At 33.4% G+C, this 72089-nt stretch overlaps 4 protein-coding genes across 6 annotated transcripts; 1 reads left to right on the top strand and 3 right to left on the bottom strand.

Annotated features, from left to right (window-relative positions):
• Positions 1–5719: 5719 nt before the first annotated feature.
• Positions 5720–9313, bottom strand: LOC131602605 (polyadenylate-binding protein RBP47-like). Of its 2 annotated transcripts, none has more exons than XM_058874762.1 (6): positions 8712–9313; positions 7468–7966; positions 6833–6909; positions 6624–6754; positions 6309–6405; positions 5720–6110 (listed from the first exon to the last, which is right to left on the bottom strand). In XM_058874762.1, exons 1-6 carry the CDS (start codon positions 9144–9146, stop codon positions 5967–5969), a joined length of 1383 nt encoding a protein of 460 aa, XP_058730745.1. In that variant the 5' UTR covers positions 9147–9313; the 3' UTR covers positions 5720–5966. The 2 variants fall into 2 exon arrangements, with proteins under 2 accessions (XP_058730745.1, XP_058730743.1); XM_058874760.1 differs by having other exon boundaries at positions 6833–6915; positions 8712–9312.
• Positions 9314–26631: 17318 nt separating this feature from the next.
• LOC131602604 (uncharacterized) lies at positions 26632–29974 on the bottom strand. 2 transcript variants are annotated; one of them, XM_058874758.1, is made up of 7 exons: positions 29854–29974; positions 29524–29671; positions 29025–29260; positions 28676–28934; positions 27423–27602; positions 27175–27330; positions 26632–27076 (listed from the first exon to the last, which is right to left on the bottom strand). In XM_058874758.1, the coding sequence occupies exons 2-7, from the start codon at positions 29551–29553 to the stop codon at positions 26903–26905; spliced, it is 1035 nt and encodes a 344-aa protein (XP_058730741.1). In that variant the 5' UTR covers positions 29554–29671; positions 29854–29974; the 3' UTR covers positions 26632–26902. The 2 variants fall into 2 exon arrangements, with proteins under 2 accessions (XP_058730741.1, XP_058730742.1); XM_058874759.1 differs by lacking the exon at positions 29854–29974 and having other exon boundaries at positions 29524–29809.
• Positions 29975–40395: 10421 nt separating this feature from the next.
• On the top strand, positions 40396–41677 carry LOC131607428 (probable carboxylesterase 12). The gene has a single exon (XM_058879432.1). The coding sequence runs from the start codon at positions 40513–40515 to the stop codon at positions 41455–41457; it is 945 nt and encodes a 314-aa protein (XP_058735415.1). The 5' UTR covers positions 40396–40512; the 3' UTR covers positions 41458–41677.
• Positions 41678–49659: 7982 nt separating this feature from the next.
• On the bottom strand, positions 49660–50959 carry LOC131607427 (probable carboxylesterase 12). The gene has a single exon (XM_058879431.1). It carries the CDS (start codon positions 50872–50874, stop codon positions 49795–49797), a length of 1080 nt encoding a protein of 359 aa, XP_058735414.1. The 5' UTR covers positions 50875–50959; the 3' UTR covers positions 49660–49794.
• Positions 50960–72089: the final 21130 nt, after the last annotated feature.

The raw sequence follows: 72089 nt of genomic DNA, 5'->3' as shown, positions 1-72089 counted from the left end.
AATACTTGAGAAAAATATCTCATGCCCCATTCGTCGATTCAGCATGGGCAATCCAATCAAAATTCACCGCATCTACCGCCGACTGAATACAAAGAGCAACCTTGCAGCCTTTTTTCTTTACATCCCTATGACTGACTCTATGAGCATTAGTTGCGTTGACAACAAGTTCAGGAATGTCATTGATGAAAAATTCAAGGGGTTTATGGAAATCGAACAAGGATTTCGATCATCTGTTTGCTCCGTCATATCTAATTCTTGTCGAAAATTGGAAGAGAATTGGGAATACTCTTGACACCATTCATTTCTGCAGTAAAAATCGATCCATGATCCCTGAAAACACGACCACTAACGTGCAGTTCTTAAAAACACAATAAAAAAACTAACTGAAAATTCTATATATCAATTTGTTAGTGCATGAAGCACTTATAGTGAAGAGAGAAAGAGAGAGAGAGAGTGTGTATGTGTGAGAAGAAGTAATTGAGAATTGTTATTATTGAAGATGAAAATACAAAGTGAAATATAATATGTATTTATATACAACTAACTAAGTGACTTGTATATTAAATAACTAACCTAACAAACCTTAACCCTAACTAATTTGAATTTGAACTACTTAACATTTTAACCAAATAACTACCTTAGAATATATCTTTTTCCCCATTTAGATCGAGGGGCATTTGAAGATCTCATAAATTTTTTACTTTTTGATGTTAATCTTCGCAAAACAAAAACTTTTCAATACATATGGAACCAATTTTACTTGAAAGCTCTAAGATATAAACTTGCTATTTCATAGCATAATCTTATCAAATTTAAAAAATCATTAAAAACTTAGCTATAGAACCAATTGTTATAAAACCCATTTTTAAACTTAGCTATGGCTCTTATTGCCTAAAAAAACTTGCGGTTATATATTTACAAAATATAAATGTTTTATGAGAATTGATATGTGATAAAAAGCATGAACTTTTAGTAATTTAAATGTTTTTAAATTTAATCATTTTTAAATATGGTTATTTTGAAACTTGTTTACGAAGGATACATTGTTCCCTCAAAAAATATTTTTGATCACATTTTTAAAATGGTAAATATTACAGTAAATAACTATGTTAATAAAAAAAATAGTATTTCAACATAAGTATTATTAAATCGATTCAAATTGATCGGTTGATCGATCTATTTAAAAATTGGAAGAGTAATCAATCGATGTTAACTATTAAATCATTCATACAATCAAACAGTTGAATATTGCATGAATCGACAAAAAATAAAATGATAAAAATGGTGAATTAGAAATTTCCGCATCTTAGAGTTAATAATTCTTTTTTTATTCTTAAAAATCAAAATAACACCATTTTATAATAATTATTTTTTTTAAAAAAGTAATAATAACTTTAAAATAAATAATAGTAACAAACCTGTGCATACGCACGGGTTCTGTTATGTTACACGCGTTTGGATACATCATTTATTTTAAATAAAATATTAAAAAAATATTTAGATAACTAATTGATTATTTTGTATATAAAAATATTTAGATTAATAATAGATTTTTTCCCGTATACCATTTTGGAATCAAAAATATTTGATCATAAATACCATTTCTCGTAGATAAAAATATTTAAATCGATAATAGATTTTTTTCCCGTATACAGACTTCATTTTTGTTTAGGTATCATTTACAAAAAAATATTTCGATCAATAGTAAATTTTGTATATAAAAATATTTAAATCAATAGTAGATTTTTTCCCGTATACCATTTTTAAATAAAAAATATTTGGATCATAAATACTATTTTTCGAAAATAATAGATTTTATATACGTATACAAATATTATTTTTGCTTAGGTATCATTTACAAAAATATTTAGACCAATATCAAATTTTCGTATATAAAAATATTTAGATTAATAATGGATTTTTTCTTGTATACCATTTTCGGATCAAAAATATTTGATCATAAATACCATTTCTCGTATACAAAAATATTTAGATCAATAATAAATTTTTTCCCCGTATACAGACTTCATTTTTGTTTATATATCATTTATAAAAATATTTGAATCAATAGTAAATTTCGTATATAAAAATATTTAGATCAATAATAGATATTTTTCCGTATACCATTTTTGAATAAAAAAAATTTGGATCATAAAAACCATTTTCCGAAAATAATAGATTTTTTTCCGTATACAACTATTATTTTTGTTTAGGTATCATTTACAAAAATATTTGGATCAATATAAAATTTTCGTATATAAAAATATATAGATCAATAATGATTTTTTCCCATATACCATTTTTGGATAAAAAATATTTGATCATAAATAACATTTCTCGTATATAATAATATTTAGATCAATAATAGTTTTTTTTCCTGTATACACACTTCATTTTTGTTTTGGTATCATTTACAAAAATATTTGAATCAATAATAAATTTCGTATATAAAAATATTTAGACCAATAGTAAACTTTTTCCCGTATACTATTTTTGAATAAAAAATATTTGGATCATAAATACTATTTTTTTGTAAATAATAGATTTTTTCCGTATACAAGTATTATTTTTGTTTAGATATTATTTACAAAAACATTTGGATTAATATTAAATTTTCGTATATAAAAATATTTAGATCAATAATAGATTTTTTTTCCGTATACCATTTTTGGATAAAAAATATTTGATCATGAATATCATTTCTCGAATATAAAAATATTTAGACCAATAATAGATTTTTTTCCCGTATATAGACTTCATTTTTGTTTAGGTATGATTTACAAAAATATTTGAATCAATAGTAAATTTTGTATATAAAAATATTTAGATCAATAGTAAATTTTTTCTCGTAGACCATTTTTAAATAAAAAAAATTTGGATCATAAATACCATTTTTTGTAAATAATAGATTTTTTTCCGTATACAAATATTATTTTTGTTTAGGTATCATTTACAAAAATATTTGGATCAATATTAAATTTTCGTATATAAAAATATTTAGCTCAATAATAGATTTTTTTTTCCCGTATACCATTTTTGGATAAAAAATATTTGATCATAAATATCATTTCTCGTATATAAAAATATTTAGATTAATAATAGATTTTTTTCCCGTATACAGACTTCGTTTTTGTTTAGGTATCATTTACAAAAATATTTGAATCAATAGTAAATTTCGTATATAAAAATATGTAGATCAATAGTAAATTTTTTTCTCGTATACCATTTTTAAATAAAAAAAATATTTGGATCATAAATGCTATTTTTCTTAAATAATAGTTTTTTTTTGTATACAAATATTATTTTTGTTTAGGCATCATTTACAAAAATATTTGGATCAATATTAAATTTTCGTATATAAAAATATTTTGATCAATAATAGATTTTTTGAATAAATTTTTCCGTATACCATTTTTGAATAAAAAATATTTGGATCATAAATATTATTTTTCCTATATAAAAATATATAGATCAATAATATTTATTTTTTTTGAAGAAAGAAGTGAGAAAGTGATCTTTGAGAAAAAAAATAGAGAATGAAGAGAGATTTGATAAGTTTGATAAAATATGAGAGTTGTATTATTTTAATAATAAAATTAAGAACTTTATTGTACAAAGATCAAATAAAGACAATTTTAATGTGGTGACTAAAGATCAACTAAGTGTTTATTGAATTTTTCCACTGCCATTAATTTTTTTATATTATAGATTAAATTTAAAATCTAAAATTTTAAAACATAATAATAAATGCAAATCTCATTAGTCATCTGAAAGAAAAGTCAAATTTTACTATCATGTATTTATATTTTTTCTAAATATATGATTCTTTTTAAAAACCAAATCATCTAATTCAATTCAACTCAATTTAATATTTTACTATTTTGTTATCAAAATTGAATCATTTGATTTTAATTCAAATCTCAATGGGATTGTCTAGTTAGTCGAGGCGATTTTTAAAATACTGTTGTTGATAGTAGTGTTTTAAAAACTGCACCGGATCGGCCAGTCGGACCGGTTGAATTGAGAATTGGATAAGTAACTGGTCTGATTCAATACTTGGATCGAGAATGTCATCGAACTGATGTGAACCGGTCAAAAACCGGTTTAAACCACTAAAACTGGCGATTTTTCTAAACTGGCGGTTTAAATGCATTTTTTTAATTTTAAAAAATTAAAGCGGCGTCTTTTTAATTATTTTTAATGAAAAATTAAAATAAAATAAATAAATAAATTTGTAGATGCGGTTGATTTTGTTACCAATGATTGATATTGAAAAAAGAGATCCTAATATTTAAATAATTTTTCCTTTCTTAAATTAAATTTAGTAAACAATAGAATTATTTTGTTATAAATTACTCCCTCCGTTCCTTTTTAAGTGTCATTCTAGCATAAAACTCTTCAACCAATATAGTGGATTATTAGAGTTACTTTTACTATTATACCCTTATTTATTTTTCTCTTTCTAAATAAATTCAATTATACATTCTCTCTTTTCAATAACTGTGAGGTGGAGTTATTGAAAAAATAAGGGTATAATTGACAAATTATAACATTAAATTATAAAACGACACTTAAATAGGAAAAAAAATTCTTCTAAAACGACACTTAAAAAGGAACGGAGGGAGTATTCAATTAGATTATGTTGCAATTAACCTCTGTTTGCAATTATACTTTATAATTTTGTACTATTTTATTATGTGTGATACTTATGTTTAAAATTTGAATTTAAATTATGAATTTGAAAATTTCTTTTTAATATGATATTTTCATAAAATTTAAGTGCTAGTTATATTTTGTAGAGATTGAATCATCCGGTTCGACAAGTTTTATATCTATATAATTTTTGATAATGGCCGGTCTAATCAATCGAGTTATCCGGTTTAACCCGTTACAGACATGCGGTTCGACCAGTGACCCAATAGTTCGACCAATAAACCAGTGACCCAATATCCTCACCGATTTAATGTCTAGTTTTTAAAACACTAGTTGATAGTAAATTTACTATATATTTAAAAGTTTGACAGAAATTTGTGCAGTTTATCTATAGACGAAACACATATAGCATCTAGGTCTGGTACTAAATTCATTGAATCCATATCTATAACTATAAAACTCAGACTCAATTCAGTGTATTTATCATAAATTAATATTTTATACAGTTTCGTATACAATAACAAATTTGTATTTTATTCGGTTTCACCATTTTAAAACAGCTGTGTTATTTGTACACTAACTTTTTCACACCGTATGAAACAAAAAGCAAAATGTTGGTGACACAAAATCTAAGAAAATATAAATTATTAAAAAAATAGAAATAGTATATTAAATGTACCCTTATAGTGTACAAATATTTTTTCCTATAAAAATGAGAGTTGCTATATATATACACCAAAATTGTACACCCTATCTCTACACAGTAACAAAGTACAGCACCCACATGTACTTATTTGTATCAGAATAAATAAAAAATCATTTTTAAAAATTCAAACCGTAGTATTATACGGTGTAAGTGTATATAAAGATAATATTTCTCTTTTAAAATATCAAAATTGAACAACTTTGAAAGAGAAGTGAACTATGTAAGTAACTAAGAACCCTACTAAACTTTATTTTAAACTTAAGATCAAACATGAAATAAATATTTCTATATTGTTCAATCTTTACACTCAATATCAAGTTTATGCAATCGGCTACATCATCATCCTGTGTAAAGATACTATTAAAAATAATCTTGGCTGTCTACTAACGATTTAAAAAAGAAAAACCCAAAAATAACTCGAGCCATATTATATGGTCAAGTTCAATCCAAAATTTCAGACATTTAAATATATAATCTTTAATAAATAACCACCTTTGGGTACCATATAACCCAGCTACAACTTTAAAAATAACACTACAGTTCACTTATGAGAGCAATAAAATCCATCCTATTTCGGTACCAAGAGCGACGCGACGCGCCATAAACGTTACGAAGCCCCTTGAATTGCAGCAGCAGGTTGTTGCATAGCTATATCCTGATTCTGTCTAGCAGCATATCCATGGCCTCCGTATCCGTGGCCGCCATAACCCTGCCCGCCGTAATGGTTTCCATTCGAGTCATTATTCCTCCACTGTCAGATTCCAAGCAATTAAATTAGAAAATGATTTCAAGTCATAATAGAAAATAAATAACAAACTATCAGTATCGACGGATTACAGATGCATTGATCATGCCTGGAATGCTTTAGATTAGAAGATTTAGCACACAAACATCAAACTGGCCCGATCACGAATTAATTGAGTTCGGAGAAGAAGAAAATATAACTCACATGCTTATTTCCTGGACTGCGACCCCAAGAAAGACGCACGGTCTGCTTCCCAATCACTGTTCCATTCAATCCCTGAATAGCTTCCTCAGCATTCTTTCTGTTAAAGAAAGAGCAGAAGGCATTAAAACATAGCTTATACAGCGAGGCAAAAATAAGACGAGATTAACGATGTCGGCAAATGCAATCACAATTATATCATCTTATGCATTAGTTCACACTTCACAGAAATTTCCTTCAATATTGTCTCGTTATCGTTATATAGTTCTACAGCAGCAAGTGTTTGGCATAATTAGGGATTTCGTACAAAAGTGTTACCTGTCAGCCAGTTGAACAAAGCCACATCCTTTACCGATTGGAATTTTCACAGAGATAACATCGCCGTATTGCAAAAATGGTTGTCTGAGATCCTCATCGCTGATTTCAGAATCAAGCCCTCCAACAAATATCTGTAACATATTTTCGTTACTGAGATATCAAAAAAGGTATATATGACGATATCGAAAAATATACAAAAGCAGACTCACAGTTGTGTTGTTAGAATCCCCTTCAGATTGGGAACCTTGGGCCATAGAACCATTAGAAGAGTGACCACCAGCCAACACTACAGCTAGTTAAGATAGAAAAAAAGTCAGCTATTTAAATTTCTAATTTGAAGCACGATATGTGATATTACTACGTGTTACAGTGATAATAACTCGCTCTCCGTATTATCAACGTAAAAAAGGAAATATGGAAATATATACAATAAACAATTATTTTTCTGCTCGGTTATGCATTCAAGTTTCTCTAGAGTTAAAAGAAATCTATTTACATGTATCACAAACATTCAATATGATTGAGGTTTAAAATGCTCAAACTTGACATTTAGATATCAAAGGATATATATCATGAAATGGGCAAGGAGTAGAAACAAAGTGCGAATGAATTGAAAATTCGGCGATAAGCAATTGTCAAATATAAAAAATAATTTGTTCATTAACGCGTAAAGCCAGAAACAAATATGATACTTAATATACGAATAAATATATTTAAGCATCAACAAGCTCCGGGACTGGTATTGAAAAGCCGGCTATGATTATTGAAAGCATTAAGCATACTTGCAAATAAAGCAGCTTATGTATCATACATGTTAGTATTCAAATTTTACCAACATACAAACCTTGAGAAGAATATTGTTGTGGATTGCCATAAGTTTTTTTTGGCGTTGCAACACCGACTCGCATAGGTCTGCTAGAACAATACACGCCGTTCATTTCAGTCATTGCCCTTGTCCTTTCATTGTCATCACCGAACCTAACAAAACCATAACCTTTTGAACGACCAGTATTAGAATCAATGACAACTTTTGCTCCCTTAATAGATGAGAATCTGCTAGCAAACACCTCCTGCAGCATAGCATCAGTAACATCTATGGCCAAGTCTCCTACAAAAACAGAGAGATCAGAAGTAGCCTCAGAAGAACGCCTTTCACCACCACCACCGCCGCCAGCGCTGAATGTAGCCCAATTCAGACGAAACGCCTGATCTGTATTTGGCATCATAGCACCATTAAAGTTCTGCAAGACTTTCTCAGCCGTTCCTCGCGTATAGAACTCGACAAATCCATATCCCTCCGAGACACCAGTTTGCTTATTACGTATGACCTTGGCCGATACAACCTACATATATATAAGGTAGACAAAAAAAAACTAATTAAAAAACGACAAGCAAAAAGATTTCTTCGTAAATGGCCATAAGCGGAAAAGTCGGAGCATTAATGTCAATGTCACCTATTGGTATTTAACATGAAAACATCAAAGAATACATCAATGTCAATTTCACCTATTGGTATTTAACATATTTAGCATGAAAACATCATAGAATACATCATAGGACAAAAAAACAACTTTCATCAGCTCCATTTTCAGGGTACAATTAAGAGATCTAGGTTTTATTAGCAAACCTAGTGAAAATATTGGTCAAAATTGTAACGTTTTTAAGCATTCATACTCTAGGGGACCACTTTAGGTACCAAAAGTAGATTCCACCTTATAGTAGCAATGCCAATGATATAAAAAACAGAAATCATCTTACTTAATCAGAATTCAAAACCCTAGTCCATTGAAGAGTTCAACAATCACACACACACACACAAAAGATCAAAGAACTTAAACTAAACTAAAATTAAGATCAAAGAACTTAAACTAAACTAAAATTAAGATCAAAGAACTTAAACTAAACTTAAATTCAACATTGAATCATGGTTAAGCAAAATCCTCAAGGCTTAATTAAATCCAGCAATAAATCAAGATCATATATTTAAATTAAGCAAATGAAGCATCTAAATTAAAACCATTAAAACCAAGCAAACAAATCTAAGAAATTCAATTATAATTAAGAGAGTAAAAGAGAAAGAAAGTAAACCTCGCCCGTATGAGCAAAGCAGTTATGAAGAAAAGTCTCGTCCATCCAATGATGAAGGTCACCAATCCAGATCGTCCTGATCTCTTCAGGAGAAACTTGTTTCTGCTGATGCTGCTGCTGGTGATGAGGATGATGGCCATGACCATGACCATGATGACTCTGAGTACTCGGCGGCGGAGACGGTTGCTGCTGGTGAGGCGGCTGATAATGATGAGGATGAACATACGACATGTAATGCTGTGGATACATCATCATCTGTTGCTGCATCATAGCCATAGCAGTAGCAGGATACTGCATGGACATCCATTGTTGCTGATACTGATGGGGCTGGGCCCACTGCTGTGGCTGGTTTTGGTTCTGGTTTGGAGTCTGGCTCGGGTTCTGGCTCTGGTTTGGGTTCTGATTCAGATCTCCACTGCTAGTTTGTTGAGCCATAGTTAAAATTAGTTTCTTTCTCTGTTTTTTCTCTCTTTATGTTCTCTCTGAAAAAGATGGACTTGAAATGGCCGAGTTGGTATAAGGCACCTTAACAGAGAAAAACCAAGAAAGAGACAGAGAAAGAAGAAAGAGAAGGCGGAAATGAGAGTAGGGTTGGGTTTTAAAGGAACAACAGCAGCAATTACAACAACACGCACACTGTTTGTACTACACTTTATTTTAATTGCAAATTAACCCACTTGGCTTTGGATCTAGGGTTAAAATTGTAAATAGATAGATTCTAACGTCGTTTAATTCAGCCGTCCGTGAATAGATCTCTTATGTCTCGTGCTGTGGGACCCATTTGTTCCTAATCAACGTCTCTGCTTATCTCCAACTTGCAACTTGTATCTAACCTTCTACTGCTAGCATATCTTCTTCACCCCCACACTCAAATATTTTAATTTTATAGGTTCTTTTTGTTTTTGAATTTTTTTAAATTAAAATGTTTTCCCTCTATTTATTCAACTTTTGAGTGGGTTTATCTATTAGTTTTCATACAAGAAAACTACTTGATGGGGTCAAGATTTTTGTCATAAAATTGGCTGCAAGTTATATAGAAGAGCTGTGTCTAATTATGTGGTTTAGTTAAATGTTAGTAATTGTAATTTTGGAATATCATTCTAAATCTTATTTATTTTGACTAATTAATTTCCCAACAAAATTTGAGATATTATGAATAAGGAACAAATTAGTTACACGTTAATGCTAAATAATTACAATTATATATAACAAATAAATTTTATATAAAGATTTGGATTTTTATTTTAACGAACAAATTCGTTACGAGTTAATGCTAAATAATTACAATCATATATAACGGATCTATTTTAATATAAAGATTTAAATTTTCTCATATGTTTCAACTCCTCACTAATATATATTTATTTTTAAAAAAGAAAAAACATTCAATTTTAACTTTTATTTATTTTGACTAATTAACTCATTGACAAAACCTTAAATATTAGTCTTATTAACGAACAAATTAGTTGCACGTTAATGCTAAATAATTACAATCATATATAACTGATATACTTTTAGACAAAGATTTAGATTTTTATTATTAACGAACAAATTAGTTACGAGTTAATGCTAAATAATTACAACTATATATAAATGATATATTTTAATACAGAGATTTAGATTTTTCTCATGTGTTTTCTCACATGTTTCACTTCTACACTAATATAAAAAAAAACTAAAAAAAAAAAAGAAAAAAGAAAAACATCCAAAATATAATAATGAAGATTTTGTTATCTCTTTCAAACTTTTGTTTTTGTCACTCTAAATCATTCGCCCTCCTACATTAACAAAATAATCTAGAATAAAATAAAAAATACTGAATTTAAAAGAAGAAGAAGATATTATCTCTTTTTTTTTCTTTTCATTTTAAATTTCATTGTATTTTCACCATAATATCTAATCGTCGTACAGATCCAGTGGTCTTGACGTTGTGTCATTTTTTTCCTCACTAATATGTCGAAATTAAATATTCTTGTAATTCTCCATCTCTAATCTATTCATTTTTTATATTTCCATTTTTCCCTTTTTTTATTTTTATGATTTAACATTTGAAATTAACCTCTCAGGGGGAAGATTTGGTGCTTGGTCAATTCCTTCTGCAATAAAACTAAAAGGATAATGATAAATATAACGAATTATATGTTCACGACGGTTTCACGAAACACATATTGCATGAGTAGTGGGTCCCTTCATTTTAATCATGTCATGTTTTTCAATTAAATGTCATGCGACACACAACTGCATGGTTAGTGGGACCCTTCATCTTAATCATTTATATGTTTTTCTATCAAATGTCATCTAATCCAATGGCTTAAATTGATTCGTGATATGTTCGTGCGTTTTTTATTCGTTCCAAATAGCAATGCTCAAACTAAAATAAGTTATGGTTTATTAAATCAATTGTAATTAATTGTCGTGATTGATTTATGTTGTATGTGATGTTAAAATCAAGTCAATGATTTGTCTACTCCTTAACTTTATTATTTTTATCAGTGGCGAAGCCAGAAATTTTACATCTTGTTTTTATTAATTTTATATCATGTCTCTACTAATTTTGCTCTTGATTTTATCTAAAAAAAATTTCTTGATTTTGTCCAAAAATTTCACACCATATTTTTACTGATTTTGACCTTAATTTTGTCTAAAAATTACTAATTTTGTCTTTGGTATTGTCTAAAAATCAACTATTAAGTGGAGAGTATACAACGAAACGAGGGGTTGAGCGCGGACGCGTGTCCGAGTTCGCTGGACTGTAGCTCCGCCCATGATTTCGAGTACCCTGCCTTTTCTAACTTGTACTCTAAAAAAATATGATAAGGAAATAAAGAGTATTCCAATTGTCTTTAGTTTTTGTTAGATCTATTTATAGTGAACAATAGTAAATGTTCAATTGTAAACGTGTGTGCCCTTGAGGAAACTAAAAAACTCTAAAAATTCAAATAGTTTTTTTTTCCACTTTAATTTTTATATTGATTTATTATAATATCTATAATTGAGTTGAATTTTCAAATTATTATGCATTTATTTTATTTTATAACTATAAATTTACTTATACATTAATTTTAATATTATTTTTATTAAAGATAATTTATTCAATAAAAAAGAAAATAAAAAATGAGGGACATAAAATATAGAAGTTTAAAGATTTGAAATGGAGTTGTTTCTCTAATAACTTTCAATGTAATCCTCTCCGTCTTCTAAAAATCCTTTGGAATTGCACTGGTCAGCTAAGAAACTTCATGGTGAAGGAAAGGTGTATGCGCTAAGTAAAGATGGGTGGTACACCTAGCGAGATAAGGAGGCTAGGGCTAGTTGTAGGGTGAGCTTGGTTTTCTTAACCTAGAAGAAAGTAGGCGTGCCAGGCAAGGATGGGAAATGCGTATAACGAGCCTATATTTCTCTAGCATATAAATAGGAGGTTTAGCTTCAGTTCTCGGGGAGTTTTAGGTGGATTCAATGGAGTACATAAAAGGAGTAGGTTTACTTTGGTCTTAACATGAGAGTAGGAAAGGGAGATTAAAGGTGGAAGCACTGCTCACAGTGACACTTGCACATGACTCTCTGAAATTGTCTTCTCAGGATTACCTGTACAACTATGATGAGTAAGTTTAGTTAGAAATATCTTTGTTGGGGATAGATTTAGTCATTATATATTCATGTTTCATTCAGTCATGACATTTTTTGTAATTCTACTTATGCTTTATCTTGATGATTCTTCTTTCTTAATGCTTATTTTGGATTATCTATTTAAAATATGTTTTCATGGTATGACTTGACATACAAAAGGTGTTGGTTGTTAGTAGATATAAGTCTCCATCAATTGGACATTAATGCCTAAACATAGGGTTTTGTTTCATATTCGCAGAATAGTGATAATTGGCAATCCATGTTTATATATCACTGTTGGAAATTAATGATGTTGTATATAATAGTGTGAGGCATCGACTATTAGTCAATACAACTTATCTCACGTCGTTGAGTAGTAAATGAGATACGGTGAGGGTAATGTGCGATAATATTAATAGCTGAGTAGAAGAGCATATTATTAAGCAATGATTATACATGAATATAATGATGACAAATCTACCCCTGACAAGTTTTCTCACTCTTAACACCGAAATCTCCATCTATTTTTCACTCATTTACTTTTCCGTAACATAATAATTTTAAACCTTATTAGAATCATAAATTTTTTAAACATGTATTTAAGCACAACTAGTCTCTATGGATAGATAATATTGCACTTGCTTATCGCAAAACTACGCAACATAAACCAACTAAGAGTTTTAACAACAGAGACCTCCCCAATAAAACAAATGTTTTAATTGGTTTACCCTGACAACCAAACATTATATTTTCACTTGGTTTAGCTCACAACCAAGATAAAATTTCTTCCAATAATAATTTACAATTTTGCCGTTACCCTAGACTAAAAAATCTCATGGATACAAAACTTCACTCTCAAAAGCACTAAGGAAAATGCGAGCTAAAAAATCTCATGGATACAAAACTTCACTCTCAAAAGCACTAAGGAAAATGCGAGAATATATATATATATATATATATATATATATATATATATATATATATATATATATATATATATATAGAGAGAGAGAGAGAGAGTGAGATGGAAAGAGGAGAGTGAGATAAATGTATTTCAAATACGTTTTTTATTGTGTAAGAAATGAGAAAAAAGCAATCGACTAAAACAAAAGTTGTCAAAAATGAAAAAGATCCTTAGACATTTGTAATGCTAATAATCAATTAGGCCATCCACATAATCATTATCAAGTACAGAGTGGAAGGTTTTTAAAAGATTCCTTATGAATCGAAAATTAATTCTAATAGTCAATTTAGAGGCATTACAAAAAGGAATAATTGATTAAACCTAAGAGCTAATCGTCTATACAGAGAAATTTTCTCTTGTAACCAACTTTTTTAGCTTTTAGCCAATTAGCTTGGCACGAAAGGTTGAAAATATGTGTTATTTTCCTTATTAAAATCTAGGTTTAGTCTTATACCTTTACAACAAGTGCTAGTCGCTAAGCTTTTGCAACAAGTTTAGTGACCGGAATTTAAAGATCGATTTTAGTGTTCATAAAATAAAATTAAAAGTTGTGATACCTAAGAATTGAACTTGTGAACTCCGTGTATTTTAATAATAATTTATTACTACACCACTTAACAATTGATGTTATATTTTATATTTAAACATATATACATATAGTTTTTTATAAATATATTATATTTTAAAACAATAAAAAATATGAAAATTTTAGTAAAAATTAAAATTTGAAAGAGAATTAAAATCTTTAAATAAATAGAAAGGAAATAGTAACATAATAAAGAGGATTAAAAATAGAAAAAGAAAAAAAAAATATTACTGACCGGAATTTCAGTCTCTAATTTATATATATAAATTAAATTGTATATAAAAGTATTTTTTGTGACCGATTTAGTGACCACTTAAATTTGACTCATGAATATCAAATTTTAGTGGTTAATTCGGTCACTATAGTGACCAAAATTTCAGTCTTTAAATCGGTGGTTGATTTATTTTAGTGACCGATTTAGTGAGCTCTTAAAATTTGCTCATGAATATCAAATTTTGGTGGCTAAATTGGTCACTACAGTGACCGAAATTTTTGGGTTACTAAATCTGTCACTAAAAGCGAATTTATTAGTAATGTTCACATAACGTTATTTGACATAAGGTGTTATCCTCCATATGTAGGCTTTGATATCTTGATCTTCAAGCATCACAAATTGATCACAACAAAGGAGCTTTTGATATCTTGATCACCAGAACTTAATCTTATAAACATATGACATCCTGATATTCAAGCACCACCACTTAATCATCATATTAGATGACACCTCGATCATCAAGCACCACCACTTGATCTTATTTGATGATAACTTCACTTGTCATTATCTGAACCGACAAGCTTTAAACAACACTTATGATGAAGACTAGGGGTGTTCGCGGTTCGGTTTGGATTGGTTTTAAGCCAAAAACTCATCTGATCCAAAAATAAATTTACTTGCGGTTTGGTTCGGTTTTGGATGATATGTTAAAAAAATCTAATCCGACCCGATCCAATTTAATGCGGTTTAATTTGAATCGGTTTTTGGATATCCAAATTACAAATTATATTTTTATTAATATTATAAAAATACTAATAAATCATAGATTTGATATAATATACATATCATATAGTATATTAAAAGTTAATATTATAAAATGAAAATGATCGATTATAAAATGAAAATGATAATAATAAAAATAAATAGATTAAACTAACCTAATAGATAAGATAAAAAAATTAATTATCATATAATTATAATAATAAATTTATGTAACATATCATACTAATAAAAAATAAATAAGTATAAAATACATATACATGCGGTTCTGTTTAGTTTGGATCGATTTTGAAAAATCAATCCGAAATTCGATTCAAACCGTGCGGTTCTCACAAAATGGCATCCAAACACATCTAATAAACTTCGGTTTTTTGCGGTTTTCGATTTTTTGAATCAATTTGCGATTTTTATTTGGATTGGTTTGGATTTGAACACCCCTAATGAAGACTTCTCTTAAGAAAGTTGTTAATCAAAATCAAACAAATCGATGCATACATCATACCTCCAATTAGATAGATCCACATCCTTTTCTTTTAGAAAATATAGAGAATCCCTACTCTATTAGTCTTTTTTTTTTTTTTAAAAAGGATCACCTTTACAAAAACAAGGTGAAAGTGCATATGTAGTTACATTGTAATAGTTGTATAGAGTATTTGCAAGCATATAGTAGGATAATGCATGATCTGAGACTTAAGTGATATTTCTAATAAATGTTATTCGCTATGACTATGACCATATAACATATAGTTGAGAAAGTTGAATATGCGCGATTCGCATGGTGGAAACATTTTTAAAATCATTTTAACGAAACATATACTTATTGGAAAGTGTATGAAAAATAGATTATTAAAATGCAAAACATAAAAGCAAATGCAATTAATTATAAACTACAAATTCAATTGGATATTTAATTGAAGATTTTAATTATTTTGAACAATCAATGACAAATTATCTCCAATTGAACCGATATTGATAACTTACAATTACAAACAAAGATAAGAAAATAAAACTAATATGAACAACTACAAACACTTAATTCACAATTAACTTGTGAGTATTGAACTGCATAATCTTGCACAAAGTATAAACTACACATTTTCTCTAATATGAACAAGTTTGACAAAAAAGATGCAATTCTCACTTCAAAAAAATTATTAACAATTTGTGCACTATTTTTAAAGTAAGAAAATTAAATATATGATTTTATTTCATTTAAATTTTTTGTGTATTAATTTTCTAAGTTGATTTACAACATCAATTTTTATTGGATCGCGTCTCAAAAAAATTATTTTTATTATTCACAAATAACAATATCACAAATTAAAACCAAAATGAGCAAGATATTAACTAGAGATAAAGGAGAAGAAACACAACAACAAGATTTATCGTCTTATTATTCAACATGATAAAGTTTATTCATTTATTAAGTTGAACACCACTTCTTACAAGAAAATATAATTCCCTCGACCTAAGCAAATTCATCCACAATCTCTTGTTTCTCTCAAATTTTTTTGTCTGACAATCAAACATAATTTTAAATACCTCAAAATTAGTCTTCAAGCTTTTCACATTGATCTTGCTCACACTCCTCGATTTTCTTGACAATTCAACTTCTTGAACTTCACCGATCTTAAGTTGAGGCTTCAATCACAGTGTAAACAACATTGAGTTGAACCCCCAAACTACTTACAATTGCAAATCCCGTAATTCCCGCCTTTAAAAAACTTTAAACTACCTACAATTGAGTTCCCTAATTGTATCACTCAAATAATTTTTTCAAGAAATCTAAGAGTTTCCAAAAAAGTTTCAATGCAAAGAAAAAGATGAAGTAAATGTTTATTTCTTTGCCCACCTCCCAACCTTCTAGGTCACCTCTGGTGAAAAACCACATATACCCCTGACTTCGGAAATGCATTTTCGAAATGCAAGAAAAAGGTGTTTTCGGAGATGCATCTCCGAAAACGCTTTTTTTTTCTTCCAAAATTTGACTTATTTCGGAAATGCATTTTCGAAAACACCATTTCGGAAGTTCATTTCCGAAATATTGCGCGTTTTGCAGATTAAGCAAAACAGCCCCCCTCCCCATTCATTTACCCTAATTCAACATCAAACACAACCCTAGAGAAATTTTGTGCAAACAGTTCCAAGGCTACATCAAAGGCTCCAATAACCTTGCTATACTACATTCAAAAGCCCTCCAATCTCTTCAATCGGTAAGCATTTCGAGTTTTAGATCTATGATTAAAATTCATATTAGGGTGTTTACAAATAGCAAAAAATGTATTAGGTTAGGTTGGTACTGATATTTAGGTTGTTTAGAATGATTAAACATAGTTTTGAAGTTTATTTTTGGGGTCTGCCATGGAAGTTGCAGAAAACTTCCCCGCAGGGGTGTTTCGGAAGTTCATTTCCGAAAACACCTTCATTTCCAGTTTCGGAAATGAACTTCCGAATTGTATCAGAAGTGCAATTTTTTTAGTTCTTTATGTTGTCTCGCATATTAATCGATTTCAATTGTTTTTAGGAACATGTCAGGCAACCAAGCACGCATCAGACAAGGTAGAGAGACCCAGACTGCGTCGGCTAGACGCGAGCGGGCGGCGGCGCAGCTGGCGTCGACATAGGGACGGGGGCATGGTCGGGGACAACGTGTGCAATTCCCGTGGAGATGGACGAGGGTAGCTCTACATCTGGATCGAGGAGTCGTCTGACTAGGGTATCTTCTTCCCGTCAGCGAGAAGAGGAGGTGGCAGTGCCATACCACGAGGCGGAGGAGGTACCGGATGTAGACCCTCCACTCGGGGAGGAGGATGAGCAGGAGGAGGGCTACTCGAGAGGGCCCAGTGACACTTCCGTGCTGCTTACCTACCGCGAGCACGTCGCTCGGTGTATCTGGGAGGGAGAGGTATTTTTTATAATTTGCCCGACTACATTATTTAACCGTTTATAATTTAGACGTTTATTCAATATTTTCTTAACGTTCTATTTAACATACTTTTTTATTTGTTTTTTTTTAACAGGAGAGAGAGCCGTTGAAAATGGTGAACCACGCCCGAAAGGTTTTCAGTCTGTTTAAACCGACTGCCGAGTGGTTTAACGACGCGGTGAGAGCTTTAGGGCTTAGTGGGCTCTGCATGACGGGGTATTCCACCATCAGCCACGGCATGCAGGGGGCCTTTGTGGAGCGGTGGCACAAGGATACGTCTTCTTTCCACTTACCGGTTGGGGAGATGACGATCACCTTTCATGATGTGCAGTGTCTTCTCCACCTGCCGATCAGGGGGGCGCTGTTGCACCACTCCTGGATCCAGAGGATCGAAGCCAGTGAGTGGATGGCGCTCTATTTGGGTATGGAGCCCAAAGTTGCTGACTATGAGTGCATCACGACCTGTGGGCCTCATATCCAGTTCACCACACTGAGCACTTATTTCGAGTACCACCTGCTGGCGGCGGCCGAAGTCGAGGATGCGGGTGATGACCTATTTACACATTATCACCGTGGCTGCGCTCTCCGGTGCTGGTACATGCATGTGGTAGGCGCTGCGATCTTTGTGGACAAGAGTAAGGAGGTACGTCGACGTGACCTACCTCCGCTATTTCATGGACTTGACCACCGTTCACCAGTGGAACTGGGGGGCAGCTACTCTAGCATACCTATACCAGAAGCTGAATGAGGCCTCCAACTGGAGGACGAGGCAGTTGACCGGATCCTGCACACTACTTACGGTACGTTTCATTTTAATTACTTCGTATTTATTTATGTTTCGTATTTATTTTAATACATTATCGTGTTTGTGTTTCAGAGATGGATCATCTCTTACTTCTCCCGCATCCACGGCTTCCATATTGATCCTGAGTACGATGATGCCATGCCCAGGGGCGCCAGATACGTTCTCCAGAGGGGGAACAATCCAGTGGGACCATACCGTGGGTACTTGGACCGCACGATGCATGATGACATCACTTGTAGGCCATTCAGCGACTACACTCATATTGTCCCCTTTGACGGCATATGTTTATATTCTGGCTGGTTGGCATGCGGGACCAGCATCATGGTTCGGTATCTCCCTTACCGGTGCATACGGCAGTTCGGATTTGTGCAGATGATACCCAGGTCACCTTTTGAGGCTGCTCCCGACACAGTGACCCGAGTGCAGCTCACTGCCATATTTGAGGATTGGGAGCATCATGTGGTACCGGAGGAGTATCTTCGCATCCGGGTCACCCAGGACTGGCACAGTGTGGAGGGGTACGTCACATGGTTCTATCGGGTGTCACATCCTCTGCTGACACCCGACGCTCCCGGCGCTCCTAGGCCAGCACACGAGGAGATCCTAGAGAACCAGCAGGCCGATGATGACGACGCCATTGATCTCCTGCCGATCTGCCAGCGGATAGAGATGCTTGGGCGGGACGCGTTGGATCGAGGTGTCGTTCATCAGGGCGGTCCAGAGGCAGTCGCCGTGATGGAGATGATCGTCACTGATGCGGGCCGTGCGGCGGCATACAGGCGGCAGAGGAGGTCCCAGGGAGAGAGGGTTAGGCATACCCAGTAGTGGTCGGGTTTTTTTTGTTTTCGGATTGTATCTTTCGCACACTATTATTATTTGGATTTGGATCGGCTTGTATATATTACTATTTTTATCATATTAGTATTTTCTGTTTATATGTCGCTTATTTTATTTTCCGTCTTCCTTTAATTAAAAAATACGAGACTGTTTCCAAAAACATAAAAAAAAAACACAGTTTCTGCATAATTCGGAAGTTCATTTTCGAAACCCCCCAAAATCTGAAAAAAGGTGTTTTCGAAAGTGCATCTCCGAAAACACCCCCCATTTGGTGTTTTCGGAGATGCACTTCCGAAGTCTGAAAAATTTAAAATAAAAAAAGTACTTCGGAAATGTATTTCCGAAGCAGGGGTAAAGTGGGGTTTTCGCTGGGGGTGACCCCCATAGGAAGGTGAGTAAAGAAATTTTCAAGATCTTCTTAAACATTTAAATATGTGACTCTGATTATAAGATTATTGTGGTCCTGACAATTATCTTTTGAGTTCATGATATTTCTCTTCAATCTTTTTTTCTTATTTTCTCCTTTTGTATTTTTGTTGATGACAAAAGGGGAATAAGATAATAAGTATTTATGCTCTTGAATCTGAAAGTTAAATTCTTGCTTAAATTATAAAGAGTTCTTGTTGTGCTTTAAAGTTTGATTTAATTAATCGAGATAGAACTTATGGGGAGTTTACAAACCTCACCCTTTAAAGTTTAATTTAATTAACCGAGATAGAACTTATGGGGAGTTTACAAACCTCACCCTTTAAAGTTTAATTTAATTAACCGAGATAGAACTTATGGGAAGTTTACAAACCTCACCCTTAGGATTATCATACTCAGGGGGAGTTTACAAAACAAACCTCAGACCGAATCAACTTGATAATTAAATCAACAACTATTGTTCTTAAATACTTGTATTTGTCATCATTAAAAACTGGGAGATTGTTAGAACAAATTTGATTTGTACCATATCCCTAAGATTTTGATGATAACAAAGTATTTAAAGAACTATTGGGTATACTAACTTATGTTCAAGTGTGTAAGACCATAAACTAAAATTTGCGAATGAAGTTAAGTTCTGACACTGAAGTTGAACATTTAAAGATTCTGAATTCGAAGAATTAGAACCTGAATATCAGACTTTGAAGACTCGAACTTTAAAAAAGGTCAATGTCTGAAGACTCAGACTCTAAAAAATGTAAACTTTTAAAGACCAAATTCTGAAGAAGAGCAATCTCTAAAAATTCAAACCGTAAAGACCAACCGCTTAATACCTTAATTTAATAGTGTATGTATGTATTTGATCCACCATGTATTTGATATATATATATATATATATATATATATATATATATATATATATATATATATATATATATATATATATATATATATATATATATATATAATAGTTTAATAAAAATAAAAAAATAACGGATTTTTATAGAAAAAGAACCGGAGGTGAATAGTATGATGTATGATGTATCATGATGTTTGAGGCAACCTACATTCAAATCCAAAACCTTGGTGCAACTTCTGGTCCACTCTAAAATAGTATTATATATTTTGACAGTCGACAAGGTAGCATCATAATCCTTATTGACGATGATGACAATGTATAAACACCGCATGCTTTAATCAAAATCATTCAAAAGTGGGTTTAGTCTAAGGGTTCAACTTGAATCTTGAGAATTCAAAATCTCTGCGCGACCAACCATCCATGTTATTAATATTAGTATTTTAAAAGCAGAAGTTGTTGTGTTTGGTGGTAGCTTTGGAATGTTGTATTTGCACACTTGCATGTTGTTTAGGAACACGACCAGGTCAAAAATGGCTATACATTGAACCTACCGACACCGTGTCAAATTTTGCAAGTCTAGTCAACGCTATACTTTTGCAAAGGAATTTTAAAGACTTTTCAACGTTTGAGTAGGTTGAAATGAAATGAGAGGGGAAAACATGATGGTTTTTAATGCTTGTTGTGGTGATGTAGTTGTTGTTATTACAGTTCAATCTCATTGAACGAGTTAGAAGATTCACAATTCGGGTTAAAAAATTAGCAATGTCTACTATAAAGCAATAAGTTAATAATTAACTTTCATCCCTTCAATCTCTATGAAATGGAAAAGCTCAAATGAGTCTAAGTGAGGTTGGTCGGTCCATTAATCATCCGACCTATGTATAATATGAAGGGTCCTAAGAGGCAAATATGTGGGGTCAAGTTGCGAGCATGCGAACCGACCCCGATCCAATGTTCGTTCTCGCTCGACCCAACATTCCTCAGCTATGGATTGTAGTAGAACGTATCGATCAACGTATTAGTGTAGTAACTTAACTCATCACGAGGTTAACTACACCTTATATTATGAAGGATGACTAACTCTCCACTCACTCCCACTAGTTGGTTAAGGTCGGGGGACACATGGTCGGGTTCATATGCGATTGAATTGGTCTTCACAGATACGCTCGAATGAGAAATCAATTCTATAAATACCTTGGTTGTGCAGTTGGAAAAAGAATTCACTTTTCACAAATTAGAACTCAATCCATCTTGCACATTTCACCGCAAATAGGGTATCTTTTATTGTACTTACCATTAGTACAGTTGGCACCATCGCGGACCTCAATAAAACTAATATGGGTTGCACTCTCATTTGAAACACCCACTTCCTTAATCATTATTCTATAATGGTGAGACGAGGCACCACCAATAGGAACAACAATGATCAGGAAATCAATTGTGAAGATGCATGCATTTATGGAAGAATTATGTTGCGCCAATTGTTAGTACCATGATTTTAAGATTGACATCAATTTTGCTAAAACATGGTTCACAACAAGATGTTATGGAAGATGTTTAGACATGCTAGTCAGGTTCATTGAAGACAGATGTTCTGACAGATGTTGATACATGTTGTGCCAGAACATCAGTACAGACTGTTTTAATTCTTGACAAATTTGATTTGATTTTGTGAGATTCCTTTTGGATATACTCACTTATTTTCGCAGGCCAAGAAGATTTAATCTAGAACAAGTGGTTTGATCTCCAACTGTAATAAGTTTCTAAAATTGGATCTTGAGACAATTTAGAAAACTTAATTTTTGTTCCAAGATTTAAGGAAATTTTTCTACATAATTGTTGCAGCTCTTAGCTTGTGGATCAAGTAATATTTGAGTGAAGATTTCGAAGCCCATGGACTACTGATTAGTATTTAAAGACGAATCTAAACCTAATGTAATAAAGCTTTCACAATTTGTAAAATTAGGGGAAGTTTAGAAGTATTACGTTTTGAGAGTCTGTTTTGTTTTTTTTAAGTCATCCATGTATCCTTTGATACAGTGAGGTAGACTAATTGTTACTTGATTGTGTGTCAAGTTAGTGTTCTCACTCATGAGCTTTTAAGCAAAGAGTTGTGTAATCTTCTGTTTTGCTTTTTTGATACAGTCACTGGAATTGGAACTATTTTATCACTGAGGTGATTGGTTGTAGGAAGTGAGAGGGGGGGTCTCATATCTAGAGGGTTCTAGGTAGAAGTTGCACAAGATAGGGATTAGGCGAGAATTTGTAAACTGAGACTATTTAGACTTTGAACTAATACTATCATAGTGAATTTCCTTCTTGGATTGGTAGCCCCAAGAGTAGGTGACGTTGCACTGAACTTAGTTAACAATTATTTGTGTGATTTATCATTCTGCAATTTATTTCTGCATAAATTACAATTTTGATATATTGGTTCTGTCAATCAGTAGATGTCACAACATATGTCCTGGCAATGTGTTCAGATGTTGAAACATCAATATTAATATGTTTTAAAAGTGTCAAAATTTCAATTGGTATCAGAGCAGTCACCCTGTCCTATTTATTGGGTGAGCTCTAGGGAGATAATTTTCTGGTACTATATGTCTTTTGGATAGCTAGAATGATAGCATTCTGGAAATCAATGGACAACAGAACCTTGAAGTTTGTCAGGTTGGGAGAATCTTGGTGCTAAGGATATAGAAGGGAAGAGTATGAATTGGCTCTTTGTAACTCTGAAGTTGTTAATGCCATAATTTATGGAGTTAATAAGCACCTGTTCAGACTGTTTATCACTTGTATTGTGGCCAAAGAAACTTGGAAAATTCTCAAGTCCACTCATAAAGGCACATCTAGGTGTTTTAGGAGAAAAAAGTTCAGAAGAAAGGTTGATCAAGATGAAGATACCCAGGTCTCTACCCAAGAGATTTGACATAAAAGTGACAGCCATTGAAGAAGCCCAAGGTATCAATAGCATGAGAGTTGTGAATTTGTGAGTCACTTCCATTTTTGAGTAGATTTTAAGATGATATGGCTAAATAAAAGAACATCAGTCATGACATCAGCAAAATCCTTAGGTCAAAGAAAAGTTGGATCTAAAGTAAAAGCATGCAGTGCAATAAATGTGAAGGATTTGGTCTTATAATGGCATAATGCCCTACATACTACAAGAAACAACTGAATGGGCTTTATATTTTTTTATCTGATTATGATAGTGATCCCGATGATGAACCAGTCAAGACAGGAAGGTGAACTTCTGATACAGACTCATGCAATGAAGAAATAATTCATGATGAGCTAGCTGCTTCTTACAAGGAATTGTGGTTCAAAAGTGACAAAGTCTGTCAACAGGGAGAAAAGCAAAAGGTAATTATTTCTCAACTACAGGATGAAAAGGAAGATTGTTTGTATACTATCTTTAACATGTAAGATGAGGTGACTTTTTGACCTCCAAACTTTAAATCATGATCAAGTCTGTGAGGATAGTGAACAATTAGTTCCAGTATGTTTGTGAGTTTCTTCAAGTCTGAAAGGTGACTGAAAACCTAAAAGGGATAGGGCTTGATTTTCATGTCTTTAGCAAGCAAAGAAAATCTGAAGTGACATAAAGTTGTTTTCATCAAAAGGCAAAGTTGATTCAATGATGTCAAATAAAATGTTTCAGCATCATGCTAGACATCAGATTTCTCAAGCTAATGACATGTGCTTGCATTGGATATGTCACCTCTGTGATAAAAGTTAGTCATATCAGGCCACGTTGTTTCAAGTTGTATGGCTATCCCAAAGGTACAACTCAATCTAAGGTTAACCAAATAGTGGATAAACTCAAGGAAGGTGTTAATTATTTTATTACTCATATTTCTCCTAGAGTTTTGCTTAGCAAAAGAAGATTGGTATATTCTTTTTTGGCATTGGTTGTTCCAGACTCATGACTGATTAAAGGTGTTTTGGTGAACTTTAAGTCTCACTCTTCCAACTATGTTATTTTGGTGACAATGCTAAAGGTGAAGTAAAAAGGGTTGAGAAATTGGATGGAACAAGATTTCCTAGTCTTGATGAGGTTCTTCTTGTTAAAAGCAATGATGACTAGCATGATAAACATAAGCCAGTTGTGTGACCAAGGTTTGAAGTAAGTTTCACTAAGGAAGAATGTCTGGTCTCTAATGAGATGGATGAAATTTGATGAGGGAGTTAAGTCCAAAGACAACTTTTATCGTGTGTACCACAAGGAACTACTTACTCATTCACATGCTTAAAGTTCAAGGAAGATAAAGTCTAGATGTTACACCAGAAGTTGCAACATCAGACAGTTGTCAAAGTTCTAAAACTTCATCTTATGAACCTAATAAAGGTAAGTGTCTTGGTGAATAGAGGCATGTTTATGTGGTTCTTGATGACCTGGATGATCTATATCGAAGAAAAATCAAAGATCTTTATCAACTCCTTCAAATATACCAGAGGGATGGTCCTGATTTTCTCTGTTAATAGCAGAATTTATGTACGTCTCCTCCAGAACCAAAGTCATTGGTTCAACTCTTGATATTAAAATAGGACATGGATTAGGACGATATACCTTAATCACACTGCCCTTCCAAGCCTCATGCTTGAGAGATTATAAATTGAAAAATCCCAAATAAGCCTCAAAGAGGCCGGTCCATTAATCATCTGATTCACATACAACATGGAGAGTCCTAAGGTGCAAACGAACGAGGTCGAGCGACGAGCACTCGAACCGACCCTGGTCCAATGCTCATTCTCACCCAACACAACATTTCAGAGTTATGGATTGCGATATAACTTGTAAATCCACATATTAGGACAATAATTGAAATTATTATGAGGTTAAATACACCTATTATGAAGGATAATTAGCTCCACTCACTTCCACAAGTTAGTCAAGGCTGGGGGACGCGTGATCAGGTTTTTAGGGGCTTGAACCGGTCTTCGCAACAACCACCCCCGAATAAGAAACCAATTTTATAGACACCCCAATCGTGCAGTTGGGAAAAAGATTCACTTTTTCACAAATCAAAACTCAAAAGCCCTACTGTGCATCTCAATGTGCATCTCAATGTGCATCTCAATGCAAGCAGAGTATCTTCTATTGTACTTACCACAAGTACACTTTATAATCTCATTAGGTTCACCCATCAAAAAACTCATAGTGTGAACGGTTCAAGGGTAACGAAAATTGATTTTAAGTGAGTTGATTACGGTGAAAAGTGAGTTTAAAGTCCAATGATTTTATATTTAAACACATTTATATAAAAATGAATTGAACAATAAATTTGATTATAAAAACCAATTTTAGAATCTATCACATCAAGACAACACAATTGGTAGCTATGCTGAACATCCAACTGCAGTAGCTCAGTTTCGAATCCGCGACTTCCCACTTATTTACCACCTTTAAGGGGGTGAAATTCCAACCATTTGACCACTAAACCATAAAAAAAGAAAAAAAACAACAATTCTAAAATCAAAAGCTATAATTTCTAACTTCAACTAGCTGTGGAAAAACATTTCTACTCTCTATGAGATCCAGAAGTATCAGAATCAAAACTAGTTGTGGGAAAACAAATCTACTCTATGAGAACCAAAAGTATCAAAATCAAGTCTATAGTTCTATTTCTTCTAAGAGTGATACATACAGTAACAAAAGTTTGATTTAGAGGCAAAATGATTGTTCACTCTTTTGGGAATGCAGTATAACAGATTATTTAGTTACACAAACATTGATATAAATACACCATATATCACTCGTATAGTCAAATTTACATTTTTTTTTTACTATGATTCCCCATGAGATTTTTTCTTAATCTTCAAGCTACTTACCAGCAATTACCAAAAAGATATATGTGCTTTCCGCTAACAATTTCAAACATCTATTTACAGATCATATAAAGACGGGGCAAAATCATGGTCAAAATAAAAGTTGTTAAATTGAAATTGCAAATTCTCTTGATTGCGTCAATGCAAGTGTTCAGCAAAAAAACAGAAAAATTACAAAAGAATGAATTAAATATTTAATTAAATCGGCAGACAAATTAACAACAACAAAACTGAGTACAAAAATGTGACGGTGGGGAAACCTGGCAAAAATTTCAACAGGGTGGCTTTCCTGTCGGCTCTTGTGGCTACTCGAGAGCAAAGATTAGAAGAATGCTAACGGTATGTACATACCCGTAAGTTTACCTGCGGTAATCCTCATGGAGGAAACTCTCATATTGCGTACCGGTGAGTGCTTTGCTAACATCATCCCAGTTTTCAACTTGACTCGATAAGGAACCTTTATGAATCTTAACTTGTCGACTCTTCAAATTCATTTGAGGAACCTTTAGAAATTCTAGAACGTCCATTAATTTCTGAAAACAAGAGATACGAATGAACCATCAAGGGAGCTTTATAAGCAAATAAAAGGCAAGAGATGAAGTAGGAATCATGTTGAGGTGGTGTGACTTACGGTGCGATTCTTGACAACGTCTTCGTAGTATAGCATAATGTGTCGCGTGCTCTTGAAATATTCTAAAGCCTTGGTGGTGGTATCATTCACTTGTTTCAGGCTTGCAATCAGCAATGTTGAATTGAGTGTTGGTTTGTATTTTGCGAGTATTTCTGCCTGAAAGAGTGAAAGCATAGTTAGAATCCATTAACATGGATATGCAAACTCAAGCGTGAATACAAATGAACAACACAAAAATAGAGAAGGACCTCCTTGGGTGAATGAACGTGAGACTTGTGAGTGCCGTTTAATATCTTAGCATTCTTATCGTATTCGTTTGCAAGTACTGAAATCATCCGGCGCAAAAGGTTCCTTCTGAAAAGAAATATGACTGAAACACCGTGTATTCTGAAGTACTCGGCAATTTGTTCATGATGCTGCACCAATCCCTGCATTAAATTACAAATTACACATGTTGTGACATCCACTGCTCCCATATAAAGTTTACAACAATACAATATACAGTCAATAACATCCCAAATTCTATATTGTATACTTTTAAAGCAACTCCTAGAAAATCCATCTTATGCAAAAGTGTTCCACAAGAAGAAAGAACAAACTCAATCTCACAGAACCTTCAATATACTATGCATCCATATTTTACAAATCATCTGGGAAGTAGCCATGAAAACACAGAAAATATACAAAAATAGAAATGGTACTGAAAAACTCAGCCACTCAACCCCTCTGCTGATCCTTTATAACAGCAACAGTTCAACAAGACGACGACGACAACAACAACAACAACCACGCCTTATCCCACAAAGTGGGGTTGGCTACATGCTTCTATACATATCATTTATGTCGAAATCTTTCTCAATAACTTCTCTAATAGTTTTCCTAGGTCTTCCTCTACCTCTAGTTGTTTGATTCCTCCCCATCTGATTTGGTCTCCTTACAACAGAATCTAAAGGTCTTCTCTCTACATGTCCAAGCCATCTAAGTCTATTTTCCACCATATTTTCTACTATAGGTGTTATCCTGACATATCTCAGGCCAATGTCAGGAAAAATATCTTGATACCAACGTGAAAGATAAGAAGTGAAGGTGAATGCATGCATCATCAACATCATATCTCATGCCAATGTTTGTGTGTGAAAGAGAGAGTGAGAGAGAGAGAGAGGGGCAACCCTTCTTTTCCCTTCATATATCATAGTTCTGTAATCTTTTTAAAACAGAAAGAAAAATTGGCAAACATGTATACCTTCACATTTCACAAGCAACAGTTTAGACTTCACAAAATTCTATTTGTTTCTAGATCACATAAATCGAAAGATATGATATATTGGTCAAAAACTATTTTAAAGATATTGTTATTCCTATACACCATTTTAATGTTGGCATTTCACTACTTCGGACTATATATAGATTGACTACCAGAATACCTAAAAGAATCTACTTTCCTTGTGAAAGCCGAACTAAAAACACAACACTACGTAACTGATCAAACAACAAACTTTACCTGGTTAAGCATCCACTTCAAGCCAACTGCAGTCGTGCACTCGTTTTTAGAAGCACTACTAAACCAGTCTAGATTATAAATCGTATCCAACGTCTCTGTTATTGTCGTCATATTACTCCTTCTAACCTTAACCGAAAAGATTTCCCCATTCGAACTTATGTTAGGATGACTATTCAAAAACGTCTCAAACCATCCACTCCCAGATCTCTGCATCGACAGTATAGTAAAATAGCGCACCGGGTGACAACTACACTCCTCCCTGAAAAACAAACAAGAACACAATATCAGTAAACTTCACAAAGGTTCAGAAACAAAATCAGTTATTCGACTCTTAACATTGATATATCACCTGCTGTAAGTTTTGGGATTTGGATAGTGCACATAAGGAATCTCCCAAGGTTCGATATTCGGTTCGGGACAAGGCTTTTGAACAACATTGATATCTAGAAAACCAATTTTAGTGCCAGTGCTTATTTGCTTCAAACAAATAGAACATATATACACACCACAAACCATTGCAAAAGCCAACACAACCAACCTCCAAACCAACGTTGTATTCTTCAAACCCTTCACAAGCAAAACATCCTGAAAAAACCATTAACTACAACAACGTTAATAAAATCGATTAACTAATTAACTAATTAATCAATATAAAAAAGCCCTTAACTTAATTGATCCAAAACATGAATAACGAATTAGAAATTAGATATTAACCCCACAGAATTCATTGGGGTTATTTTAAGAAACCAGATCGGACAATTTCACGTGGCACCCATGAAAAAACAAAATCAAAAATAGAATCTTTCACCAAAGATAACATGAAACAATAACAAAAACAAAACACTAACCTTAGTGAAGGAAGAATGATCATCGGCCATTGTTGTTAAGCTCAAATCAAAAGGAATGCAGATGAAAAGACATTTTTCGGATACCCTTTTGGAAATCTCGTTAATTTATTGTTGTAAAGCTTAATTTTTCAACACTCATTGCTGAAACCTGCAACAGCTCAGAATAATAATAGTATAAAAAAAATTAATTTTTTTCTTCTTTTTCTTGTTTCATTTTTAGAACTATAATAACTAAATTAAGACCGTTGTTTTTTTACTTCCGATAATAAATAGAGAAATTTTAAAAAAAATGTAGAAATATTAATATTAATATTATCTCGAAACTCGCACCTGACAAGTGCAGAACTCTCTTTGCTTCGACGAGTTTCGTTTTCAATATTGTTAATAGAATGTTGTTGGGTTGAATGCGACTGAATCAAAACGACATTGTCTTTGTGTTGTTGGATGCTTAAAACGACATGTAAATAATAGTTGATTTTTGTTTTTGTTTTTAAAATTCGTATAAAGAGAGATTTAGACCAAAAAAGTTGATGAGTTTTTTGGACAATTTTTTAGATTTTCTAGCCATGTATTGTTGGTGGTTGGTGTCTTGCCGTCTATTAAGGTGTTAAATTAAAAGGAAATAAGCAGCATGATTATTGCTTTTTAGACATTGAAAATTAGTTATCCAAACTCTTTAAGCATGGGTCTGTCTTGAAATTAAATTGCTTATAGTAGGCATTTTGATACATCCACTGAGTCACATACTCATGATGATTTTCATGACTATTTCATTTAAATTGAAAAGTTTAAATTTAATATAATACATTTTATCATAAATTAGAAAACTTAGTGAAGTGAGACAATATACATTTATCTTGTGCATATGTGAGCAACTTGGGTGAGGCTAAAAAAGTGAAGGTTTTTCTTCCTTTGGAGATGTAAATAAGGTTAGAAACAATACTAATTCAATGTTGGAGATTTTTTAAAAAAATTTCCTCTCATATTTATAATGAGTGTAGTGCAATTGTTTTGGTAACTTTATGGAGATTCAACTTTATCATAAGAGCAGAATTTTTGGAACTGCTATTCAAATTTACCTATTATTAGACAGATTATGTATTTGTCCGTTCTCAAATTCTTAAAAGGAATTGTCATTGTTTTTATATGTTTTGTTATAAATAGATTTGTATCACCAAAATATTTAAAAAGAAAATTTGAAAAATAATTGATTTGTATCACCAAAATATTTAAAAAGAAAATTTTGAAAAAAATACTTATTTGTTATATTGTAATTTTTTGTGTCGAAAAGATTTGATTTGATTTAGAAGAGTGAAAACAATTTGTTATACACAGATTTGATCTAGATCTAAAATAGATAGATTTGATTTATGTCTAAAATAGATTTGATTTGATTTAATTACAAAATGACATTTTCTTTTTACACCCATATACCTTCTTACAAATTTGCGGTGAAATTTTTAAAATGCCCCCTATATTTTAGATGTGCACATCCGAAGACACTTTTAAAAAAAAATATATGATTTTGGATATGCATATCCGAAAGCACCCTTTTTTTAGAAAAAGAAGTAATTGAAGATGCATAGCCGAAATAATGTCTGATGTAGAACAAAAAACAAAGCAACAAAGCATCGATTTATCATAAATAATCGAAATTGCATAGCTTCAACATAAAATTAAAGTTACATATTGTTAAACACAGGTAGTTAAGGACAACACAATATTTTGATAATGTCTTCTCCCAATCTTTGAAGTTTCGCATCCAACTTGATCGGACTCTTCGAAGAATATTGTTCAAAAGTTGTCCACATAACCTTTAAATCGTCGTCATTCTTGAGATAAAATGGGGTGAACTTGACGTTTCCTTCGACGTTCAGTGAAGGTGAACGGTACTGAAGCTTGACCACCTTCCGATTATCTAGATAATGCAAGAGAGAGTTCAGTGTCGAAATCAACTCTGCGAACGGCATATCGCACGAGAACCTAAATTAAAGTGGCATCGGGAAACCACTGTTGAAGTAGACAAAAACAAAGTGGGGGTAGGTTTGAGTCGTTTCTGATTGTGGTTTGAGATGTTGATGAAAATGTATAGAAGCATTATTTATAGACTTTTTGGAGTAATACAGACCTAAGAAATCTTATCCAGCTATTCGTGGATGTTTCGGAAATGCATTCCCGAAAAAATCCCTAAAGCATTAAATTTCGGAAATACACTTCCGAATTATGCAGAAACAGAAAGACAACATTTTGTTTTGTCTAATTTCAGCCTCAAACTAATTAAAACAATTAAATCTGAATAGGATAAACCTTGACAACATTAAATATAGATATATTATATATGTACTGAATCAATTTGGTTTTACATTCGTCACGACAATACATACAAAAAATGTCACACATCCGGTCAATACATACAAAAAATGATATGATATAATCTAGAATGCGCTGAACGAACCCTTGCCGCTTAATTCTAAAACAGATAAATTCTTTGACTTCTCTCTATTTTCTTCCCTCTCTTGCTTCATCATTTCTTCGAATTCCACCATTCTTTCAAAAAAAGGATCCGGCCAAGTATCCGCTTCTTTTGTATGATGCGTCTTCCACTCACACGCCAAGTGGGTGACTATGAAGTGGAGAAAATGTCTCTGAAAATCCAAATCTTGTCAAATAGACACGTAGGTGTTGCATTTTTGACCTCAGACCTATTTTCGCAGTGCTAAGATTGTAACGTTCATTGTATACCTGCTTGATATTTGAAACATTATCTGGTATTTTACGCTTCAAATCGACAAGTATGTTTCTCGGCGCAACTTTGATTATTGGTAATTCTAAAATAGAATCCTTCTCTTCGTGATTTAGCCGACACACAATTGGATGGCCGTGTAGCTCGGTCTCCAATACATGATTATGAATTCCGCAGATGACGCTAAAACACCACAAACCATCAACCCTACAAGATACGCGCAACTTAAACGAACACACACACTTTACGTCAAATTGTAGCTTTCTACGGTCTCCTTGATATGATGAACCACATGAAACTTGGTTTGGAGACGAAAAATGATTGAAATTGGTTGAGGTTTTGGAGAGGGTTTGTGTTTTGTTTGGAAGAAAATAAATGAAATAGTGAAGGAGGGAAAAAAGTATATGAAGGTTTTTTTCGGATATGTATTTCCAAAAAAATACCTGACATATTAAATCCAACGTTTAAATGGATAAATGGTAGTTTCAGATATGCATCTCAGAAATATTGATATGGGTTATTTCGGATATGCATTTCCAAAATTAGTAAAAACGTAATAAGGGTGCCTTCAGATATGCATATCCAAAGGGTATTTTGGGAATATTAAGGGTGTTTTCCACCCTATATGGGTGCATAAAGAAATTTCCTTCTAAAATAAGTATTTTGGGCTTTTGGCTTAGAGAGCAAGCTAACCTAAATTTATAAATAAAGGGAGTAACTCATAATTTGTAATCAGGTTGTATTCATAGGATTTGTAGTTGCAAGTGAATAAGAAATTTTCTACAGTTTGTGGACAGAGAGAAACTCTGCATAAACCATAATCCTTTCTTTCTTTAAATTTTCCTTTCTTATTTTCATCATTATGTGAGTGATAACAATCTTGTTCATCAAGATTGATAGAAATTTTATCATAAATATTGGTGGATTTCTAACATCTGGTATCAAGAGCTCTGGTTTATCGATCAAGGGAAGAAGAAGAAGAAGAAACCACGATGGCGGTGAATTACGGGAATGGAAATTATCCAGCAAGTTTTCCAATTATCAAAGTAGATAATTATGAGAATTGGTGCAAACAAATGAAGGTCTTATTCAGGTGTCAAGGTCTTTGGGATCTTATAAAGGATGAAGTAGAAGAGCATGGAGAAGACGCTTCAGAAGTAGAAAAGGAAGAACACGAAGAATTGGAAAAGAAGAGTTATAAATCACTCTTTATAATTCATCAATGTCTGAGTCCAGACAACTTTGAAAAGGTTAGTGATTCCGAATATGCAAAAGAAGCTTGGGAGACTCTTGAAAAGTCTTTTGGAGGCGCTGAGAAGGTGAGGTTACAAACTCATAAAAGAACATACGAATTGATTTAGATGGAAGATAGCAAAAGAATAACTGATTTCTTCACTAGGGTTATGAAATTAGTAAATCAAATTAAGATATGTGGAGAAGCGTTAACAACAAGAGCTGTTGTTTCGATGATCTTGAAGTCTTTGGCCCCTAAGTTCGACCACGTGGTGGTAGCCATAGAAGAGTCGAAGGATTTGTTGAAGTTGACAAAAGAAGAGCTTCAAGGGACGTTCGAATCTCATTAACAAAGAATGGGTGAAAGAGCTGTAGGCAAGTAGAAAAGTGAAGTGGCTCTACGGGCTCAGTCAACAAAAGAAAAGAAAGGTAAAGGAAGTTGGAATGGAATTAAGGGTAGAGGTGGCTACAACGATTCGATCGGTCGAAACAGCAAGAAAGAAGTTGGTCGAATCAGAGAAACCCATCATACCAAGGAAACCAAAGAGGTGGTGCTGGAGGTAGAGGAAGAGGTGGTGGTCGAAAGCTTAACAAAAGTCACATACAATGTTTCAATTGTCAAGAGTATGGTCACTATATGAGTGATTGTCCAGAGAAGTGTGAGAATCAAGAAAGTGATGCAAAGTTTTCAAAATATAAAAAAGAAGAAATGTTGCTGATGGTCATAACAACAAGAGATGAAGATAAAATCAAGGACCAATGGTACTTGGATTCAGGATGCTCATCACACATGTCTGGAAGGAAAGATTGGTTTGCCAACATAAAGCCCTCAATGAAGAACATGATGAAATTCACAAATGACAATACTCTAGAAGCTGAAGGTGTTGAAGACGTTCTAATTATGAGGAAAGATGGCAAGAGGTCAGTAATCTCCAATGTGTTGGACATACCAGGCATGAAGAGTAATTTGCTCAGTATTGGGCAGTTGTTCGAAAAGAACTACAAAGTGTTGATCAAAGACAAGATGGTAAGGTTCGTCGACGCAAGTGGAAGGTTAATCTTGAAGGCTACTATGTCTCAAAATAGAACCTTCAAGATCGAAATCGATGTGATGAAACACAAGTGCCTTTTGAATGCAGCTAGCAGAGATGAATGGACGTGGCACTATCGACTAAGTCATCTCAACTTCAAAGACATCAGAGATTTGAAAAGAAATAATATGGTTTCAGGACTGCCAGAAATCGATATTTCAAACAAGGTATGTGAGGAATGTGTGCAGGCGAAGTAGCAAAAGAATAGCTTCAACAAGGATGTAGGAAGCAAGTCGAAGCCTATTATCGAAATCATATACTCTGATGTATGTAGTCATATCCAGGTGGATACGATTGGAGGTAACAGATACTTTGTCACATTCATAGATGATTTCAATCGAAAACTGTAGACTTATCTGATCAAGAAGAAAAGTGAAGTGATCGAGGTATTTGCCAAGTTTAAATCTATGGTCGAAAGACAAAGTGGTCGAAAGCTCAAAGTTTTGAGAACTGGTGGTGGTGGAGAGTATGTGTCGAAAGACTTTGATGCATTGTGTGAAAATAAAGGGATTGTGCATGAGGTAGTGCCACCCTACACTCCACATCATAATGGAACTGCAGAAAGGAAGAATCAAATCATCATGGATATGGTGAGAAGTATGTTGAATGACAAGCATCTACCTAAAGAAATTTGTATGCTTTTACTATTTTAATGAAGCTTATACTAATTTTTTATTATTATTATTATTATTATTATTATTATTATTATTTGACCATTTATATTTATAACAAGTTATAGGAATTAATTGTCTAGAATAATAGTCTATAAAAATTGATGTGAAAATAGAATAGGCAGATTGTGCTGATTTATATGATTTAATGAGTGTCAGTATTGATTACTTCCTCTGTCTCAAAATAAGAATCTTTCTAGCAATTTGTCTTAAAATAAGAGTCTTTTGACGTTTTTAATGCAATATTAATTAATTTTTACCAATTTTACTCTTGTCTACACAACTTTCAAGTTATTACATCATACTTACTTTTATGAAAAACAATAGTAATTAAGGGAAGTTTTGTAAAATTATTACATTTAATTACTCAATCATTACTTTTCTTATACTATGTGCAACAACCTTTAAAAACTTGTATTTTGAGACGGAGCGAGTAATATTATTATTGCACTATATTTGAGTGCGAATGGGTATCTGATCGGTCACCAATTTCACTTATATTTCACCAATTATCTGGTAAAAAGTCAGTCATTTCGGTAACATTGTGGCTTGTTTGTTCTTAATTTTAAGTTAGTTATTTCATAATTTTCAATTATATGCTATTGGTAATTTTCAATAGAATAGTTGTTTTTAATCACTTGGTTTGGTAGTTATTGGTAATTTCAGGTGCTAGGAAGAATCGCTGAGAAAATGGCACGAAAATAGAAGGAAACAAAGCTAAAAATGCAAGGATAGAAGCTGACACGGGCGCCCGTATCGTGGGACACGGCCGTGTCAGCTGATACATGGAAAAGAGACACTTTTAGGAGCTGGCAGAAGCTGACACGGGCGCCAGTGTCGTGGGACACGGTCGTGTCAGCTGATAAATGAAAAACAAGCAGTTTTTGAGAGAAGGCAGAAGCTGACTCGGGCGCCAGTGTCGTGGGACACGGCCGTGTCAGCTGGTGCGGCCAGAAGTTGTTTTTTTAGCTGTTTCATTATTTCAAGTCTCATTAAGGGCGTTCTAGACTTTTTACATGAAAGGAATGTAACCTAACACTACTTAAACCTAGTTTGTGAGTTTTTGGGGGATTATCTTGGATCATTGAAGATAGAAAATTACAGAGAAAGGAGAGCTGACAAGGGTTTTGGAGAGGATCTTCAAGAACAATAGCAATTGGAGATCAAATCAATCCATAAATTCTTGTAATGTTTACAATTACCTTTGTTATTTTCTTCATTACTATGAGTAGCTAAACCTATTTATGTTAGGGGCATGTCCCTGAATCGCTTTTATGTAATGAATTAAGTACTGTTGCTTTACGAATTTGAAGTTTCTATGAATTTAGTTTATTTTCAAAGTGTCTCATGCTTCATTCTATTGGAAAATATTATGTTGATTTACGGTTAAGGTTAGGTCGGAAAAACCACCTTAACGCTTTTTGAATAATAACGCTACCGGTAAATCGCTTAGGAATAAGGATTTGACGGTATTGATCATCTATTCTAGGTTATTTTCACAAGGTTCTTGGTGCAAAAATTTAGTTGTTAAGGAATTAAAACTGAATTTTATTTGCCAAATAGATTTTCCGCTAAGGAATTAGGGAAAATTAATATTAAGAATTGATACTAAATCATATTGACGACTCTTTCGTAAGATAGCGGTTACGTGAATTACAAGGCGGTTCATACATCTACCTTAGCATATCTTCTCATATTTGTACCAAGTCAACTTTTACTTATTACTTCTTTTAAATATCGTCTTTTTAACTTAATCAAACCAACCAAAACCACACCCCATAATATTTTGTTCAATTGAATAATTGTAAAACTTGTATTTCCTACGCAGTCCGCGAGTTCGATACTGGGTATCAACCCCTATTTAAAACTACATCGGTGAAAAATAGTACACTTGCTAATTTTCCGATCAGTACCCTTTAAGTCCAGGAATTTATGTCTGTACTCGTCCAAAAATATGTGTTAAACTGCACTTATTTGAAAAAATCATCGCCCAAAAATATGTGTTAAACTGCATTGATTGAAAAAAAACATTTTGCTAGGAGGTGCTCGATTGTTTCATGTTATTTTAGTGTAATGTATATTATTAGATATGATAATAATTGGTTTAGAGAGAGAAGCCTCTCATCTCTCTAAATTTAGGGTTCTCCTCTTTTGATGGGTGCCACCTTCCTTCTTGTAGGGGTTTCTCCTCTCTCATCGGAGCTATTCACCACCATTATGGAGGTCATCTCCTCTTCAATAGAGGTTTCTCCCCCATTGTAAGTTTCTCCTCCCCTCTTTTCATTCCTTTGCAACCCTCATCCATGTTAGATCCATACATATTTCTTCCTCCAATCTCTATCAAGATCCTCCTCCTCTGTGCCATCAACCATCAATCACTTGCAACCCCTAAATCACCTCCACCAACCGATGGCCAGAGTGGTACTAACATGGAAAACAACCCCCACCAGAGCCACCACCACTGAAAGATAAGGAAGTATGGAGTTTATGTGTGTGTTCATGTAATAGTTTATTTTATTGCGCTTGTTTTGTTGTGAGTTCTATTTTTTCTTGCTTAGTTTATTTTGTTGGGTGTATTGTTATTAGGCTTAGGTTGTTTTAAGTTTGTGCTCAAGGTATTTAATAAAATTCCTCAAAGAAGCTTGGATGAATGAAATGTGTTTTTAAGTAAGAATCTTATTAGGTTGTGGAAAATCAAACTCCTCTTTTCAGTCAACAATTGTTTCATCCACAAGTTGTGAATTTAATTAATATTGTGAATTGAATAATCGTTTTGAGCGTGATAAAGCTAGTGTCAAAGCTAAAGATATGATTTGTAACTGGGTAGATTTAAAGATTGAGGTTCCAAAAGTCACTTGTCTCTTGCGAAAGAACTTTGCTGGGTTGATTAGATTAAATATTTGCATTGGTACCTTCCTTTTGATTTCTAACCTCTCAAAACTTTTTGATGTCCATAGCTTGTTAGTCTTAATTATTAGTAGGGATGACAAAACGGACCCCGCCTGTTGGGCAAGCCCCTTTAACCCGCTTTTTGTGCGGGGCGGCCCAAGGTTTTAGGCCCTCACTCTCTATTGTGACCACCCCGCCCGCCCCATTTTTTTATATTGAGAGAACAAATTATACGAGAATATAAAATTTAATAATTAAATTTTTCTATCAATTTTATTTTTTTGTTTACCGGTTTAGTCCGGTTTGAGGGTCAGTTCTGACATCAAGTGGTTCCAGCCCCCTCCCGATCGTAGTTGCGGGGGATCGAACTGTGGTCCTCCCTACTAAATTCAGGGTCAATCACCACTAAACCAACTAACGATTGATATTTTTCTATCAATTTTACAATGAGTCAGATTGTGTCTTCAAAATCAATACAAAAGAACAAAATTAAATTTTATTTTAAAATATTAATATTTAATTATTTGTTTTATTTTGAAAAAAAATTCTTTAATGTGTTTATTTTGAATTTTTATGTTATTTTATTTAAAAGAAACTCAAGGAAAAAATTTACATAAAATATTTTGAAATTAAAATAAAAAAGTTGTAATTTTAATTGAATAATAATTTAATAGTGTGTAATTAAACCAAAATAAATTAATGATAAAAACGTATTGTTAAAAACTAATAATTTAATGAGTATGATGAAAAGGAATTAAAAAAAAAAAGCATAAAAAAATTGTTTTAAATAGTTTACGGAAGAAAAGTTAAAAAAATTTGTTAGTTAGTAGGAAAATGTTAATTTTCTTTAAATAATTAATATATGAATCAAATAAATGAATAACAAATTATTAAATTAATTCTAAATTTGACTCTAATACTTTCTTAATAACTTAACAACTTTTGAATAAAAAATCACATCTTTAAACATTTATTTTAATAATTGTAAATAAGAAACTACAAAAAAAAAAAAAGAAGCTTAATTGTAATTCAAATAACCAAATGAATATGATAAAAAATAATAATGGAATTTGGTTAAACAAAAAACAAAAAAAATAAAATTATATTGTTAAAAAAATTAATAAAAAATTATAATGGAATTTGGTTAAAGAAAAAACAAAAAAAAAGTTAAAAAATTGTTAAAAAATGTATAAAAAATAATAATGGAATTTGGCTAATTAAAAAATTAATAAATGCATATGATTGAAACATATTGCTAAAAATAAAAGAATTAAATGAGGTTGATAAAAATATTTTGTTAAAAATATATAAAAGGAAAAAGTATATTGATTTAAATAATTAATAGAAATGTTTTTATTTTTTTTAAATTAGTGTTTGAAATGTTAAATTTTAATAAATAATTAATTAAATTATAAATAATTAATCAAAATTTTGTCATGTTTCAATAACTTAAAAGTTTAAATATACATCAGTCTGATTGTGGCATACCCTTATTCCTTGACTAGTTTTTTATTTTATTTTTAATGTTATTAATTTTGGCCTTGGCCTTTTAAAAAGAAAAGTTTATATATATATATATATATATATATAACATAGGTTCTACACTTTATATCCTCTCCTTCATTTTTCTCTCATTTCCTCTCCATCTTCTCTATCTCTCTTAATTTCATTTTCTCTTGGTTAAATTTTATTTTTTATTGATGAGTGAGAGTGAGACTAAGAGAGAGATAGAGAGAATGGAGAGGAAAGGAGAGAAAAATAAAGCAGAGGATCAAAGTCCTAGGTTCTAGAAGATTGAATTTTGAATGGCTTGATTCATGTCACTAATTAAAAAAAGGTGTATGGAAAGAGGTCCATCTCTAAAATATATTTCTAGGAAAATGCTACTGGTCCTCATCTCACAAAAATATCGGCGATGTTACTGAATTAAACCACTTCTATGTCTGTTTCGTGTTAAATAACACCACTCATATTTCAATGATCTTGAAAAATTTGTAACTATATTTACACGATTTTATTTTATTTACCAAATAGACGATTATTGATAAAAAATAAAAATAAGGAATATTTTTGATATCCTGATTATTATTTTTTATACTAATACCTTGTAGACAAAACTACCTTAAATTTTTAATTACCTTAAAATAATTAGATATAAATTAATAATTTAGTGTCACTAAACAAAAAGATTAATTGCGCAAGTTTAACGGGACACCACCAACTCAAAATTTGTCTATGTGGCTATAAAACCAAACTATTTCTTCGTTAATCTCAATACCCATTTCTTCTTCTTCTTCCTCCTCTTAATAATAATTCATAAAACCCTTTTACACTGCACACAACAACGACAACAAGAACAACCATGGACGACGAAATTGCCTTTGATCTACCTCCATTCATGAAAGTATACAAAAACGGTCGTGTTGAGAGACTCATAGGTGAAGACGTTGTTCCCGCATCTCTTGATCCAACCACCAACGTTGAATCTAAAGACGTTATAATCTCCAAAGAAGACAACATATCAGTTAGGCTTTTCATTCCCAAAACCAATTACCCACCGACCCAAAAACTCCCTCTCTTTGTTTACTTCCATGGTGGTGCTTTCTGCATCGAAACCCCTTCTTCGCCTAATTACCATAACTACCTTAACTCTGTCACTTCACTGGCTAACGCAATTGGTGTCTCTGTTCATTACAGAAGAGCACCGGAACACCCTGTTCCTGTCGCTCATGAAGATTCATGGCTTGCACTCAAATGGGTGGCTTCGCATGTTGGTGGAAAGGGTTCCGATGAATGGTTGAATCAGTATGCGGATTTTGATAAAGTGTTCTTAGGAGGTGACAGTGCTGGTGCTAATATTGCACACTATTTGGGTGTTCGGGCTGGGAAGGAAAATCTGGATGGTGTGAAACTTGAAGGGGGTGTTTATCTTCATCCTTATTTTTGGGGTGTGGATCCAATTGGGTCTGAATCGGGTCGAGGTGAGTTTGTCGAAAAGGTTCATAATTTATGGCGATTTTCGTGTCCAACCACGACAGGATCCGATGATCCGTTGATTAATCCGGCTAAGGATCCGAATTTGGGGAGTTTGGGTTTTAAGAGAGTGCTGGTTTGTGTTGCTGAGAAAGATTTGTTGAAGGATAGAGGCTGGTATTATAAAGAGTCGCTTGAGAAAATTGGTTGGGGTGGGGTTGTTGAAGTTGTTGAGACAAAAGATGAGGATCATGTTTTTCATATGTTTAAACCAACATGTGAGAATGCTGCGGATTTGCTTAATCGAGTTGTTTCCTTCATCAAAAAGGCTTGAAAATGACATGTTTTTAAATAAGGGTGTAATGGAAGTGGAATAGTATTATAGACATAGAGTACTGTTTTATGTGTTTGTTATGTTATCCTTTAGTTTTTTATTCGTCAGGTTATGCATTTCTACTTGCTTGTATTCTATGTCTATGGAAGACAAGTAATTTGGTTTTGTATCTTCTTCCACTATGTTATCACGGAATAAAAACTTGTCATTTGGTTGAGAATTCTTCATAGTTCACTTTCACATGTACATTTTTTTCCTATTCAATTAAAAGTCTACATATTAGGGACATCAAATTTCCCTCTCAGCCTTGCGTGTTAAAATTGAACAAGGATAGTCATTCCTTTTACTAGATAACATTTTAGTGTATTCTAAGGCTAAGGATGAACTTCTTAATATTCTAAGAGATAAGAGATTGTTTGCTAAGTTGTCAAAATGTGAGTTTTCGCGACTTTTTTTAGAGCACATGTTTTTGAAAGACAAAATAATAGTTGAACTTACAAAGATAGATAATATTTGTAAGTAAAAAAACACTCGAGTATCCTCGTAAGATTAGGAATTTTCTAAGTTTATCAGATTAGTACCAAAAATTTATTAAAGGTTTATGGGAGTTGTTTGTGGGGATACTTAGTGTGAAATGAATTTCCAAGAACTATATAAAAGATTAACTTGTGCACTGATCTTATTGCAAGGCGTTTGGTTCAGGATAAGGTGAAATAGAAAGGTAATAAACGTATGCTTATAAGAAACTTATGACTCATGAAAAGAATTATTCATGATTTAGAGTTAAAAGTTGTGGTTTCTAAGCTTAAGATGAGAAGGCAATAGGAATTTTAATGGCTTAGTTTAAAACTCGGGGCATCAGCTTATTACATGTTTTTTTGTGACAGCAAAACAAGTAGCAGTCTTTTTAATATTAGAGACTATTTCATCCCCATTTACTTTTTTTTTTCTTTCTATTATCATTCTTTCTAGTTTTTTTTGTTAACTTTGAACCTTTATGAATCATTGAGGTGATAACAATTCCTTTTCACACACTAACTCAATACAATACCATAACAGTGAAAAGTTTCTGTATAAAAATGTTGCAGGAATAAGCTTTCTCATTTCCACCATCATATCATTTATAAGCAATAATAGTATAATTATAAAAGTACATAAATGATATAACTATAGTGAGGATCAGCAAAATCACTGTCGAACTCTTTTATGAATTGTTTATATAATATTTTCTTCTCTCTTTTCTTTGTATAATCACTCTGCCCGTCTTACACAAAAGTCCTTCAGAGGTAAATTAAGGTGATTTTCCCTAATACGTATGTCCTCTTGGGGATGATTTAGAATTAGGTTTTATTGCACAAATCTCAGATCATGATATCCTGAATCAGTCATAAATGTGTTCTATATCATATCTCAATCAAATACCGCCTTTCACTAAACTTAGGTTGATATAACCTACTTGGCTCGTCAATTGTTTTAGCCTGATCTTACTCTTCTAGACAGATTATTAATCGGGACAAATTTTACTAGATCCAAGATGAATTTATTTCATTCAAAAACCCGACCCATGAAACCGAACATGTACATTGCCCCTTAATCATGAGTCGTGAAGATGATTTTCTAAGAAATACCGTACATGTACACATTCCCTCAAGCATGAGTCATGTAAGGGCAAGATGCTTTCCTAAGGAATACCAAGAAACTAGATAAGTATACAACCCCTCAAGCATAAGTCGGGTAAGGCCGAGATGCTTTTCCGAGACCGTGTATGTTGGGTGAAAATATGGACACAAAAGGTCTAGAAGGAGATTTGAATAGACCTATCCCCAAAAAGACAATTTCAAAAACACTTTAGGTCCCATAAAATAAAATCAGAGATTTTAAAAATACGCGGAAGCAAAACACAACACTAAGGGAGCTTGGAAGCATCTCAATGAATTAATCTAATAAGAATACTACAAGATATCACTAAAGGCATGATTTTTTCTAATGCAAATCAATTACAAAATAATCAAAGCGATTTAAAAACCTTTACATAAAAGTTCATTCAAAATATAATTGGACACGAAAAGTACTAGCGATACGTGTCACTTACTTGGATTTATGGGTACTCTGACTTCGATTATGCTAGGTGCAGATTGGATAGGAAATATACCAGTGTTACAGGCCACTTATCTGGGAACTTTCTTGTCTCATGGCATAGCAAGAAATAAGAAAGTGACGTGTTATCCACATCTGAGGCAGAATACGTTGCAGCGGGAAGTTGTTGCGCTCAACTTATTTGGATAAAACAACAACTCAATGACAATGGTGTAAATCTTGGAGTTGTCCCAATAAGATGTGATAGCTCTAGTGTCATAAACCTCACAAAAAAACATGATACTTCACTCTCTAGCTAAACACATTGAAGTTAGGCACCAATTTATTAGAGAGCCTGTTGAAATAGGGGAATGCGTACTTGAATTTATAATTTCATCTAATCAACTTGCAGATATTTTTACTAAACCTCTTCCTAAATAAAACTTATTTTTTGTAAGAACCGAATTAGTAATATAAAACAAATTATGCATGGACTAAAAGGCCTACATGTGCATATGTCGAACTATGTGTTTATGTTTGCATCGTTTACTTCTTATATTGCATGGTTTTTATCCACCTTTTTTATTTTGACAAAGGGGGAGAAAATATTCTCAGGTGAAGTATAGAATACTCTCTACTTAACTGAGGGGGAATTTAATCACTCCAAATATATATATATATATATATATATATATATATGAGGAGGGATCAAATTACACCCGAAGAGTTACACCACGAGTTACACTCGTTCAATAACTACATCTCGAAATAATATTTTTTAAATTCAACCGTTGGATTGAAACATAATATCATATAGATCATTCCTATAAAGTTTGAGCTTAATCTATAATGATTTACTATGTCATTGAATAACATCAAAATTAACGTTATATGAAAGCTCATTTTGACGTTAATCTTTGGATATCTTGATGATATAGTAAATTATTATAGATTAAGCTCAAACTTTATAGGTATGATCTATATGATATTATGTTTCAATCCAACGGTTGAATTTAAAAAATATTATTTCGAGATGTAGTTATTGAACGAGTGTAACTCGTGGTGTAACTCTTCGGGTGTAATTTGATCCCTCCTCTATATATATATATATATATATATATATATATATATATATATATATATATATATATATATATATAATTTTAACACCTGAGAATATTATTTTAACACCTTCTTGAGAGATGCATTGTCATCATAAAGGGGGGGGGGGGGGGAGAATTTCAGCTATGTGGTTGCAGGTATAAAGATGAAAATCGCGCAGAAGATTCATCTGAAGCTTTGATGACGACAATAATAATTTAAGTCGGTGGCAATAACTTTCAACCTTGATGATGGTAACCTAACCAAAAAGACGTTTCATACCTAATCAACAAGAGATTTAAGATTAAAAAGCTTATATGATCAGGAGCAATCCATCTAAAAAAATTGAAGCCTTAGATAAAGTTTGAAAGTTTGTAAGGTCTTGTTCGTCGTTGGGTCTGTCTAAGTGACCCACGTTTTTGTAAAAGTAAGGAATAACTCTTAAGTACTAAGGAAACTCACACACAGACAAACCTTAAAACATCTTTTTCAAAAGTATTTATATTAAAAATTTGTTTTTACGCAAAGTTAAGTGATTAAGAAGTTGTTCAATTCCTTTCCAACGATTTTTTTACTAACTAATTGATTGGTAACTTGTGCCAACTGATTGGCAAATTTTTTATGAGAAAACCAATCGATTGGAGCATTATGCCAACCGGTTAGAGAATGGATAAGAGATTAACCAAGCAATTAGGACAACACCTTAATGACTTACAACTACTTTATATCCAATATTTCCTATGAGCATGAAAATCGATTAAAAATGACTTGGGCAATTGATAGGATTATTTCCTTTTCAATCAATTCTGCCAATGGATTATTTTCTTTTCTAATAATTCTCAAATTTTACAAATTGATCCCTTGAAATTTTCAAAAATTTCAAATTGGTTCATATTTTAAATTAGGCCGTTTTTTTTTTAATTCATGAAAATGACCCAAAAAATTAACGATGAATCGTTTTAATACTCCATCCAAACAAAGAATTTAAAAATAAATTAATTTCAATTGAATCATTTGAATTACTTAATTTTAAATTACTTAAAAATTCTCAATTACCTCACCCGAACACACTTTTAATATCTTTATGATTCATAGAAACAACAATTTAATGATATTATTCTTAGTAATTACGTTTTTTTATTTGATTATTAATCATTATGTGATCACGTGAATTTAAATTTTATTAAAAAATAGCTAAATTTTCATAATATTTTATGAGAAAAAAGAATATGCACTGACAATCAACCAATCAGACGCGCGTATTCAATCAAGTCACGTATTTAATTTAAAAATATTGATACGACATGGTAGAATGTTATAATTATATTGGATGATGGTGTAAAACTAGTTTACACTGACAATGCACTACCTTTAATCTCATATTTTATTTTAACCAAATAATTAAATATTAAAAATATTTTATATATTATTTTTTATTTAAAATTTTAACTATATTAGTTGATCAACAATTTCATAAGGAATTTCATATTGATGAGACTGATTTTATATAAAATTATTATCTTACAGTGTATTTTATTTAATTTTCACCTTTACTCTTAGTTTATAATTTCTTTTTATATTTGGCCTATTGTAGAATATTTTTTATTTTAATTTAAAGCAATGTCAATTAGAATATTTAAATAAACTAGTTTAAAACTTAAAAAGCATTTTAAAGTTAAATTTTATTATGTCTCAAAAAAATTAAATAGATTTTTTTTTAAATAAATTAATAACCTTTTTTAAATAAAAATTAAATTTGAATATAATAATAATAATTTTATAAAAATATTATTTAAAATCTCATTTTTAAATTTATTTTAGACAATAACATAGGTTTGGCCGACCTAACTCTATAATATTGAGATAAAACCTTTATAGCTTGAATATCAGTTCCACACGGTAGAAGAAGTCGGTGATAAGACACTAATTTTTTTAGGATAGCCTCAATAATAAATTATTGTGTTGTGTAATTCTTTTATGTGGAAGTGAATATTTGTGTACTTAGCTATTAGGTTTGGTATATTGTTTAAGAGAAACTTTTTAGTGGATCATTAAAAATATATTTAGGTTGTATTGTTTGTAATTTTTTTTTTTTAATAATAAGGAGGGCCGGGGCCCGAAGGAGAAAAATTACATAAAGTCAACAAAAAAACTACTAATTTTAAATGAGTCGGTCGCCATAAATGACCGGATGAAATCAGGTGCCTCCTGGTGCACAGTATAGTTCCTGTTGATACTCTCATTTTTGGCAAGCGCATCTGCACACCTATTTGTAGTTCGGTTTACATGCGAGATAATAACTGTGTCATGCAGATTTATTAATTCTCTAAGCTGACGCATAATCGGGATACACTCTTGGTTACACGACTCCTCTTTCTCTATGGCATCCAACAAAATCTTGGAGTCCACATTTAATTCTAGTCTCTGAATATCCATCGCTTGAGTGAGTTTTAATCCTTCGTAGACTCCTCAACATTCTGCAAGGATAACGCTACATCTGCCTAGATGCTTGGAAAAGCTACCCTTCCAAACTCCATTGAAATCTCTAATAATTCCTCCACATCCTGCTGCATCTGCCTCCATCTGTATTGTTTGTTCTCTTATATAATTACAACTTTCATTGTCCAATCACTACATGTTATGTCTACATTTAAGGATGGAGTCGAGGTTGTTTGTTTTCTAAATATGTTTTGAGCGTCAAAGCAACTACTATTCGTTGAGCAAGTTTAATACGGAAGGCTGAAAGGAAATTTGATATCCCTTTTGTGGTGATTTTTAATTGGAGAAAATATTGTTAAAAGAAAAAAATAAAAGACAAAAAAAAAAAAATGAACAATGGTATATTCTTAACTAAAATTACTATAGTTTTTGTTATCCGATAATGATTGGTGTATGACACGAGCTTCTCCAAAGCTCTAGATAGTAATATTTGGATAATCATTGAATTTAAATTAATAATTCAAATTCATCTTATATTTTAAATATATATTATATAAATACTTTTTCACTTAAATATTAATTAAATTTTTTAAATATAAACTAAATCTAAATTATTAATTTAAATTTAAAGATTATTACTAAAAATTCTCAATTCTTATTATAACTACTGTTCTTATTATATATATATATATATATATATATATATATATATATATATATATATATATATATATATATATATATATATATATATATATATATATATATATATATATATATATATATATATATATATATATATATATATATGTGTGTGTGACGCATCATAAAACAAAAACAAAAAATAATCATTCATAAAACAAACTAAATATTACACAAGCAGTTAAATAGATTTGACACTCATAAAGATGCATTTGTTTTTAAGGTTAAAAAAAAAGTTTTTGGGAATGTAGCTATGAAAATACAATATTTTCATGTTTGATTTAAATTTTAAATTTTTAAGCTATTTTTATTTTTAGAAATCTTTACATATGATTATTTTCTTTTTATTCTAAGGAAAAGGTAGGAATATAATATTTCTATAGGAATAAATTCAACTATCTATAACTTTTCATTAACATTCAAATATATTTTTATTTTTTTTAGAATTAATAGGTATTTTGGAGATAAATGAGACACTCCAAGTGTTTATTTGACATACTGATTAGACTTATTTGACGGTGGAATTATATATTTTTAGGCTCTGTTTGGTAAAAATAGCGGCTGACTAATAAGCTAGTTGATAGCTGATAGCTTATGGCTGATGACTGATGACTGGTAGCAGCTTATAGCTGACGACTGATGACTTATAGCGGATAAGCTGATTGAAGTGTTTGGTAAAATTAGCGGTTCAACTAGCTGATTAATTAAAATGACATAAAGGACATTTAATATATAATTATTTTATTTTAAATTAAAATAAATTATAGAGGGTAAAAGTGAATTTTAGTTAAAATAATAAGGATAAAAATGGAAGAAAAAACAATAAGCTATAAGCTATAAGCTAAAACGCTATTTGAAATAGCGTCTGAAAAATAAGCTATAAGTTAGTAAAATAAGCTATAAGTTCATAATGAAAAGACGGTTACCAAACAGGTCTTTTATTGTTATATGAGCTTATAAGCTATAAGCTATAAGACATAAGTTCAAAAAATGGCATGCCAAACAGAGCCTTATTTTACATAATGTTTATTTTCTTTTTTATTTATTTTAATTTTATTAAATTATTAAAATTCAAAATAGTTAAAATCCTAAAAAATATGACCTCACCGGAAATAATATTTCAAAAAATAATAAATTTAAAAATATCATTTCACATAATATGATTGAAAATCTTGAAACAAATAAACCTAAGAAACATTAAGGATAGCAACAAAAAAAAAAGTTAGAAATAATTAAACTTTGGTTAAATAAATCAAATTTATTTAATATATATATATATATATATATATATATATATATATATATATATATATATATATATATATATATATTATAATTTTATTTAATTTAATATGACTGTTGAATCAGTTATTTTAACAGTTTAGATTTGATGTTAATTTAAACTTTGACATATTGGTATCATTTAATCTTATCCCATATATATTATAATTTTATTTAATTTAAATGACTGTTGAATCAGTTATTTTAACGGTTTAGATTTGATGTTAATTTAAACTTTAACATATTGGTATCATTTAATCTTATCCCATATATATATATATATATATATATATATATATATATATATATATATATATATATATTAATATATATATATATATATATATATATATATATATATATATATATATATATATATATATATATATATATATATATATATATATATATATATATATAATATTAAACTTGAGTCTGACTTATTATTTAACATTTAACATAAAGTTTATTTTATATCTATTTTGATTTTTTTCAGAATTTGAACCTACCACAATATTTAAAAGCCTATTTAATTTTAAAGTTTTAAATAAAGGTATTTAGCCAACTTCCTAAATAATAATAAAACAATAGATAACATAAATCTTATTCAATAATTTATTCTATTTCATTAATCTTATGGATTTTTTCTTTACAGATACACAAATAGTAAAAAGCATAATAAAACACAGAAAACAAAATAAAGAAAACAATATATACTCCCATTCCATTTCCATATTTTCAAGTCCTTTTGATGAATGAAACAACTTGATTAAGCAAATCCGTAGCATTGTCACAGGTTGGATTCATCATATGAAAAACATGATCCTCATCCTTTGTCTCAACAAATTCAACAACACCACCCCAACCAATTTTCTCAAGCAACTCTTTGTAATACCAACCTCTATCCTTCAACAAATCTTTCTCAGCAACACAAAGCAGCAATCTCTTAAAACCCAAACTCCCCAAATTCGGATCATTACCCGGATTAATCAACGGGTCATCGGATCCAGTCGTGGTTGGACACGAAAATCGCCATAAATCATGAATCTTTTCAACAAATTCACCTCGACCCGATTCAGACCCAATTGGATCCACACCCCAAAAATAAGGATGAAGATAAACACCCCCTTCAAGTTTCACACCATCCAGATTTTCCTTCCCGACCCGAATACCCAAATAGTGTGCAATATTAGCACCAGCACTGTCACCTCCTAAGAACACTTTATCAAAATCTGCATACTGATTCAACCATTCATCAGAACCCTTTCCACCAACATGTGAAGCCACCCATTTGAGTGCAAGCCATGAATCTTCATGAGCGATGGGAACAGGGTGCTCCGGTGCTCTTCTGTAATGAACAGAGACACCAATTACGTTAGCCTGTGAAGTAACAGAGTTAAGGTAGTTGTGGTAATTAGGAGAGGCAGGGGTTTCGAGGCAGAAAGCACCACCATGGAAGTAAACAAAGAGAGGGAGTTTCTGCGTTGGTGGGTAATTGGTTTTGGGAATGAAAAGCCTAGCTGATACGTTGTCTTCTTTGGAGATTATAACGTCTTTAGATTCAACGTTGGTGGTTGGATCAAGGGATGCAGGAACAACGTCTTCACCTATAAGCCTCTGAATACGACCGTTTTTGTATACTTTAATGAATGGAGGTATATCAATGGCTATTTCATCGTCCATGGTGGATAGCGGTTGTTGTTGTTGTGTGCAGTGTATGTGTAAAGGCTTTGTTGGTTTGAGAGAAGGAAGAAGGGGATATGATTTATTAAGGAGAGGTGTTAAAGGGAAGGAGAAGGAATGAGAATTGAGAATCATGAAGTTGAGTTTGATTTTTTAGCCACAAAGATATTGGTGATGTGTCTAGTCAAGTATGTGCACCTTATCGGTTTATTCTTGTGGTTCAATTTTTTGTTGGATTTTGGTAACTAAATAATCATATTTTGAAAAGAGCAATTTTTGTTTTTCAAAATTAGAATCTTCAATTTTCAATAATACTACTAAGATACTCTTTGGATTCATATTACTCGATGTGATATTTAATTTGTCTGCTTTGAAATTAATTTTGCAGTCCATAAATATTCACATAATTTTATAAATATTCACATAATTTCAAATATAGATTAGTAGTATATATCATCTTTTATACATTGATCGAATTAGTATTTCCAAAAACAATGAAAATATAGCTCAACAAATTACGAGAACATACTTATTACTCCCTCCGTTTTTTATTATAAGTCGTTTTAGACTTTTCACACAGATTAAGAAAAATAATAATTGTTGTATGAAAATGAGAAATTATGAAAGTTTTTACAAAATTATCCTTCATTAATGACATGTGGAACATAAATTAATATAATTGAAAGGAGAGAGAATAATAAATATTTAAGGATATAATAGGAAAAATAGCATTAATTATTCATTAGAATTGTAAAGCGACTTATATTGAAATACAATTTTTTTTCTAAAACGACTTATAATAAAAAACGGAGGGAGTATAAACTTGAAAGAATACACCAGAGAAATTACATTGATTGAATATTTACAAAATTTGTTGAAGTGAATAAATCGCACAGTCGATTATCTAACCTCAATTATATATAACAACAGCGAAAGAAAAGATTTAAAAGATGGAGATCAAAATTGTAGCTTAAAAGAAAAAAAAATGTCGTTTACTAACTAACACAGTGTCTAGAAAACCTGTTTGAACACAACATTGGTAAGTACGATGAAAAATCTATAATTGTTATCTCATAGATGCGTTTCACATCTACCCATTGATCTAAGCCTCCAAGGACCTTCATTACAATAAGCAGTCTACAGTTGTTATCCCATAGATACAATTCACATCTGTTGAAAAACTGAATTTTCTACCATTTTATTTGGTGTAACCGGTTACCCTATTTTACACAAACACAACGGCGCTTTTGGTTATGGTGTAACCGGTTACCCTATATGTGGTAATCGGTTACCAGTGTTACATTCAGCTTTCTGTTTTGCTTTTAATTGTGTTTTAGCTTCTCCAATCATTTGTAACTTGTTGTATATAAGGGGCTCAATGCTCCCTATTGTTGTTAATGTCAATTTCTATTCTCACCATCAATTACTCCCTCTCTCTCTCTCACACTCACTCTCTCTTATTTTCTCTCAATTTCCTTAACTTCGTCATCTCCAAATTAACATATTTCTCCATTGATTCACCTTAATCAATTTTGTATGTTCTAACATTTGGAGAGATTATCAAACTTAATGACAAATATGCATTAGAGAGATTATCAAGCCAAATAAACAAACACGGAATCATGCATCAAATTTTAAAATGTTAACAAAATATATATAATACTAATAATCTTTAACCTATGAAGTTGTATTTAGCAAACATCAAATTTTATATACAACTTTGTTTTGTTTTTCTAAAAGCAGATTATTTGATCAATAGGTTTTGAAAATGCACTTTCGGAGTCATTTTAAAAATTCATTTCAAAAATAAATTTAATAATAAAATTGAAGCGTAATTTAAAAACGAATAAATTGCGTGTGTACACGAATATAATATACATTCAAAAATATATTTCCAAAATCTAAAAGACGTTTTAAAATTTTTAAAAGATATCTTTCTACCATATAAGATATATTTAAAAAATTTCCTTATAACTTTCACGCCACAAAAAAAATTTCAAGTAAAATCAATTGTAAAGAGACTCCAATATTCCAATTTATTTCCCTTGTCATTCATTTTTCTTTTGTATTTTCCGGAGCTAACTACAACACTTTTTTTCATTAAAGATGCATTATATTTTTCAATTTAAACGATATTTGAAATACTAATATACCAACAAAAATGGCTCCTACAAAAATAGTTTTGAAAAAAAATAGTATAAAAAAAGAAAAAGAAAAATAGTCTTGAACGAAATTTCATCCTATACGTACTCAGAGCAACCACATATTAAAAAGACATCATTCCATGCAGTGCACCAATACAATTCAATACCATCATATAGGGTCTGCTTGGTATAAGAGATGTAGGGGAGAGAGAGAAGTAGAGGAGAGAAGTTGAGGAGAAATGTCAACTTATCTTGCTTGGTACAGAAGAGAAATAGGAAAGAGAGAGTAAAAAGCATGTGGGTCCCACAAAAAATCTTTTCTCTTCTCACAGCGAAGAAATAAAGGGGAGAGTGTGTATCACCTCTTAAATTTCTTTTATACCCTTAATTTAATTTTTTTTATATTTTTTAAATTAATTAATATTTTAACTATTTACAATGATAAAAACTATTTATAATGTCCCATGAACAAATTGGATCAAAATGATATTTTATCTTCAACAACCATATTAAATTCTTAGTCTTCTTGATTTGACAACCAAATGAACACGGGCAATAAATAAATAGCAGTAGTAAGTAACACCTTGAAGTCTTGAATGCAGTTAGATCGATTCTCATCCAAGTCCCTCAATAGTATTTAAAATCACTGTTACTGTCTACCAATTTTACCAAATCCTTTTTGTTGAAATGAACATCAATCTATACCGTCCCAACTATCTCTTAATTACATTTATAACATGGTGCAACTACGCCATCGATAAAGTTCTTATATTACAATATTGACTTTAACATAATCCTTCCCTTCCTTTCTCTACTATTCTCTCATATTCAAAATATAAGAAGAAATTTACTCCCTCCGTTTTTTATTATAAGTCGTTATGAAAAAAAAATTGTATTTAAATATAAGTCGTTTTACAATTCCAATGAACAATTAATATTACTTTTCTATTATATCCTTAAATATTTATTATTCTCTCTCATTTCAATTATATAAATTTATCTTCCATATGTCATTAATGAAGGATAATTTTGTAAAAAAACCTTTATAATTTCTCATTTTCATACAACAATTATTATTTTCTTAAACTGCATAAAAAGACTAAAACGACTTATAATAAAAAACAGAGGGAATACTTTTTAGGTTAATTGAAAAATTAATATATTTAAACTAGTCTAAATACATTAATTCTTCAATAAATTTTAAAAGTATTTACTATCAAAAATACAAAGAAACCGTTATACACAATTTTTTAGTTTAGGACATGTGTCCTTTTCTTAGGTTAATTTGATATTTATGTTTATGCATACATTGATATTATATTATTCAAATATTTATTGTGGCAATTTTTTTAAATAATATTCAAACAATTTATAAATATTAATTTTATTTAATTTTTTGTTATGTATCTTACTTTGTCAAAATTATATTTTTAGTAAAAAAATTCTTGCACATTTTTATTCAAAATGATTTTTATTTATTAATTTTGATTTTTTTATAGTTTATTTTATTAATTTCATATTATTTTTTATAAAAGAATCATTAAAAATGTCGTTGACGCATACAATATATGCACATAAAAAATATTTGATTGTCACCGATCAATTAATTAAATTTTAAGTTTTTTTTCTTCATATTTTGAAAATAAAATATAAATTATTATAATATATTAATTTGAGTTTAATCACATTTTTATTTGACTACAAAGATATTCTGTTAAAGACTTAGATCTCCTGTAAGTAATTAGTGATGACAACGGGCGGGTCGGGGACAGTTATTACCTCGCCCAAACCCAAACCTAAATCCTCAAACAATTTTCATTCTCCACCTCAAACCCAAACGGGAATGGAGAATTAAAATTCAAACCCGACCTAAAGGAGTTTGTGTTGGGTTCGGGTATTCTCGTCCCGCCATCATTTATTTAGTAAAATCAATTTTTTTAATAAAATATTTATTTTTTTCAAAATTAAATTACTTTATAAATAATAAAATGAAACGATTTTAAAAAAATTCATACATACATTTCAAATATTTTAAATGATAAATACAAATCAAAATATCAAAACTTTTGTCACGTTTTTAATATTCTAAATTATCAAAAATATATAATAATATACACAATAAAATAAACGGGACGAGTTCGGGGACGAGTTTGGAGTGGGTACTAGTGTCCCATTATCTGACCTTTCCCCATATTTTATAATCGGAAAAAACTCAAACTCAAACCCAAAACCAATCAAAACAGATTTCCCCCGTTAATTTTAAGGCGGATTCGGTGGATATCTGCGGATTAATAAGTAATACTCATCTTCACTTTGCTAAAACAAAAGTGAAAGATTAACCAACTAGAGATGCTTTACACCTAGCCCCTTTTAAATGCATATAATATAATTTTAAAAAATTATGAAATTATGGGTATTACCAAAGTTGTTATTAAATGGGGTATATAAAGAATTAACATTTATTGATAATAAGGTTGTGTTATCTGATGTTTCTTAGAATTAAATGTTTGTGACAACCATGACATGTGGCGTGTATAAGAAAATTAAAATAGCAAAGATATAAGGGAAAAGCTAACATGTGCCCCAAGAGCACAAGTTAATGAGGAGGTATTTATAGAATTTTTTTTTGGAACGCGTGCATTCAATGCATCGAAACTTTAAATATAACTTTATTGCATTTAATTATATTTAACTTTTTCTAATTATAGTATCCTTAACATGTGCCATGGGCACATGTTAGTGTTAGCTGAAGATTTCGTTTTATAAATTGGTTCTTCGAAGAAATAAACATTCGAAGGAAAGATGGTTACTGATGACCATCCCTTAAAAATAAAAGAATGGCTCCTGATGGCCATGCTTCGAGAATGAAGACTTCTAAGTTCGTTATGAAGATAATGAATACTGAAGCTAGTAGAAGTGTATGTCTTCGAGGACTTAGACAAAATTTATGAAATATGTTCAAGTATTACTACTTAGCGTGTTTTCGTATTGTTTTTAAATACACTGCCACGCGTCGAAGAAGGACTCAGGCGGGAAGATTTGAAATTCGAAGACGGTTTCGTAACTGTCTAAACAACAGATGGCGTCCCTGGAGTTCTTATGAGAAACGTGGCATTAGATTAGCGTAGGGCCGTTAAGGTCGAAATTAGTATAAATAGGAGTCTTAATGTTAGGATTCTGTGTGTTCATTTTGTACAAATCACTCACATATTACTCAAGTATCAAGTGTTAAGAGAAAGAGTTCGCTGAGAAAATGTACGTATGACACCACCATTTTAATACATGTGTATTCTCTTTCGTTTTCAAATATCTTTCAGTATTATTGCATTTCATTTACTTCTTGCCATTTACATTTCTGTATTTTTACTTTCATGTCATTTACTTTTGAAGTATTTAATATTTCTGCATTTTAAGATTCTTTACGCTTTAACAATACTTTCGTTTCATATGTTATTTTACTTATCCTTTCACTGAAATTATACTTACGTATAACCAAGTGATTGTCAAGATTACTCGTTTTATTCGAAACAATTCTTATTAACGAAGACGAATCATGACTATGGTTCGAATGACCATTGATAACAATCTTTTTGACTATGTGTCCTAGGATCAATCTAGTCGATCCTGCGAGTAACCAAATCATATTTATTATAGTTTGGAAGACTAGCGGTTGTTTACCGGAAATCACCGTAAACAAATTGGCACACCCGGTGGGACAGTGTCAAACAGATTGTTTTAATCAATTGTTTTATTTTTGTCTAGATAATATCAAGACCTTGTATGAACCTTAGGAACGGTAAGTTAACGAACAGTGCACAACCGATTCCCAAACGAAGGTACAACAAGAAAATGGTCGTTACGGCCAGTGCAGGGGGTGACCAAGGTCCCCCACAAGGTTCAGGATCAGGAGCGGCAAATTCGACTTCTAGTCAGGGAACACGGGATACACTGGGTCCAAATGGATCGAGCCCTGCAGATAATTCCCAGGCTATGCCTGAAAATAATACAGGACCTTCAGGGACTATTCCAGTTTCAGTATCGACAACCGCACCTTCATCCACAAGCGCAGAGGAAATACCGTTTTCCTCGACAAATGCTGCGAATAACTTGTTTGGTCAAGGCACGAATTCTACTTTCGAGTGGAGGCCAAATAATCCATACGGAATGCCATATCCATTAGGGACAGGCGTACGAGGGGCAGGGCCCACATATGCCACAACTAACAATGCGACGTTTTCACCGAATTTTGGTTCAGTGGGTCGAAGTGCACACAACACTAGTTTTTCTACCCAGATGCCCCATTTTACCACAAGTAACCAAGCAGCATTTCGGCAAGAAATGGATGCAAGCAACCATGATATGTTAGGGGTCTTGGCCAAAGAATTGGCTTCAATTTTGAACCCACTAACGACAAATATTGCTAATACAAATCGGGATAATGTGGAAACTTTCCAAAAGATATCATCCCAAATGAATCGAATGGCAGATTTCATGGGAGTGCCACAACCAAGAAGGAAAGACAAACAACCTTCGAATCAAGAAGAGAGGCCCATTTTGGAACGTATACAAGATGTGGTTCCACCATCTAGGACAACCACTAAAGATGTAGGCCCCTCACGAAGAACAGAGATGACCGAAGGAACTCCAGTAATTAACTTAGAGGCTTCAAATCAAAGAACCGTTCCCGTTCGACAGGAAACGGAAGAAGAGAGACCCAGATTAAGGATCGTGGGTAGGGACGAGCATCCAGATGAGATTGTCCAAAGAGTCAGAAGAGAAAATCTGGCTACAGAAAATAACTTAACTGCCATGATAGAAAGGGTTATGGCCAATAATGGCCTTAGTACTGGACTTCGACGTCCAAATTATACATCCCCCATATCAGATTATATCATGCAGACAGAGTTGCCTAGGGGCACTAAGGTACCCAAATTTACAAAGTTTTCAGGCGAAACTAACGAGTCAACAGTGGAACATATTGCTAGATATTTGACAGAAGCAGGGGACTTAGCAGGAAACGAAGATCTAAGGATCAAATATTTCCCTAGTTCGCTAACAAAGAATGCTTTCATTTGGTTCACTACCCTGCCACCAAATTCAATAGATGCATGGGCACACTTAGAAAGGCTGTTCCATGAACAATTCTACATAGGCCAAACTAAGATAAGTCTGAAAGAATTGGCCAGTATTAAAAGAAAGTTCACAGAACCAATTGATGACTACTTGAATAGGTTCCGTCTGTTGAAATCAAGGTGTTTTACAACAGTCCCAGATCATGAACTAGTCGAAATGGCTGCGGGTGGTCTAGATTATTCAATTAGAAAGAAACTAGATACCCAATACCTTAGGGATATGGCCCAGTTGGCAGATAGGGTCCGACAGGTCGAACGCTTGAAGGCAGAAAAGGTTAGAGCAAATAAAAGTTATAAAAAGGAAAGGGTAGCCTACGTCGAAGCCAAAGACGCTGATGATGAGTCTTTCAATGACTCGTATAACCCTGAAGAAGTCGAAATAGACTTAGCTGAGTTGAAAGAAGCGCCACCTTATGCCTGCAAATTGTTAAACCCTACAAATGGAAAAAATCCAGTAGAAAACGATAAGAATGATAGGTTCCCTAAGAAAACTTATACATTCGACGTTACCAAGTGTGATGAAATATTTGATTTACTGGTAAAAGATGGCCAAATGATACTGCCTCCAAATTCCAAAATTCCTCCGTTGGAACAACGGAAGAAAAGAGGTTTTTGTAAATATCATGGTTTTTTAGGCCATAAAACTTCACAATGTTTTCTTTTCAGGGATCTAATTCAAAATGCTATCAAAGATGAAAGGTTGAAGTTTGCTGACAAGACCAAGAGTCACATGAAGGTCGATACCAATCCCCTGAACATTCCTGACGCTAGCCTCTGTGAGCTAGAAGATATCAACATGGTGGAGGCATCTGAAGTCGAAGTTGCGGAAACCAAAACAATGTTCAATGGAAAGCAGGCTACTGAGAGCCTAAATAATGATATAGTCTTCAATACTGATGTTGAAGAGTCTTCCAAGACAGAGATACCTGAAGAGTCGAAGGGAGACAACAGTGAGGCCACTGAAGACCTCAGAATGAAATTCCAGAAAATCCAAATCTCTGAAGTTCCTCCAGCAGTTGTTAACATGGTTAGCACCAGACGTCCAGTGTCTGAATTTGGCGAATTAGAGACATGGCTGACGAGGCAAAATGGGGGCATCGAAGTTCCTCCAAAAGGTGAAAGCCTCAAAGACTACCTTTGGAATTGCCATGAGAGGAATGGTGGAAAACAATGGATGTGTCCAAGGTGTTCGATCATGCTGAATCGAAGGGTCGAAGCTAACTTCGAAAGGGCTCGACGCGAAAGATGGGAACACCCAGGGAGAGAACCAAATCCCCTACTACAAGTGTACCCAAGGATGGAGGAAAGCTTAGTAGGATTTTTGGTCAGATGCCACAAAGGGAACACTGAAGTTGCATTATGCCCCAGATGTGGTGCAGTCTATGATGAAATGCTGGCAAGATCATTCGAACGTGTGTACTGCTACATGGGTCGAGAAACTCAGGGGTTGCGTCCTAACCTATACGGTTTCGACATATGGACTCCAACGAAGAGGCCTGATAGCCCACACCCCAGAGCTCGAAGGGTAACATTCAAAGTCCCTGCAGATGCACCCAGGGATAGATGGGTGCAAGCTAATGCAAGAAACAATAAATGGCGAAGTTGGGACCAAGGAGGAAGAACTGCAATGGCATATAGGAAGCAATTTCAAAAACCAAATCGAGAGGCGTATCGACTGGAGAATTACAAAGGAAAGAATCCTATGTCCCGATCCCAGTGGAGAAGGCATCAGAGAATAAAAAAGGCTCAAAAGGAATACAGACCAAGAGAAGTTGGAGATTCTAGTAGCAACCAAGTCCCACACCAGGGGGCAAAGTCAAACAAACCTCCGGTGGAACGCAGGCTCTTCGAAGCTGAAAACATTTTAGAAGAAGAAGAAAAGATGCGCTCCAATTCCTGGAAAAAAGAGGATAGAATGACAAATGATTTCGATTCTGATGGAGTGTCGTCTATAAACCTCAATTGCAACGTTGTATCCGTACTCCCTCATGAGTTTAATCAGGAGATTAAAGTTGAAGACTGCGAAGAGGCTGATATCGAGGAAATGGCGAAGCACAGGCCTGTGTGTTATTATGTGCTGAATAATGGTGCAGTTGAAGAACAGAACGCTTTCTTCGAAAGGCCTGATGAGGGTATGCGAAATCATTTGAAGCCACTCTATATCAGGGCTAAAATTGAGAATGTTGGCATTAATAAAGTCCTAGTCGATGGGGGAGCAGCGGTGAACCTAATGCCTCAATACATGCTAAAGAGAATTGGTATGTTCGATACTGATATAAGGCCACATAACATGGTCTTATCTAACTACGAAGGCAAGATAGGACAAACGTTGGGAGTCGTTCAGGTCAATTTGACAGTGGGCTCAGTCACAAGGCCAACTATGTTCATGGTTATACCAGCAAAAGCAAATTACAACCTTTTGCTTGGTAGGGAATGGATTCATGGGGTGGCAGCTGTGCCCTCGACAATGCATCAAAGGGTGACAATTTGGAGGGAAGATGGTATAGTGGAGAATATCGAAGGAGATCAGAGTTACTATATGGCTGAAGTTAACCAGGTGAATAAAACCAACTTCGATAGGAACCCGGCAAACATAAGTCCTTGTCATGCTGCAGAAGAGATGTATACCCCAAATAAGAATGCATTGTACTATTTAACTTTACACCCAAATGGATTCCAGTGGGATAGAGAGATCATGGATGGTCCAGCAGATACAGCACCATTGGAGAATTATCCAGCAGTATGGCCAACAGGCTGGGACGATGACATTAATAATGTCTGAGTCTTCGTTCTTCGAAAAGATTTCGGCTTACGTGGCCGAGAACAAAAGGAAGGCGGCTCTCGAAGCCGAACTATCAAATGCAAAGATGGACGCAGTTCTAACCAAAAACGGAGTAACAGAGTTAGAGATACATACGAGTTTCGAATTCTCCGAAGACCCGGTTCAAGTCGAAAAGATCGTGAGAGAAGAATCGAGTCAAAGGTTAGATGCAATTTATGACGAAGAACCTTTGGGATTTGAAAAAGACCCAATGGCGTCGAACATAAAGATGTTGGCTCAAGATCCACTTGAAGAAGTAAATCTTGGAGACAAGGATCAAAAAAGAATAACATACATCAGTGTGGTGTCGTTTTCTTTTACCTCCCCGTTTCACTTGGGAGGACGGCACGCTAGACCCTTCACGCGAAATTTGGAAGGAGAATGCGCCCGTGGTGGGATGAATTTTGTTTCAGTTCTTCCTACGATATCACACGAACTTTCTTATTTGTCCTACGAGTAGGAAAGGGGAAAAAAGATCTCAACTAAACCCTAGGAGTTTGCTAAGTGTGGGGATTTACACCTAGACTAGAAATTCTGGAGTCCGGGAGGTCGGTTATACATAGGGAAGTGTTTAAACACCCTACATATCTGTAGTACTCTACAGGAACCTTCTCTGTGTCATTTGTGATTGTGTTTGCTGCTAATGATTGGGAAAGTTTCTCCTTTGTGTTAGGAGAAGGAATTGAATTGATTTGAAAAGGCAGACAGATAGACAGACTGACTATTTTTGGTATTTTATTAGCTCGCTGAGATTCCTTGTGAACCTCATGCCTACATATCCCTAGTGGAAGTCAGAGCTTAATGTAGTTCGGGGAACTAACTAGGGAAATTAATTGTTTTTTTGGTGCCTTGCTTGAAGCTCAAGGTTGAAGCTTGGAATTAAATCTCTGTTTACAGTAAAGAGACATGAAATTATCTCTACAGAGAGGTATTTGTACTATTCTACCACAAACATTTAAAGGAGTGACAGAATAACTGAATTCATTTCATTCAAGAGGGGGACCTTACTTGTGTATGTGCAAGTATACCAGTCAAATGCCTCTTAAATGAAAGAAAGATGCTCATCCAAATTAGGGAAAGTTACCACATGTCTGGGTTTTACTGCCAGCTCATGCCTTTCAAAATCCTAAATGGGAGACTTGATTAAAATTGAAATTGAAATGGAAATGTTTGTTTGAATGTGGTAGAGTAGTAAAAATATCTCTCTATAGAGATAAGCTATGTCTATCTACTGTATAAAAGATTTGACTTTAGCTGGCTTGTATGAGGCCCAAGCTTGAGGCTTTTTGATTGATTAATTAATATTATTGACTCTGGGAGATGACTCCACTGGGGATTAATTACAGGGTATTTTTGTGTTCTGTACAAAGCCCAGAATTGAGGCTGACTCTACTTAGGGAGACTCTATTTATGTGCCTTGTACAAAGCCCAAGGTTGTGGCGGACTGTTGAGGATAATTGAATGACTCTATTTTATGTGCCTTGTACAAAGCCCAAGGTTGTGGCGGACTCTTAAATGAATTAAGTATGGATGACTATATGGGGAAAGATCCTAAGTGTTAGGAATCTTTGACACATGAAAGTATGGTTTATCTGCCTTGTACAAAGCCCAAGGTTGTGGCTACTGAGTGATGAAGGACTCACTGGGGAGACTCTATTATCTGCCTTGTACAATGCCCAAGGTTGAGGCTGACTCTTGACAGGGGAGTTTTATTGTTTGGGTGCCTTGTATGAAGCCCAAGGTTGAGGCTAACTGTTTTTGTTGGTTTTGACTCTATTGAGGAGATTTTATCTATTAAAAGACTGTTTTTTTTTTATGGAAGCCAACCCTTTCCAGGGATTTGACTCAGCTGGTGAATTTGTCTGTTAAAAGACTGACCTTTATCATGTTTTTTTTGGAGACTGACCCTTTCCAGGGGTTTTGACTCTTTTGGGGAAATTATCTCCTAAGAGAATGAAATCTATTTATTTTTTTTTGACATTTATTAATTGACTTTGGAGGCTAACCCTTTCCAGGGGTTTTTATTGAAATGATGGATTGATTTTAATTGACTTTGGAGGCTAACCCTTTCCAGGGATTTTTATTAAAATGAAGGAATGTGTGGAAGCTAACCCTTTCCAGGGATTTTTATTGAAATGAAAGGTGGATGGCAGAAAGATTATCTAGTGGAGACTCTTTGTTTAAAGCCCAAGATGAAGGCTGACTCAATGCTGAGGATGATCAAACATAGATCCTAGACTCTACTAAGGAGGATTGATGAAGATAAGGGTGACAGAGACTGTCCATGTCTCTCATTCCAAAAATGTACTCAATGTGAAATTGAGACAAACTTAGCTTGTTTTAAGTCTGGTTTAAATTGGAAGAAACTCACCAGGGTAGGCTAAAAGGTGACTAAAGACCTGTTCCTATGTTTATAAGAAACCTGATGGGTCCTTGTATACAAGCTCAAGAGGAAGCTGGAAATACTTTTAAGAAGCCTGTGGGTCCTTGTACAAAGCCCAAGAGGAGGCTAATCGAGGGTCCTTGTTATAGCACAAGAGAAAGCTTATGTAGTTTTGAACTTATTTTGGCTCTAAGCAAATGGGTAAGAGGTTTCACCGGGAATAATTCCTCTTTGGGTGGATGTGTCCTATTACTTTTGGATTCTAAGGTTTTTGCCAAGATGTTTCACCGGGAATAATTCATCTTGGGGGTTTGAACTACAGATCTCTAATTAGGAAAGAGCCTTCACCGGGAAGACATTCTCAATCCTAGGTCATATTCCTATAATATATATATAGTTTAACTGTCCTAAGGTTTATACTCAAACGTAGTTCTAAACTAATATATGCACAGTTTATATTTGACAGTAATTTTAAATAAAGACTGTAAATTGAAAGCTTGTAAAGCCTAACCTGGATGGAGTGGAGGCCATTGAAGAAGTATGTACAGATCCTCAACAGTAATTTTTGTTGTTTTTGTTGATAACAGTTGAATGTGTATGATAAACAGTTAATGGTTTTTGAAAACAGAAGAAGTGAAGATGGACAAAGGTCACGTAGGTATCTGAAGAGTTTCACCGGGAATAATGCCCTTCAAATACCAGAAGAATGTTTTTGAAAACAAAAAGAAGATTTTGAAAATACAGTTTTGAAAACAAGCTAAGAAGAGAAGGTTTTTGGGACTTACACTCTATTAGAGGCCCACTTAAAAATGATTTACTGTTTATGAAAACAGTTGAAGAAAAGATTGAAATGATATAAGGTTTTGTTGTTTGAAAACCTTAATCATCTGTTTAATCAGAGATTGAAAACAATTTTGTAGATTGACAAAAGTCAACTTAATTAAGGCAAAGATGAAATCTATACCTAATTAAGACCTAAATAAATAGGGTTTTTATCATAACATTATTCACAAAGTAATTAGGTTAAAACAAAATGAATATATATATTTTAAAGTATTTAAGAAAACATTTAAAACATACTATTTTAAACCTAATTAAAATACATGAAATAAATAATATTTTTATGATTTTTTTGATTATTTATAAAATATATATATTAATCAACAAGTGTTTAAAAAATGAAGTCAAAATGAATTAATTTGATAAGTTAAATAATTGGTTAAAGTTGTGAAGGAATTAAGTTAGAAAAGTGATAAAAAATAGGTTTTGGTCCTAGCAAGGCTTGAACTCACGCCCTTATAGTCACACACTCAAAACAACACCACTGAGCCAAACGCCAGTTGGTGACTATAACACGCGCGCATTTGGTTTTGTTTTAAAACAAGCTAGAAAAATCTGAAAAAAATAAAAGGATGAAAAAGTCTGGGGCGAGGGGGATTCGAACCCCAGACTTGTGGCATGATGATACTAAGGGCGCATGTGTGGCCACTAGGGCAAGTTGTTTAGTCGTTAATAAAACGCATACCATTCAAAATAAAATAAAACCTACCCTGAGATTTCAAATTTGCGCGCTACCACCATCTTCGTCTTCAACCTCAAGCTCTCCATTTTTGGATTTCTGAACTCACTCGTTTCTCAACCATTTGTCATGATGTAAACACGAAACTTGCTCTAATTTCACTCACGATTCTAAATATGTAACTAACATGAACTATCATTAACTACATCTAACTAATTTATCAGAAATCGTGAAGAACCCTAAAATTTCAAAATCAAATTAAATGACTATACTGAAAGATAAATGGATGATGATAGAGGGTTTTCAATCCTCTGATGATGCTGAACAAGATAGAATCGAGCTATTTCACAAAAGGTACTTAAATTAGAGAGGTGAAGTTCAGAAACTTACCTCTGAAAATGGAGATCGTGAGGATGATTGAGAGCACCTGGGTTTGAATGAATGATCTCAATAGCTTCCCTGAGACTCAATGATGCTAACTGGATGCTTATTGTAGCCTGAATCCTTCTGAATTGTTCTATGGACCTCCCTCGATTTGAGCTTCAAGTGGACATGGAGGTTGTTGAATCCTGAGTTACAGATGAGCTGCAGCCATCTGGTTAGCTTCACTATGACCTGAGGAGTGTGTCTGGATGATTGGCTTGCCTTGAAACCTTCTGAATCACTCCATGGACCTCCAACTGCAAATGCTCCAAAGTGAGAGCAACAATGGTGTTCCTCCACCTACAGAAGTGATCCAGGTGCTTGGATCACCTCAAATGACCTCCCTTGAGATGTTAGAATGCTCACTTCCCAAAGATAAGCTTTGGTTTGAAGAAATCGATTCTTCTTGCCAAAGAACTTTGAAAAACAATGAACAAGAGGAGAGAAAGAGAAAGCAAGGAATATGGTTGCTTTGGTGTGTTTTTGAATGAGGAATGCATCTGTATTTATAGGCAAATGGATCAGTATAGCTGCAGAGGAGTGAGCTTCCTTAGTGAAGTTGATTTGGTTTCTTAGCCATGAAGAAATTTCAAAGAATATCCAAGTGTGATCATTGCATTTTCGAGCCACCTCCCCTATCCATTGATTCTATCTGATCTTAGGGGACAATTCAGATGCAAAGTGAGCTCTAATTGGTTGATGAGAAGATTCCTTGGGTGATTCATCAATTTGCCATAAATTCTCAAATGTAATCATTACATAATCACATGTTCTTGTTTTAGGAATCTTCTTCAATTATCATGGCATGGTGAAAATGAATGCATGGCATGTTTGCAGATGTATTATGGGTCATGTAGCATCTGTATTTGAGGTCATGTGCACAAAATTTCAAAGTTCCAAAATGATGCATGACCTATAATTTTACTTCATGAGGCCAACTTTGAACAAGCATAACTCCTAGCTCAAATTGAATTTGGAGAAGGTTGAACACAATTTGGAAAGCCCTAAACATCTACTTCAAATCATTAGTTTATGTCTTCTTCAGAATCATTTAGGAAATTTGTGAAAAATGAGCCTAAAGTTGGAAGAAAACTAGGTTAAAACACTTAGAAAAATTTCCAAGTGTTTATGACCTAAACTTCAAAATTTCCAAAACTTCATAAATGGTTGATCTTTTGAAAAAAGTTCCTTTGTAAGATGTTGTTTTATTTTGCAAGATCTACAACTTTCATGTGGGAAGTTTTTTGAGTTGTGTAGGTGAAATTTTGAGATCTCACCATGCCTTCAAAAACCCTAATTCCCGACTTTTCGCTCCTTGATGAATTTCTTTGAATTTCTTTGGCCAAATGACTTTGACATCCATATATTGATGATATTGATCTTTGAAAGTCATTTTTTGACCAAAAACCTTAAAAGTCAATGATGATCCTTCACAGTTGACTTTTTCCTGACAAAGTGAATTTTTGGGCTTTTGTGTAGAAATAAGATCTTCTCCCCAAATGGATGATATAAATGGATTATATGGAGGTAGTAGAGATCCTTGAATCATGTTTTGAGTTTTGGATTCATGCCCTGATCAGAAGTCAACTATCTTGGTGAATTAGGTCAAAACCCTAATTTGTCGACCATGTGAAAGTAATGACTGTAGAATTTGAATTGAAGTGTGATGTCCAGTAGATCTTGTAATATGAGTTATTTGAAGATGATTGATGTCTTTGAATGACCCTCTGAGGTTTTTTAGGGTTTCCCAAATGTGATCCCTGATTTCAGTCCTTGATAGGCTCAAAACCCTAGTCTGGTGACCTGAGTAAACCTGTATTCATATGACTGGATGTCTAATCAATCATAGATGAGAAAAGTGAAGTTTTTGAGCCCCATGATTGTATTAGAGACTAGTCTTTGTATTGACTGATCCTTTGCCTGAGCTTTCTTGTCTTTGAGCATCCTCGATTAGGTACCAGATGGAGAAAAGACTGCTCTGGGTACTTGTCTTGACCTGATGAAAAATCCTGAAGATATGTCATCTCAGGGGGGTCAAAAATTAGGGTATGACAGATGCCCCTATTTAAGTTTCTTTTATCTGGAGGGAGAGAGATTGAGATCTCGATCTCTCCTGCGTAAAAGAGACTTAAATATCAAAGAATGCCCGAATTTTGGGCGCTCCTGAGATGTTGTAATTGATAAAATCTTTGCATGATTTGATCCCGTTGTCGCACTTGGCGGGGGATGAGGAGACAAACTCCTGCAGAAATACTTGATGTGGATTCTGGTGAATGGATGGCAATATAGGATGCGCAATCCATCTTCTTTAACTAAGTGTTGATACTTAGAGAAAGGTAAACAACTTCCCCTCGTTTCGGATGTCCAAATCTCGAAACTGGTCTTAGTTGCGTTTGGACAATATCTCAGATAAAGAGAAAATTTCCAAAGGTTTGTTCCCTCGTCAAACTTCTTACCAGCACTTGGAGGTAAGATACCATTTGACGGTAAATAAAGAAACTTCAAAGGTTGTTTCCTCATCAAACTTCTCATCAGCACTTGGAGATGAGATACCATTTGACGGTAAATAAAGAAACTTCGAGGGTTTGTTTCCTCATCAAACTTCTCATCAGCACTTGGAGATGAGATACCATTTGATGGTAATAAAGAAACTTCGAGGGTTTGTTTCCTCATCAAACTTCTCATCAGCACTTGGAGATGAGATACCATTTGATGGTAATAAAGAAACTTCGAGGGTTTGTTTCCTCATCAAACTTCTCATCAGCACTTGGAGATGAGATACCATTTGATGGTAATAAAGAAACTTCAAAGGTTGTTTCCTCATCAAACTTCTCATCAGCACTTGGAGATGAGATACCATTTGACGGTAAATAAAGAAACTTCGAGGGTTTGTTTCCTCATCAAACTTCTCATCAGCACTTGGAGATGAGATACCATTTGACGGTAAATAAAGAAACTTCACCATCTTCCCTTTTGACCTGGCATCTTTGAAAGATTGTCATATGGGCCCATGCTCTTTTGAGGGGCTAATGACTTTGTTTGAAGGCAGACGAACTGTTTTCGGGGTGAAAACTGCCATTCGTCGATTGGTGCCATTTGTCGATCTCTTGAGTATTTAACAGACAAACTGTCTTTCCTTGGGGAAAGACTACCATTTGTTGACTCCGCTGGGGATCATGAACTATCTTCTGGATGAAGACTACCATTCACTGATTCTGCTGGGGAATCATTTGTCGATCTGCTGGGAGATTCTGAATTATTTTCTTTGACGAAAAAGAAAGTGGCATCTCTCGACCTTGCTGGGGAAATGCCAAACTTTTGGGGAAGCCCAAAATGCGAAGCAGACTATCTTATTTGAAAAAGACTGTTGAATGTTGCTTTGCAGGAAAATCTCGGCAAAGGAATTCCAAAAGTGAACAAACTATCTCCTTGAGGGAGACTACCATCTGTTGACTTACTTGGGGAAATCTCTCTATATGGATCGTTGTCTTGAAGGAAAAAGTTTCTCCAGGACTTGCAGGGGAAACTTGAGTTCATGCCCTCATGACTCGGGCATTCTCATGATTAAAAGCCTAATCCGGCTATGCAATTGTAATGTATGCATGAATATTACGACAATGATAAAATGTAAAGTGAATGTGAATAGAATTGTCGCGGATGTAAAATCCTAAGATACGACTTGAATTCTTGTTGATCAGAAGATGTCCTTTTCTTGGAGTTCGAACTCTGTTGGGAATATCTGGTTATCAGTTGTCCGCCGTCCGAAGTAAGTAATATGAATTGAAGTAAAGATCCGTCATCGGGAGATGTTCGCAAAGCGACCTCATGGGGAAATATTGGTTCCCGGAGTCTCAACCGTTCTCGGAGCAACTGTTTGCATTCTTCCTATTGTTTGTAAACCTTAGAAAGAAATTTCACCTTTATTTTCGCAAGTAAATTCATTTTTATTTTATGAAAACATTTGTTTCAAGAAAATGACTGTTTAAACTTAAAATGCATTTCAAGAAACTGAATAAGACTAGATTGCAAAGGAAAAGCACAAGGCTCAAATTATTATATATGGAATGGTAATCAGCCAAATGCTTGATTCCATGGAGTATTTACAAAGTTGGAAATTGGTAATTTTCGGGAAAAGGGCTACGATGAAACGTGACGACCGTTATCTTTCCCTTCCACTCCAAGTTGCGCTGTATTCGTGCTTCGTAGAAGATGACCTACTGCTGATGAACACTCCGCTATGGATTTTGAATGATCAAGTTTGTCCTGAACACAGTTACTTGCCATATATCCCTAACTTTTGCGTAAACTACCCCTTTCGGGTTTTAAGTTTACCGGGATTGATTATTTATTTTTTATGTCTCTAACTTTTGCCTGAATCGCCCTTTCGGGTTTTCGATTCACCGAGACGCTCTTTTTTGCCTAAGTCGCTCTTTGCGAGTTTTCAACTTAGCGAGCTGTTCTTTTTGTTTATTTAGGCGAAGTATTTCTTGACTGCGTCGACGTTCACAGGACGGGTGAATTCTTCTCCATCCATAGTCGTGAGTATTAAGGCTCCTCCTGAGAAAGCTCTCTTGACCACGTAGGGGCCGTCATAATTGGGAGTCCATTTCCCTCTCGAGTCTGTGAGAAAAGATTGAATCTTTTTGAGTACAAGGTCGCCTTCTTTGATTGTGCGAGGTCGAACCTTTTTGTCGAAAGCTTTCTTCATTCTTTGTTGATATAGCTGTCCGTGGCATAAAGCTGTCATGCGCTTTTCTTCGATTAAGTTCAATTCATCGAATCTGCTTTGACACCACTCGGCTTCTGTTAATTTTGCCTCCATCAAGACTCTCATTGATGGAATCTCAACCTCTATAGGTAGGACTGCCTCCATGCCATATACAAGGGAGAAAGGAGTTGCTCCAGTCGAAGTACGTACTGATGTACGGTAACCATGAAGAGCATACGGGAGCATTTCATGCCAATCTTTGTAAGTGATGACCATCTTCTGAATGATTTTCTTGATGTTTTTGTTAGCTGCTTCTACAGCTCCATTCATCTTTGGTCTGTAAGGAGATGAGTTGTGATGTTCAATCTTGAATTCTTCACAAAGTTCCTTCATCATTTTGTTATTCAAATTTGACCCATTGTCAGTGATTATCTTGCTAGGAACGCCGTAGCGACAGATGATGTGATTCTTGATAAACCTGACGACAACTTGTCTTGTAACGTTTGCATATGAAGCTGCTTCAACCCATTTGGTAAAATAGTCTATGGCTACCAAGATGAAGCGATGTCCGTTGGACGCTTTTGGTTCGATCATTCCAATCATGTCGATTCCCCACATGGAGAAAGGCCAAGGGGAAGAGAGTATGTTGAGAAGAGATGGTGGCACATGAATTCTATCGGCGTAGATCTGGCATTTGTGACACCTCTTTGCATACTGGTAGCAATCTGACTCCATCGTCAGCCAATAATATCCTGCTCTCAGTATTTTCCTTGTCATGGTATGTCCATTGGTGTGAGTACCAAAGGAACCTTCATGTATTTCTCTCATGAGTATTTCTGCTTCCTTTCTGTCAACGCATCTGAGCAGAACCATGTCGAAGTTTCTCTTGTACAGAACATCTTCATTCAAGAAGAATCTACAAGCTAACTTTCTCAAAGTCTTTCTATCTTTCTTTGACGCCCCAAGAGGGTACTCTTGCTTTTGAAGAAAGTTCTTGATGTCGTGATACCACGGTTTGTCGTCGATGATTGCTTCTACTGTGAACACATGAGCGGGCCTATCCAGGCGCATAACATCGATCCGAGGAATGTCATTCCAATGATTTATCCTAATCATGGAATAGAGTGTGGCTAATGCATCAGCCAAATTGTTTTCTTCACGAGGAATGTGATGAAAATCTACCCTGTCGAAGAATGGTAACAATCTTCTCGCGTAGTCTTTGTAAGGAATTAGCCCTGGTTGGCGTGTTTCCCATTCTCCTTTGATTTGATTGATGACCAAAGCAGAATCTCCATATACATCCAAGTGTTTGATTCTTAGATCCATGGCTTCTTCGAGACCCATGATGCAAGCTTCATATTCGGCCTCATTGTTTGTGCATTTGAAAGTTAATCTGGCAGTAAATGGAATATGGGTACCCTGAGGTGTAACAATGATTGCCCCAATTCCTCGTCCATAAGTATTGACAGCTCCGTCAAAGATTAAGCCCCACTGGGATCCTATCTCAGGTCCTTCGTCTGGTAGTGGCTCGTCGTAATCTTTCATCTTGAGGTACATGACATCCTCGTCCGGAAAGTCGAAACTGGTTGATTCATGACCATTGAGTGGGTGGTGAGCCAGGTGCTCAGCTAGGATGCTTCCTTTCACGGCTTTTTGTGCGTGATACTCAATGTCATATTCTGACAACAACATCTGCCAACGGGCAATTCTCCCGGTTAAAGCAGGCTTCTCAAAGATGTACTTGATTGGATCCATATGAGAGATCAAACAAGTAGTATGTCGAATCATGTACTGGCGGAGACGCTTGGCAGCCCAGGCCAAAGCACAACACGTCTTCTCGAGCATGGAGTAGCGGGATTCACAGTCAGTGAATTTCTTGCTCAGGTAGTAAATGGCATGCTCTTTTCTTTTTGTCTCGTCTTGCTGTCCAAGGACACAACCCATGGAGTCTTCTAAGACGGTTAAGTACATTATCAAAGGTCTTCCTTCCACTGGAGGAGACAGGATGGGTGGTTCGAGCAGATATTCCTTAATGCTGTCGAATGCTTTCTGACAATCGTCTGTCCAGACGCAACTTTGATTTTTCCGTAGAAGCTTGAAAATAGGAGAACAAGTTGCTGTCATGAGATATGTGAATCTCGAGATGTAATTCAGACGTCCAAGAAATCCTCTAACTTGTTTCTCGGTTCTGGGCGAAGGCATTTCTTGAATTGCCTTGAC

This window comes from Vicia villosa, linkage group LG5, assembly GCF_029867415.1.
Source record: "Vicia villosa cultivar HV-30 ecotype Madison, WI linkage group LG5, Vvil1.0, whole genome shotgun sequence".
Lineage (NCBI taxonomy): Eukaryota > Viridiplantae > Streptophyta > Magnoliopsida > Fabales > Fabaceae > Vicia > Vicia villosa.
The sequence above is the reverse complement of the archived record's forward strand: the minus strand, read 5'-3'. Positions and strand labels throughout refer to the sequence as shown.

Coding starts and splice junctions, on each gene's coding strand:
- LOC131602604 (XM_058874758.1), bottom strand. CDS start 29,553: ATGGCCGATGATCATTCTTCCTTCACTAAG. Junction 28,935..29,024: donor AATCCCAAAACTTACAGCAG/GTGATATATCAA, acceptor TTTGTTTTTCAG/GGAGGAGTGTAGTTGTCACC. Junction 27,331..27,422: donor ACGTTCATTCACCCAAGGAG/GTCCTTCTCTAT, acceptor TCACTCTTTCAG/GCAGAAATACTCGCAAAATA.
- LOC131607428 (XM_058879432.1), top strand. CDS start 40,513: ATGGACGACGAAATTGCCTTTGATCTACCTCCATTCATGAAAGTATAC.
- LOC131607427 (XM_058879431.1), bottom strand. CDS start 50,874: ATGATTCTCAATTCTCATTCCTTCTCCTTCCCTTTAACACCTCTCCTT.
- LOC131602605 (XM_058874760.1), bottom strand. CDS start 9,146: ATGGCTCAACAAACTAGCAGTGGAGATCTGAATCAGAACCCAAACCAG. Junction 7,967..8,711: donor GCTTTGCTCATACGGGCGAG/GTTTACTTTCTT, acceptor ATATATATGTAG/GTTGTATCGGCCAAGGTCAT. Junction 6,111..6,308: donor GCAGTCCAGGAAATAAGCAT/GTGAGTTATATT, acceptor GGAATCTGACAG/TGGAGGAATAATGACTCGAA.